We start from the raw sequence: 72,089 nt of genomic DNA, 5'->3' as shown, positions 1-72,089 counted from the left end.
AAAAGAAAAATTCAGAGTAGGTATTAAAACCCATGGAGAAGAAATTCTGTGAGAGACAGCAAAGGACTTGGAAGAGCAGTTGAACAGAATGGATAGTGTCTTGAAAGGAGGATATAAGATGAATATCAACAAAAGCAAAACGAGGATAATGGAATGTAGTCGAATTAAGTCGGGTGATGCTGAGGGAATTAGATTAGGAAACGAGACACTTAAAGTAGTAAAGGAGTTTTTCTATTTGGGGAGCAAAATAACTGATGATGGTAGAAGTAGACAGGATATAAAATGTAGACTGGCAATGGCAAGGAAAGCGTTTCTGAAGAAGAGAAATTTGTTAACATCGAGTATTGATTTAAGTTTCAGAAAGTCGTTTCTGAAAGTATTTGTATGGAGCATAGCCATGTATGGAAGTGAAATATGGACAGTAAATAGTTTGGACAAGAAGAGAATAGAAGCTTTCGAAATGTGGTGCTACAGAAGAATGCTGAAGATTAGATGGGTACATCACATAACTAATGAGGAGGTACTAAATAGGATTGGGGAGAAGAGGAGTTTGCGGCACAACTTGACTAGAAGAAGGGATCGGTTGGTAGGACATGTTCTGAGGCATCAAGGGATCACCAATTTAGTATTGGAGGGAAGCGTAGAGGGTAAAAATCGTAGAGGGAGACTAAGAGATGAATACACTAAACAGATTCAGAAGGATGTAGGTTGCAGTAGGTACTGGGAGATGAAGAAGCTTGCAAAGGATAGAGTAGCATGGAGAGCTGCATGAAACCAATCTCAGGACTGAAGACTACAACAACAACATGTCCTAAATGTATCCATACCAATTAAACAATCAACTATTAATTTCTCTACTATCAAAAAATTGCATTGTACAGAAAACTGTCCTAACTGTACAGTAATTAAGACTTTTATATTGACTCTTTTTGATTTATGGCAAGTGGCAGTTTGCACATTGCAATTTTGCACTGGAAAAATCCCTGTCACATCAAATTAGTTGTAGCACCTGTGTCAAGCACAATGGATACATCAAGGTCAAATATTTTGGATTTAATAGTAGCTTGTACCTTGCTCTCTGTCAAGTTTTTCTGCGTATCCTCGTTACCTTCATACATATCATCTCTCACATCATTTCCATGATTGTATCTGATAAAGCAAGTCTTGATCAAGCACATGCCCCCACTCCCCTCCAAGGTCACAGAACGGGGGCCTACCGTGACCGGTTCAAGTTTTCCAGCATCAAAGTGGCATCGATCTCTGGGTTAGTGGTAACTTCCACTGTGTTGACCCTTGGTGTTTGGTTATGTCAATTAGTGTCCTGATAAGCTCTCAACTGAAATTCTCTAAGCCTCTGCGTGTTGTTCGGCATATGTGTGTTACTTTGCTGGCCGAATTCCGCTGTCTGTGGGTTATCCGGTTGTCTGTTTTACATTTGCCAAGCAATTGGCTGATTATTGCCGGTAGCTCGTGTCTGTACGTATTGTACAGGCTTTCCATACGCTACTCGCCCATTGCAATTGTTTTCGCTAAATTTTTGCCCATTTCTTTTATATCCACCTTTGTATTTACGGCTTTCTCCATTGCCGCTGTGATTACCGTTACCATTACCATAAGTCTGTGTGGGGTAAAGTTGCCATCCGTGTTGCACAATGAATGTTGTTTACTTGTTGGTCTGTAAACCTCTGTGGCGCTATTGGCATATTACCAGGCTTGGGTTGTACTGGTCACTCTTCGTATATCAAATCTGTTGAGTCCAATACAGATAGAAAGTATTGTGTTCCGGGACGGTGATGAGTTTTTCCCTAACGTGGACAGAAAGACACCTCTTTAAAAATTTCGTCATGTCTTCTTGAGACACCGGGTTCGTCCAGATCTGATTTTATTCAAATATTTTTCAAAATCGCCCCTTAAGTTTCCAAACTTGCTATTGAATGAAGCTGGATTGAGTAATTTGCATCTGAGCCTCTCTTTATGGCATCAGACCAATACTTGTCCAGAAAAACTCTCTCAAACTGTTCATAATAGTGGCAACATTCCGCCATGTCCATAGCCCACAGCAGAAATCACCCTGCGTGTATCCAACAACAAATCTAATTTTCTGGGCTTCGGTCCTGGTACAGACAAAATATTTTGAAATGCTCTAATAAAGTCCACAGGTTGTGTTCTTTCTCTGACTCTAAACTTAGCTGATCTACTCTTAGACTCAACTTATGTATTTCTGTAGGTAGGTTTTTGCATACATCTTGCAGCTCGCTGACTGTGTTTGTCACATTTTTTTACTGATGCATCCACTTGGGATTGCATCTCCTGAATTTGAGAATATGCTTCACTAAGATTTTCTAACTCACCTGCAAGTTGTTCCTGGTTATAGTCTACGGATGTTACCTTTTCCGTTAACGTATTTATATTGTGGGACATGTCGGTAATTATTTCTTGTTGTAGTTGTTTACCGAGCTCTGTGAACTTACCGGATAATTCAGTGTACATAGTTTTGCTCACAATCACTGAAGTTACTAGTTGCATTAGCTGCGTCAAAGTGTGTGTCTCACTATTATTTGCATTGCTTTTTTTAACTGTTTTCTGTGCTTGCGGTCGTGACATCGTGAGCAAATAATCAAAGGAATTTTCACTGTTGCACGCTTCAGTTTCACTATTTGAAATAATGTTTCCCGGTGACGACTGAGAAATTGTCTCATCAAGCATCATAAAAGTGGCATCATGACCAGTTATATTGCCAGTGTCATCATTTTTTAGTAATGGGACGCCAACCTGGTTGTTGTGGTTGCCATCAACCAGTTCACGAGTTGGCGCGTTACTTTCAACTGTTGCCAAGCTCGGATTTCCGTCATCTTGGCATATTGCATTTTGTAATGAATTTTCAACAATGGCCATTTGCTTTGATTCCATTGTGAACAGGGTTTAACAAAATTATGAAAAAGAAAAATTTTAAACATGAAATTTTGTTTGTATCAGTACTTTTCAATTAAATGTTGACTTTATACATTTCTATAGCAATGCACTTTCCACAAAGGATATTAATTAGAAGGAAAAAGGATTACTTAATGTGAGAGAGACGGTGCCAAGCACAGGTACATAAGTATACAGCGTAGCAGCTTCCTACCTTAACCACTGAAATCTGCATTCCTGGTGTGTCTCGTTTGTAGGCAGAATTTAATTTTTAATTTGCTCCCTTCAAGTTGTTAATAGTTTCAATCTCACAGACATGTAACAAATGCAACAAAGGCCTCATAAGTTTTTTGTAATGATAAAATGGACCATTTATCTCAAAAAATTTTTATCTCAACAACTGAAAGGTCTGTTCATATTCCGCTCGGCGCCGTCCTTTGAATGGTTGCCATTGAATAGTTGCGAGGGGACTAAGAATGTGACAGATATTGAAAAACCGAATAAAAATTTGCTGCTTAAATAATTAAAAGGAAAATTTTTGAAAGAATGATTGAAAAAAAAAAAAAAAAAAAAAAAAAAAAAAAAAAAAAAAAATTGGAAGTTATGCATATCCTGAGTGAACTTTAACTGGCACTAATATAAACAAGAGCTTCAATATTCAATACATTTATTCAAATTTAAATTTACGTACTTCTTTTTCTTGTTACCGCCATTGTGCATAAGGCTTGGTATGACAATACTGGTTCCAGAGCGCCTCTCTTCTACTCACGCAAATTATTCTTGTCTGCTCTGAATCCTCTTGATGCAGGATTCTCGGCACATTGCAGAGAGATGAACATATGGGTATCGTCACCGCAAATGTATGAATAAACTTCGCTATCTCGATAACTTTCTTTAATACTTTCTAATGCAAAGTTGGAATACACACTTCTGAACAATATCAATGCAGCAGAACTCATCACACATCCACCCACTACCACTTACAGACAGACGGACAAATCTAAAGCAATTAAAAAATTGAAGAGCATCACTCTAACTCGTTTGTTTCTATGCCCAGGTTATCTATGGTACAAAATTATTGTGTATATATATACAAAAGAATGAGGGAGAAAAGAAAAGAAAGAAAGAAAGCAAAAATAAGAATAATACGTTAGATTCATCTAAATCTACATCTACATACATACTCCGCAATCCACCATACGGTGCGTGGCGGAGGGTACCTCGTACCACAACTAGCATCTTATCTCCCTGTTCCACTCCCAAACAGAACGAGGGAAAAATGACTGCCTATATGCCTCTGTACAAGCCCTAATATCTCTTATCTCATCTTTGTGGTCTTTCCGCAAAATATAAGTTGGCGGCAGTAAAATTACACTGCAGTCAGCCTCAAATGCTGGTTCTCTAAATCTCCTCAGTAGCGATTCATGAAAAGAATGCCTCCTTTCCTCCAGAGACTCCCACCCAAGTTCCTGAAGCATTTCCATAACACTCGTGTGATTATCAAACCTACCAGTAACAAATTTAGCAGCCTGCCTCTGAATTGCTTCTATGTCCTCCCTCAATCCGACCTGATAGGGATCCCAAACACTCTATCAGTACTCAAGAATAGGTCGTATTAGTGTTTTATAAGCAGTCATCCGCCTTCCCCACAACTGCTATTACATGCTTGTCCCACTTCATATCGCTCTGCAATGTTATGCCCAAATATTTAATCGACGTGACTGTGTCAAGCGCTACACTACTAATGGAGTATTCAAACATTACGGGATTCTTTTCCTATTCATCTGGATTAATTTACATTTATCTATATTTAGAGTTAGCTGCCATTCTTTACACCAAACACAAATCCTGTCCAAGTCATCTTGTGTCCTCCTACAGTCACTCAACAACAACACCTTCCTGTACACCACAGCAACATCAGCAAACAGCCACGCATTGCTATCCACCCTATTCAAAAGGTCATTTATGTAGACAGAAAACAACAGCGGACCTACCACACTTCCCTGGGGCACTCCAGATAATACCCTCACCTCCGATGAACACTCACCATCGAGGACAACGTACTAGGTTCTATTGCTTAAGAAGTCTTCGAGCCACTAACATATTTGGGAAACAATCCCATATGCTCATACCTTAGTTAGGAGTCTGCAGTGGGGCCGAGTCAAACACTTTCCGGAAGTCAAGGAATATGGTATCCGTCTGATACCCTTCATCCGTGGTTCGCAAGATATCATGTAAAAAAACGGCGAGTTGCGTTTCGCAGGAGCGATGCTTTCTAAAGCCGTGCTGATGCATGGACAGCAACTTCTCTGTCTCAAGGAAATTAATTATATTTGAACTGAGAATATCTTCGAGAATCCTGCAACAAACCGATGTTAAGGATATTCGTCTGTAATTTTGAGGATCCGTCCTTCTACCCTTCTTATATACAGGCGTCACCTGCGCTTTTTTCCAGTCGCTTGGGACTTTACGTTGGGCAAGAGATTTGCGATAAATGCAAGCTAAGTAAGGAGCCAATGCAATAAAGTACTCTCCGTAAAACCGAATTGGAATCCCGTCAAGACCTGGTGATTTATTTATTTTCAACCCATTCAGCTGCTTCACGACCCCAGGGATGTTTATCACTATGTCCTCCATATGGGAATCTGTACGAGACTCAAATGGCGGTATGTTTATACGATCCTCCTGCATGAAAGATTTCTCAAATGCTAAATTTAAAATTTCCGCTTTCGTTTTGCTGTTTTCTGTTGCCAGGGCAGACTGATCAGTGAGTGACTGGATGGAAGCCTTTGACCCGCTTACCAATTTTATGTAAGACCAGAATTTCCTTGGGTTTTCAGCAAGATCTTTTGCTAAGGTATGATGGTAGTAGTGGTTGAATGCCTCGCGCATTGCTCTTTTTACAGCAGCACGAATCTCTACTAACTTTTGCCTGTCCTCATTCTCCCGATCTTTCTTGTACCACGAGTGCAACTGTCTTTACTTCCTGAGCATTCTCTGAATTCCGCCCGTAACCCACTTTTTCGAAATGTACTTCTCCAATGCGTGATTTACAATGTGTTTAAAATTTGCCCATAATTCTTCCACATCCATCGTACCGGAAGTAAATGAAGTCGATTCATTTACTAAGTGGGTGCTACCAACTGCTTATCTTCTTTCTAGTAAGAATACTCTCCTAGCCTTCTTGATAGACTTTTTAACTTTCGTAACCATAGTTGTAATGACAACATCATGATCACTAATCGCTGTCTCAACACTGACACCATCGATGAGGTCTGTTCTGTTCGTGGCTACCAGACCTAAAATATTTCCATTACGCGTTGGCTGGCGATTTAGCTGCTCAAGACAGTTTTCAGATAATGTGTTCAAAACTAATTCACACTACGGCTTGTCTGTACCACCTGTAATGTATCCATAGATATCCCAGTCTATACTAGGTAGGTTGAAGTCGCCTCCGACTAATACAGCATGATCTGGGTACTTCTACGATACAGAGTGTAGACTCCCTTTGAATGATTCTAGAACTGTCATGGTGGAACCTGGTGGTCGGTAATAACACCCAACAATTAACTTTATTTCTACTAGCCCTGTTAATATCATATTCCAAGAATGTGTGATCGGTCACACTTCAGAGCAAAAACCAATAGTTTTTGCCAGTAGAATGCTCATAAAACATGAACAAAATTACAGCATTACGGAAAAGGAAACATTACCAGTTGGGTGAGCATTCAAGAAATTTAAATACCTACTAGTCGGATACAAGACACTAATACATACAGACCATAGTGCATTAACATTTCTATTAAAGAGCAAGTTTCAACACAGTAGGCTAACACAAAGGGCTCTCTTTCCACAGGAACTTCACTTTACTATTAAATACATCGAGGGAAAAGATAATACAATATCCGATGCATTGTCTTGACTGCCTATAGGTCCCCAATCAAACCAAAATGTAAAGGAAAGGGGCTAATTTGCTGTTTATTTTTTAAGGTAAATAAATATTAGAAAGACATACAGGATCTCAGCAAAAACTTTGAAAGTGATCAATGCAACGACAGTCACTCACGATTACACATTGATGCCTTATGCCAAACTCATACTGATACAAAGGACAATTGAAAATTGTACAAAAGAATACTGTTTCATAGGAAACACAACTCACATAGATGGTTACTATGCATCCCACAAAATAGCATAATTTAATAACTTGATATGTACATATACAATATGCCAATTTTAGCCCAAAAAAGTGTATAATTCATGTGAACAAATTTTTGCTAATTTAAGAAAATGAATTACGTGGTTAGGAAAATCTTAAGATCATATGAGAGATGTCAGAAAGTTAAGGTACGAACTATTGTTGTCCACACTGCACTGTATCCCATCATTCATGTAATTTGTGGGACTTGTCGGCCATAGACTTTACAGTCTATTACCATGAGGCCAGGGAGGAATGACGTAACTAATAAAATTACACCCATCAAGGAAGGCAATACCACATAATACTATAATCAAACTAAGAGATAATTTCAAAAATGTGGGTAAACCAAAAAAATTTGCTGTCAGATAATGGAACATAGTTTTTAGTCAGGCAGTTTGAAGAATTTTTGGCATGGGAAAGCGTGAACAATATATTAATTTCTAAATATCATCCACAAAAGTAATCCAGTAGAAAGGATCATGTGCAAGTTGGGCAGACTTTGTCAGACTTATTGCACAGATAGACATTAATGGCAGAGTGCACCAACCCCGGTCAAAAAGCATGATAACCAACGTCCCATGGTCATGGTTAAAAGTACATTGCATTTAAAATGTTTCTGCAGTGCACCAGCGTTAATCACTGGTCAGCAAACTGTCATCAGCGAACCGTGCATTTGATCGTGGTAAACTCTCTACATTGCAATGGAACGTGCCCTGGCGACGCAAAGATGTTAGTAAACATGAAATCGTACAGATAATCACTGGTGTTACATTCTCTCTTTGCTGTTTTTTCCGTTGACAAGCAGACGTGTGTATACGTACCTCAGTACCTATTTCTGATCTGATCTTTTTTTGAGAATAATGGAGAATAAAAGAAGAACACCGAATTTCTCGAAGTACGAGATAGATGTACTTCTTGAACTGGTGGGTGCAAACGCATCCGTTCTTGAAAATAAGAAAATCGACAGCTGCAGCTTAAAAGAAAAACAGGCAATGTGGTCCCATGTGGAGGTGCAATTTAATTCTACTCCTGGTAAGTTTACTCATAAATTAAGAACTTTTCTAGGTTCTTCGTAAGCGTAGGGTATGGCACATGAACTGATCAGTAAACAACAGCCATATAGATCTTAGATTTTTATTGAAGTTATAAGTTAAGAGCCTCAGAATGCAAAATGGACTTATGAATGTAAATAATATAAGAATTAATTTATGCTACTACAAACTACAACATTTATTTAATTTCAGGTGTGACAAAGAGATCCTGTGACAGGCTGAAAACCTGTTATGAAAACATGAAAAGAAGACTTCGAAAAGACATTTCAGAAGAAAAGGTAGAAGTGTGTAAAACAGGTGGGGGGAAGCCTACCCAAACAACCAAGATCCATGATCGGGCTAAACTGTTAGAAATTGTTGGTTCCTCAATGAAAACGTTAAATGCATATGATTCCGATGCACAGTTTAGTATGACTGTGGATGTTGTTAACATGGAGTGCAGTGCAGTGCAGTGAGAACATGCCACCTGCTTCAGTTGTCGAGTTAGCAGAGTGCACAGAACCTAGCACTTCCCACACACCTGACGTAATACAAAGTAAAGAGACATCAAAGAATGTTCTGGTGAATGTCATCCAGTTTCAGTCTTGTTTTGCAGTCTCCTGATCCACCAAATGAAAACATTTGCACAGCAAAAAATACAAGGCATTGTCACAGGATGCCTGCAAAACCAGGGCCATCAGGTTTGGGAACAGTAATCGAAAATGTGTGCAAGAAGAGAGTGGAACTACTGGAGGCCCAATTACACATGATAAAGGCAGAACATAAGAAGGAGCTGAGGATTAAAAATTTAAAGATTCTGTCCCTGAAAGAAAAACTAAAACACTGGAAGAAGAAAAATGCCAGTAACGTGATTTTTTTTCCTGTGACAGTGAATTTTTGTAATTTTTCTGTGCTGTGTTGTATTCTATCTAAAGTATGAAAGTTGTCTCACAGTTCAAATTGTTTCTCTGTGTTTGTCCCATTAGTGATGACTGCTACTATTCTAGTTGTTGTCTAATATCTGCTTACAGCTTATAGGGTCTGGACCAAGTTTCATCCAATCACTTAAAATTAAAATTACTTCATATACAAAAACAGATTAGCAACACTGCAGTTTACACAAGTAAGCTACATGTCAGTTGCAGGCCTGCAGCTGTAACGTCAGGTGCCAATTTCTACTTAAATGACTTAACAATGAGGTAGACGATTAATGAAACAAAATAATAGTAATAAAGCATCCTTGTTACTCTACCTTTTAAATGAACATATGTGCTGTAACAATTATATACATGACGCCCAATGTAATCATGTTTTGGATTATTTATACCAGAAATATCCTAACATATTAAATTATGAGGGAAAGTGCTCCAAACCATAACTTTGTGTGTGCCATTTTCCTCGCAATACTCTGCACCTGGTAATGTTTATAATGGGAACCTATAACTTTTATGACAGTACAATTTGAAGTGAGGCATTTTGAGAAATACATTGCTGTGATGGGTTCTCTTGTCTGCAAAAGTAAGCATGGCGTATGTGGCTTTCCTAGCTACACCACCTGGTAATGTGTATGGTGGAAACCTGTAACATTTATCGCAACAGTGTTTGTAGAGAGGCATCATTGAGTAATATATTGCTAATATTGACACTCTTTTCTGCAGTAGTGAGATTAGCATTGTGTGGCTTTTCTAGCAATACTCTGCACCTGTTAATGTTTATAATGTCAGCCCATAACTTTTATCACAACAGAATTTGTAGCAAGGTATTTTCAGTAATGCATTCCTATGATGGGGCACTGTTTTCTGCTATAGTAATCGTAGCATGTGTGGCTTTCGTAGCAATACTCTGCACCTGCTAATGTTTATGATGGCAACCCATAACTTCTGCCACAACTGTATTTGTAGTGAGGCATTTTTCAGTGGCACTATGCAATCACAAGGAATTCCCTTCTGTAAAGGTGAGCATTAAATATGTGAAAAAACTGCATCAATATCAGTGACAGAGTGAGGGAGAGAATTTTCCTCAGTAATAACTTACAAGTATGACACTTCTTACAGACAACCCACAGCATTACGGTCCCACTTTCATATCTTCCGAAGTAGCACACTCCTTAACTAATTATTACTCTTGCACTGATCCCCAAAGTATTAGACATTGCCGACAAAATTCCATTGCCTTTTGTAGCAATGAGAACTTGTTTTTGGTGGCAATTTCTAAACAAAAATTTGTCTTCAATTTTTTGTATTTTTTTGATACCATACAGTTGTACAAAATATTGTGTAAGTGCTGCTGAAGGCATGACTGGCTAGAATTAACAATGTAATTCAATTCTTTGCACAACCTTATAGCCGCACACACTTATGTTTGAAGCAAATCATATTGTAAACAAAGAGTAGTGATTAATATGGAAACAATTTAAGAAATAAACTATCCCAAACTGACATTTTATGTTATTACACAAATGATTATTTATTTTGTGCCTATGTGTTTACTGCATATTCACAAGTTTAAGGTAATCTAGGTGATAAGACTGCATTAATGGTGAACAGAAGTGCAGTAAAATAATCTCTAATCTGAAAGGTTCTAATAATAAACAATGTGCTCTTTTAATATAGCAAAACTGTTGGACATTCACATATTAGTTGTTACAGTAAAAAATTTGAGAGATGTTTAGGATCTACAGTGAACATAATACAGAACTATCCATTATATTTTATTCCACTCACTTTTACTCTCACTCTCTCTGACTGTAATGGAGTCATTTGTTCTCAAATTTAAGTACATACCCAGAAACTGAACATGTATATAAATAACAGAGTACTGCATTGCTTTCACAACCAATGTGATACGACAAATATATCTTTAATAATGAATTATCAACAGTTCCACACTAAAAAAATATCTCAGAAAAGCAGCAGCTGGGTAATTGTCTGTAGACAGCACATCCTGTCCCTGGCACGCCACAACCTCAAATTTCTCATCACACACCCAGTTCATTGAGTACTTTTATGTTCCCTAGATAGCAGAAAAAAATAGATTACACGCTGAAATAATCGGAAAAATTAATAATACGGCGAAATCCCGTAACTATAATCATAATTATTCATTCTGAACAATGTCTGAATTTATGTTACCTTATCGGAAATGTTCATTAATTATAGCATGGCGAACTGGTCTTCCAGGTAATGTATCATTAATACATCTGCTGTCCAGGTAGCATAGGTTCATTATCTTCAATGTTGGGGCCTCTCTCGTCACGTAACTGATTTAAAAGTAGAGAAATTTCTGGATCTTCTGGTGGTTCTTCACTTCTTGTACTCCTCGCAATATTATGCAAGACAGCCGTACCCACAATTATTGATTTTGCTTTCTGTGGATTACATCTTATTCCTACAGATAATATGGGCAATCTTCTCTTCCACATGCCATATTTTCTCTCAACAGTGTTTCTAGTTTTAATATGAGACCTGTTATATCGATGCTCTGCTTCATTTTGTGGATTTAAAAGTGGAGTTAACAAGTAGGATCTACATGCATAATCACTATCTCCCAATAAGTGACCTTGTGGTATTTCTCCGTTTTCAATTGAGCTCTGCGAGTGCACTTGAGAAATATGGTACTGTCGTGCACAGAGCCCGGCCATCAAGCAACAATATCTCTTATAAACAAATTGTGATCACTAATGGTTTGACAGTTAAAGGAAAAATATGATTTCCTATTGCGGAAAAGTTCCGAATTATGTCCTCCAGGAGACTGAATTCTTATATGGGTACAATCCACGGTACCAAGAACGCCAGGAAATCGGTCCAATTGACTAAAACCATACATCACAGAACGCACTTCTCCTCTTGTAGGAAATTTTATAAAGTGAGGAGACATTGATGCTATGATGTCTGATACATTACTGATGATTCGTTGTGCTGTTGCATGATGTACATTACTGTTGTCCCCAGTAAGAATGTTGGATGCACCAGTTACATATACCCTTAAAGTAATCAAAAGTATGTTTATCGGCGAAATAGGGGTATTCCGATCAGTAGGAAACTCTAACCTATCATTAATTTGGTTAAATAATCACCACACTGTTTCTTTTGACAGACGAAATCTCTCTTCAAACTTCCTGTGACCATAATCTTCAAAAAGGTTTCCCCTTTCCACAATCACTCCAACGCAGTTTCGGTCATGATTTAAATGGTCAAGGTATAACAATTCTTCCTCAGTGCCATCCATAACATCAAAACGTGCTGCCACCTTAATAGTGTATGCTTTTAAAACCACAGTTATGTCGAGAAAACTGGGAAAGAACCCTGGTTAAATACAACCACGGTCGATTCCCTCATTTAACTTACATCGATGTTGGTGCACCAGAATTTTGCGTTGAACAGGATTATATATCGACTTAACCATGGTTAACTGTTTATCGAGATTGGTGCACTCGGCCATAAAATGGACAGATATTGTGGGAGAATTTGAAAAGGTACTAAATGTGTTGCTACATTCAGTCACTGAAGTTTCCCCAGTAGAAACAGTAGGGGAACAAATGGAAGGAGAATACCTCCTAAAATGGGTTGGATGGCCACAGGAACCTGTTGGTACACAAGAGTCATGGAGCAAAACTGTGAATTAGTTGCTAATGAGAGAGACTAAGAGAAGGAAAAAGAGGTGGGAGTAAGGTATGCCCATGAAGTACAATGTGGGTGACTAGGTTTTAGTTAGCAGTTACCAAAATAGTGAAAACGTGAAAAAATTATAAGCAAATTTCACTCATTATATGAGAGGCCATTCTTAATAACTAAGACGCCCTACCAAAACAAAGTCATTTCAACTGGCCCAGATACAGGGAAGGATAGGTATGTACAGTGTTCAAGACTTGAAATCATTCATCAGTGAACAAGAGAAGGCTGATAACAATACAAATGGTCTCAATATTGTCTAGTGTAATTGGTAGACTGTGTTGTAGACTAGTTTGATGCAGCTCTCCATGCTACTGGATCCTGTGCAAGCCTCTTCATCTCAGAGTTACTACTGCAACCTACATCAATCTGAATCTGCTGGCTGTATTCATCTTGTAGTCTCCCTTTATGATTTTTACCCATCACACTTTCCTACAGTGCTAAATTGGTAATCCCTTGGTGCCTCAGAATGTGACCTACCAACCAATCGCTTCTTTTAGTCAGGTTGTACCATAAATTTCTTCTCCCCAGTTCTATTCAGTACCTCCTCATTGGTTACATTATCTACTCCCTAATCTTCAGCATTCTACTGCAGCACCACATTTCAAAAGCCATTCTCATCTTTACTAAACTGTTTATCGTCCATGTTGCACTTCCATACATGGCTACACTCCATACAAATAACTTTAAGCAAAGACTTCCCGTCACCTAAATCTATACACAATGTTAACAAATTTCTCTGCTTCAGAAATACTTTTCTTGCCACTGCCAGTCTATTTTCATATCCTCCCTACTTCGACCATCATCAGTTTTTTGCTTCCCAAATAACAAAACTCATTTACTTCTTTAAGTGCCTCATTTCCTAATCTTAAGTCCCTCAGATCCCCTCCCCCCCCCATGAACAATGGACCTTGCCGTTGGTAGGGAGGCTTGCGTGCCTCAACGATACAGATAGCCATGATTGACTGATCTGGCCTTGTAACACTAACCAAAACGGCCTTGCTGTGCTGATACTGCGAACGGCTGAAAGCAAGGGGAAACTGTATATTGAGCAAGCATTAAAATCCATGGAGAAGAAATAAAAACTTTGAGGTTCGCTGATGACATTGTAATTCTGTCGGAGACAGCAAAGGACTTGGAAGAGCAGTTGAATGGAATGGACAGTGTCTTGAATGGAGGGTATAAGATGAATGTCAACAACATTTTACTTATTTTAAAGTTTATTTGTTTTAATATTTGCCATAAAAGTAACTTATTAGTGGATTTTCATTAATCTCAGTCTTTCTTCCTGTGTTATTGACTCAAGTGGTCTATTATTTGTGAGTCTGCTTTCGTCGTTCGTCTAAGCCTCACGCCTCAGTAGTGTGTTTACATTTTGCGCCGTGCACTGCAGCTGTAGCGTTTATGTGCTAAGTACTGGCAAACTTATTGTGCTCTGTAATACAGTTATTAAATTTAATAGATTTCAGCGGTGTTGTGTGCCGTTTGTGGCGAAATAATGGCTTAATAAACTTCTGTAATCGTTCGCTCACTGTGTTTTATAGAGTTTTCAGTGTGTTGAAGTCGTTTAGTAAATTTCGTGCTTTAGTTTTCAACTGACGTTTATTATTCTTTCTAGTGAAATATTTCAGTAAAATTTTCATTTAGTGTTTTAACTTCGCTTAGTGTTACAGTGGTCGTTTTAATTTTTTGGTTTAAGCTAGTAATTTTGTGAAGTTTTGCTGGTATTGGTATCGGCTGTGTTCTAATAGTATTAATACAAGTAGCTGCTTTCTTAGTAGGCAGAGAATTTCGAGACCATTATTGTTAGTTCTTAACTAGTTCTACTGGTGCAACTGAACTTTGGTAACATAGACGTACAGTTTTTTTTCAGTAACTGTAAAATTTTACCATGAGTGAAAAGTGTGGGCTCTGTCATAGGTTTGTGAGTAGTGGATTAAGGTGTGGGATTTGCTCAAAGTATTTTCATTGGGGGGAATGCAGTGGGGGAGCCAGTGGTCATTTTAGGGAGATCTTCTCCTGGGAATGTAGAATCTGTAGTAGAAACAAGTTAATAGAGGAGCAGGAGCGTAAGATCTGTGCGCTTCAGGTGCAGTTACAATGCGCAAAGGAGGAACTAGATAGGTTGAGGAGGGTGAAGGGTGGTGGGGAATGGGAACTGGCAGTTGGCAAGAAGGTTGCTAGGAACAGGAGGTATTCAGACAGTTTTACTTTGCATACATTCAACAGATACGACCAACTGTCAGAGTTGAGTGAAGAGGAGCCTCGTGCAGTTATAGATGTAGGTAACTTGCAGCAGTCCTCAGCAATTAGGAGGCCTAGGTTAGTTGCAAAGTCTAGCAGAAAGATGGTTCTGCTGCTAGGTAGTTCCCACGGTAGAGGTGTGGGCCAGCAGTTGCAGGAAGTGTTGGGGAGTGAGTACCAGGTCACCAGCATTGTGAAGCCTAGTGCAGGGTTGGCTCAGGTGACTGGAAGCATAGGGGAGTTATGTAAGAATTTTATGAAAGAGGATCAGGTAGTGATAGTGGGTGGAGCAGGGTACAGTCTCGATAGGGACGGGGAATATGATGTCAGTGGTGACTTGGTTAAGGTAGCTACTAAAACTGGTGGCACTAATGTGCATTTCGTGCAACTGTTTCAGCGTCATGATCGGCCTTACCTTAATTCAGCTGTTAGGCGCGTTAATGTGGGGCTGGGGAGGACACTGATGGCGGATGGCATGGATCACATCTCAGTGGTGCCAGTTGAGTCTATCAGTAGATGGGGTTTCACTAGGCATGGCCTGCACCTCCTTAGATATGGGAAGGGGAGGCTGGCTAAGCTTATAGGTGACAGTGTAGTGGGTGGTGGTGGTGGTGGTGGTGGTGGTGGTGGTGGTGGTATCACTCATGGAAAAATTCCTGTAGTAGTTGGTGTTAGAGCTGAACTTTTTTTAGACTGAAGTCAGCTGATACGTATACCTGCTTAAAGGAAGTGCCTCTAACTAAGGGCTCACCTCCAGAGGATGTAATGTTTCCAAGCAGAGAAAGAATTAGCATATTTCATCAAAATATAATAGGTATTAGAGATAAAGTTAGTGAACTGCTAATAGATGTTAACTCTGAAATTATTGGTATATCAGAGCACCACTTAAATAATTTGATAATTCAGAGGCTTCCTTTACCAGGCTACAGATTAGCTGGCTGTTTCTCAAGGAGTTCCTTGCGGGGTGGGGAAGTGGCTGTGTACGTAAAAAACAGTATTTCATTTGAGTCCATAGACGTATCACGACACTGCACTAAACAGATATTTGAAAGTTGTGCAGCATTAGTTGAATTTAGTGAAACTAAACTTCTAATAGCTGTTGTTTATAGGTCCCGTAACTCCGACTTCAGAGCAGTTTTGCTTAAGCTAGAGAGGGTTCTTGATTCACTTTGTAGGAAGTACCAGAAAGTAGTTATATGTGGTGACTTCAAAATTAATTTTGTACATGATGGTCCAAGAAAAAGGATGTTGGAAGATCTCCTAAATTCATATGATCTGATGCAAACTGTTTTTTCCAACTATGGTGCAGGGGATCAGTAGCACAGTCATAGACAATATTTTTATTCATTCTTCATTACTAGATGTGCATTCTGTTAGTAAAAGGGTGAATAGCCTTTCAGACCATGATGCACAAATTTTAACACTAAAAGGTTTTTGTACTCAAACCAATGTCGTATTTAATTACAAACTACGTAGGAAAGTTAATTCAACAGCAATAGAGAGTTTTTCAAAATTTGTCAAGGAACAAGAGTGGTAAGATGTTTATAGTGCTGATAATATAGATGATAAATACAATGCTTTCCATAACACATTTCTCATGCTCTTTGAGAGTTGCTTTCCAGTAGAACATTCTAAACGGGGTACTAGCAGTAATGGACAGCCCGGTTGGCTGACTAGTGGGATAAGGATATAATGTAGAACAAAGTGGGAATTATATCAAAATGTTAGAAGTAGTCACTGTCAAGCTACAGTAGCCCATTACAAACAGCATTGTAAGGTGCTTAAAAATGTTATTAGCAAGGCAAAAAGTATGTGGTATGCAAATAGAATAGCTAATTCACAGGATAAAATTAAAGCCATATGGTCAGTTGTGAAGGAAGTGTCTGGTCAGCAGCACAAGGTTGATGATATAAAGTCAGTTCGCAGTAATAATATTTCTGTTACTGATAAATCAGATATATGTACAGTATTTAACAACCATTTTCTGAGAATTGCTGGTGAATTAAATAAAAATTTAGTTTCTACAGGAAATCATATAAATTTCTTAGCAAATGCCTTTCTGAGATTGACGTCTGAAATACTCCTCTGTGATACAGACAAGAGGGAGATTGAGTCAATAATTAAATCACTGAAGACTAAGGACACTCATGGTCATGATGGAGTGTCTAGTAGAATATTAAAGTACTGTGCTGCACATGTTAGCCCTGTATTTAGCCATATTTGTGATTTATCCTTTAGGAATAGTCAGTTTCCTGAGCGACTAAAGTACTCAGTAGTAAAGCCCCTTTATAAAAAGGGAGAAAGGGATAATGTAGATAATTCTAGACCTATTTCTATGCCATCAGTGTTTGCAAAAGTTATCGAAAAGGCTGTGTATGTAAGGTTATTTGATCAATTTATATCACACGATTTGCTATCAAATGTACAGTTCGGCTTTAGAAGTCGTTTGACAACTGAAAATGCTATATTCTCTTTTCTCTGTGAGGTACTGGATGGACTAAACAAAAAGTTTCGAACGCTTGGCGTATTTTTTGATTTAACAAAGGCATTTGACTGTGTTGATCTCACAATATTGCTCCATAAGTTGGACCATTACGGAATAAGGGAAGTAGCTCACAATTGGTTCACCTCTTACTTTAGCAACAGGCAGCAAAGGGTCATTATTCACAATGTTGATAACGGCTGTGATGTGGGATCTGAGTGGGGTACTGTCAAGATCAGTATCATGGGTAACTCTAAAATATTTCTGTTTGCTGATGACACTAGCTTGGTAGTAAAGGATGTTGTGTGCAACATTGACTCGGTTTCAAGTAGTGCAGTACATGACCTCAGTTCATGGCTTGTAGAAAATAAACTAACGTTAAATCACAGTAAGACTCAGTTTTTACAGTTTCTAACACACAATTCAACAAAACCTGACTTTTAATCTCACAGAATAGGCATATGATTAGTGAAACTGAACAGTTCAAATTCCTAGGTGTTCAGATAGAGAGTAAGCTGTCATGGAAAGCCCACGTTCAGGATCTCGTTCAAAGACTTAATACTGCCATTTTCACTATTCGAATGGTATCGAAAGTGATGGATACTTCGACACATAAATTAGTCTACTTTGCTTATTTTCATTCACTTATGTCGTATGGTATTATGTTTTGGGGTAACTCTTCCCATTCTAGAAGGATATTTTTGGCTCAGAAATGGGCGGATCAGGCAATAAGTGCTGTGAGTTCACGAACCTCTTGTCGACCTCTGTTCACGAGTCTGTGTATTTGGACATTGGCCTCTCAATATGTATATTCCTTATTGTCGTTTCTTGTTACCAATATTAGTCTATTTCCAACAATAAGCAGCTTTCACTCGGTTAATACCCGGCAGAAATAAAACCTCCATTTGGATCGGACTTCCTTAACTCTTGTGCAAAAAAGTGTGCAGTATACTGCTGCATCCATTTTCAATAAGCTGCCACTCGAATTAAAAAATCTTAGCAGTAATCCACGCACTTTCAAATCAAAACTGAAGAGTTTCCTCATGGGCCACTTCTTCTATTCTGTCAAGGAGTTCCTTGAAAAATTAAGCTGATTCTCATTGTATTGCTGATAGCGTTTGCTTAAACTTATGGACTGATTTTCTTTCAGGTACATGAACATTTATTTTTATCTATTATTACTTTTATGTTGTAAGTTCATGTACTGACACGTTCCATGACCTTGGAGATTTGCTCCTCAGTTTGGTCCTATGGAACTTGGTATGTAAATAAAAATAAATAAATAAACAAAAGCAAAACAAGGATAATGGAATGTAGTCGAATTAGGTCAGGTGATGTTGAGGGAATTGGAATAGGAAATGAGACACAAAGTAGTAAAGGAGTTTTGCTATTTGTGGAGCAAAATAACTGATGATGGTCGAAGTAGAGAGGATATAAAATGTAGACTGGCAATGGCAAGGAAAGCGTTTCTGAAGAAGAGAAATTTGTTAACATCAAGTATAGATTTAGGTGTCAGGAAGTCGTTTCTGAAAGTATTTGTATGGAGTGTAGCCATGTATGGAAGTGAAACATGGACGATAAATAGTTTGGACAAGAAGAGAATAGAAGCTTTCAAAATGTGGTGCTACAGAAGAATGCTGAAGATTAGATGGGTAGATCACATAATTAATTAGGAGGTATTGAATAGAATTGGGGAGAAGAGGAGTTTGTGGCACAACTTGACCAGAAGACAGGACCGGTTGGTAGGACATGTTCTGAGGCATCAAGGGATCACCAATTTAGTACTGTAGGGCAGCGTGGAGGGTAAAAATCGTAGAGGAAGATCAAGAGATGAATACACTAAGCAGATTCAAAAGAATGTAGGCTGCAGTGGGTACTGAGAGATGAAGAAGCTTGCACAGGATAGAGTAGCATGGAGAGCTGCATCAAACCAGTCTCAGGACTGAAGACCACAACAACAACAACAACAACAACAACAACAACAAGTCCCTCAGCATCACCACATTTAATTCAACTAAATTCCATTAACAATGTTTTGCTTTTGTTGATGTTCATCTTATATCCTTCTTTTGAGATGCTGTCCATTCCATTCAACTGCTCTTCCAAGTCCTTTGCTGTCCCTGACAGTTACAATGGTATTGGCAAACCTCAAAGTTTTTATTTCTTCTCCTTGGGCTTTAATTTTCCTTTTGTTTCCTTTACTGCTTGCTCAATATACAGATTGAATAACTTCAGGGATTAGCTAAACCCTGTCTCACTCCCATCACAATCACTGCTTCCCTTTTGGAGCCCTTTGACTCATAACTGCCACCTGTTTTCTGTACAAATTGGAAATAGCCTTTTGCTCCCTCTATTTTACACCTGTCACCTTCAGAATTTGAAAGAGTATTCCAGTCAACATTGTCAACAGCTTTCTCTAAGTTTCTAAACGCTATAAATGTAGGTTTGCCTTTCCTTAACCCATCTTCTATGAGAAGTCATAGGATCAGTACTGGCTTGCGTGTTTTACATTACTCCGGAATCCTATCTGATCTTCCCCAAAGTCAGCTTCTACCTGTTTTTCCATTCTTCTGTAAAGGATTCGTGTTAGTATTTTTCAGCCATGACTTATTAAACTGATAGTGCAGTAATTTTCACACCTGCAAATATCTGCTTTCTTTGGAATTGGGATTATTAAATGATGTCTCAGAGTGTTTCATTGGGGACTGAACAAATCGAACCGACTTGAAAGCCTAGTTTGAAAGGGTAGGTGAATCCAGAAGTTATTGATCAGGAATATGTTGAAGTGTACATGGAGACTTCAAACTATTGGAAAGAGGCTGTCTCTGGTGTCGAAAATGTTTAAATCCGTAATCCTTGCATATACTAAAGATGTATATGGTATGGATTCTGGTTAAATGGAATGCCAAAGGGATTGCCAGAATTGAGAGTGGATAAAACTTTAGGAACCACTTTTCAAGGTGTAGAGTGATGAAGATAGTGGCATCCTATTCTCTGGCCCACCAGCAAAGAACCTCCCCCAGGAGGTTAGTCCTGGCTGGAGGTGGGGTGGGGAGGGTACCATGCTTTGGGATCTGTCTTCTGTCCTCCTTCCGTCATTACACTCCTAGTTCTTCCTTTTCCTTTCTTTCTTTCTTCCCCTGTTGGAGTACAGGTACTATCCTCCCTCTATCCACATGAAATAAATCCCCTGTGTGAACCCTTCTTTATATCTGGTCTATAAATAACTTGTTATAACAGTACTGACCCAAGATAGTTCAGCTCTAGAGGTTTTACGACCCCTGCAGTGTAAAAGTTAGTTGGTAACTATTAGGTATTACTCAGCACCATAATAATATTCGAAAGACATTTTCATTAATTGTCTGCAATGATGAATTTGAACAGTATATTACCAAACATTACATTATATCGAATTGCCATGTTTCATGGGAAAAATAAGCAATCTGCTGTTTTATTAATTACATACCTGCCACCTAATTTCAGCATGGTGGGAGATGGACTTACTTTTCCAGGTATTTTGTGGTCAAGGTATGGAAATAAATAATTTCGTTTCGTAGAAGTGAAATCTCCTATTAATTCTGAATATAAATGAACAAGCTTTATTAGTAGAGTTATATGCATTTTTGGGATTCAGGATAACTGTTCAGAATATAAAGTGTTAATTACTATACTATGTAAGAAGATTTATTAGAGGACAAGTCATGTTTTGTGTATTTCATTATTGCATGAGGTATTCCGCCTGGTTGCCATGCTGTTACAAGAAAGTTGAAGACGTACTTGGAGTCTTGACAGGCAAAGTAGTCAAAGGCAGCAAAGAGTCTTCTGTGCCAGCCACACTGGCAAGTAGTATCAATGACGAGAAGTTCATGTCAATAATGCATATATGTAAGCATCAGAAAAAAGATAAGAGTTTCCAAGTCCTACATTTTAGTAAAAATTCAGTTATTCTACAGATAAGAAGAATATTTGACAAGTTGGGGTTTTGACACAACTCCGAGCTGAACATCAGAATGAGGTAACTTAACATATAAACAAACCCTCACAATACATCTCATTCAATTTGCAACCATTTGATTTAATATAGTTGAAAACATCTGTAAAATTTCGCTGAGTAATATGTCCAGCTACCTCCGTGCATAATTATTTGGGAAAAAAGGCAGCAGCACATAACCCACCCATAGATAAAATCGAGTCGAAATTATTGTAGCTTGTGTGCTTGATCAATTTCAAGTTGCTACTGACAGGACCACGGTGAACATGCGATTGATTTACTTGTAAGGAATTAGCCAACAAGCTCACAAATAGTACCTAGAAGTAGGAGTCAGGCATTGTAAGGAGCTACTTAAAAATTGGGCATCCTTACTGCACCAATTGAGTACAGCTATCAATGTGTGGTGCATATCAGAGAAAACATCACCAAGTATTTCAATAATAGTTCTAAATATAATTATGGAACAAGAGCCTGTTTGGACTTACATATACCAAGAAAGAACAAACAAAAAACCCAAAATTGCATTTTCTATCAGGGAAAAAGCTGTATAATTAACAGTCAAATGAATTGAAAAAGAATACTAAAATACATCTGTTCGAAAAACTAGCTGACATGTTCTTCATAAGTAATGCATAATGTGGTGTCGCCGCCAGACACCACACTTGCTAGGTGGTAGCCTTTAAATCGGCCGCGGTCCGTTAGTATATGTCGGACCCGCGTGTTGCCACTATCAGTGATTGCAGACCGAGAGCCGCCACACGGCAGGTCTAGAGAGACTTCCTAGCACTCGCCCCAGTTGTACAACCGACTTTGCTAGCGACGGTTCACTGACAAAATATGCTCTCAGTTGCCGAGACGATAGTTAGCATAGCCTTCAGCTACGTCATTTGCTACGACCTAGCAAGGCGCCATTACCAGTTACTATTGATACTGTAAAACATGTACCGTCAAGAGCGACGCTCATCATTAATGGATTAAAGTTAAGTATTCCACCAGCTACGTCCGTTTATTCTAAAGTCTAATTTCCTTGTCCTGTTCCAGACCTCCGCCAGCCTGCATGAGCTAAAACGCGTGCCTTTCGGCTTCCTCTAGTAACCTGGTGTTGGCTCTCCCCAGCCAACCCACAACACATACTACACAATAAAAGAGTACTTAGAGGGCTCATAGTTGTGGGAAGCATTCAATAAGTGATCACAGTTTACTGCTTTCACAAGGAAATCTTGTGTCAAGAAGTAAAATGCATGACAGTAATATCCTGTCATTTTTGCGAGTTCAGCATCTCACTCATCATGAAAGCTGGCTCACAAGTTTTTCAGTTGGGATGAATATGTGCAGACACACAATGTACTCTCTGAACAAACTAGAGTTGGTGCAAGGGACACAGTATCATCTTCACAGACCAGGAGGGTCCAACAACAGCACTTAATGTGTTGAGTGATGAACAGGGCTGTTTTATATTATGAGTTACTTGAAACAAACTGTGCGCAAATCTAAAAACAATGTACAATAGGGATCAAAGAAATGGTATAGTGTGGCTTTTGAAACACTGTTCTCATATTCTGGAGGATGGGGTTGGCCTGCTCTGATATTCTGATTTGGGTTTTCCATGTTTTTCGTCAATCATCAAAACAAATGCCGGGGTGGTTCCATAGACTCAATGCCAACCTCCTGTCATATCCTCATATGTACATGTCCCACCCCCATAAGAAACTGCCCTTTACTGACAAGGATGTTACGACTTGTGTTGTATATTTTGGACTACTGATTTTTACTGTATTACCTTGACAATTCCTCATCAGCTGTTCCTCTGATGAAAAAAGAAACAACAACAACACTGGTACACTACCTCAACTTTATATGCTGAATCAAAATCTGTTTTCAGTTTTTTCCTAACACATACAGTTTCACCGCCATTTGACTTCAAAGATGTACTGCTGTGCCAGAAGGTTATGCATACTGTTGAAGGGTAATTTCTCAGTACGGCCCTGTATACCTGTAGGTTGTTATGCCTGTTGATGCTAGTTGTTATGTGACCCTCTAAGTGTTGCTTGCCTCACAGGCCTGGATTACCAGTGCTATATTATGATCATTCTGTATATTTAAGACAGTATTAATAAAACACAACAAGGGATGGGCACCAGAGACAGTTTGCTGATATTGTGTGCAAAGAATAAGATTGTGGACAAAAGAAAACGTGCATTCCATCTATGGTTCCAGTGGTGTGGAGGGAGCCTAAAAATCACTTTAATTACTTTTACTTCTGCTTAGATAATGTTCAGGGGTGCAGTTGGAAAAAAACGAGGCAAATTGTGTACCCAAACATTGATTCGGCCATTAGCCCAGTTTGCGCATGGAGAAGATGTGATTGGTTCTCTTCCTCCAGCTGTTTTAGAGAACGTGGCAGAAGATAGGTTGGTTGGTTGGTTTAAAAGAGGGGGAAGGGACCAAACTGCCAAACTGCTAGGTCATTGGTCCCTTATTCCGAATAAAACAATGCCACAAGGGTGAGAATAAAACAAGCGAGACTGACAACACAAAACAGAGAGAGAGAGAGAGAGAGAGAGAGAGAGAGAGAGAGAGAGAGGAGACAGCCACTCTACAACACATTAAAACCTCCACCCTAAAAGTACTAAGGTGGAGGACACAGAGGGACAAAGGACATGTGCTAAAACTTAGATCAAATCGTAAAACCCACCCTCACAAATAAAACTGAAAACTAAATCAGCCAAGGAGGCATTGTCAGATGAAATTAGCAGCAACGAATCCGGTAACTGAAGATTTTGTCGCAGCGCAGTCAAAGTGGGACAGTGCACCATACTGTCAACCGGGTGCTGCATTGGCATGGAGGCGGGTCTTCACGGTGCAGGTGGTAGCCGTGGGTCGCCCAAGCGTGGCCAATGCGAAGCTGGCAGAGAACCACAGAGCCCCTGTGAGAGGCCCACATGGAGGACTGCCACACACTCGTAGTCTCCTTAAAGGCACGCAGTTTGTTGTGCGTACTGAGACTATGCCATTCCGTCTCCCAAAGCCAAGAAACCTGGTGGCTCAAAAACAAACAAAGGTCAGTTATTGGAATGCTGATCTCCATAAGCGGTTTCGTGTAGCCTGTTTGGCCAGACTGTCATCAAGTTCGTTGCTTGGGATTCCGATGTGTCCTGGGGTCCACACAAACACCACTGAACGACCAGACAGTTCCAGGGCATAGATGGACTCCTGGATGGTCACTACCAAAGGATGAGGAGGGTAGCACTGGTCGATAGCTTGTAGGCTGCTCAAGGTGTCAGTACACAGAAGAAATGGCTCCCCAGGTCATGAATGGATGTGCTCAAGAACATGAGATATAGCCACCAGCTCTGCAGTAAAAGACCACAGCCATCGGGCCAGGAATGCTGTTCAATATGTCCTCCATGGACAAACATGAAGCCGACGTGACTATCAGCCATTGAGCCATCGGAGTAAACCACTTCATGGTACCAGTACATGTCAAGAATCAAGAGGAAGTGACAGAGGAGAGCCGCGGGGTTAACTGAGTACTTAGGACCATATGAAAGGTCCAGGAGAAGCTTCGGCCTAGGTGTACACAATGGAGGTGTACGTGAATGGACCTTGAGTATAGGTGTAAAGGCAAGGACTCCAGTACAGATAGAAGGGATCGGAAGTGAACTGCAATTGTAAGCCCTGAGCTGGGCCACTGAGGCGGAGATGAAATGCCGTGAGTGGGAAAAGGAGATGGTAATTTGTGTGTGCAGGAGAACTACAAATATGTGCAACATAAATGGCAAGCAGTTGTGCATGCCTGACCTGCACTGGAGGGACTCCAGCCTCCGCCAGTATGCTGGTCGCTGGACTTGTCCTAAATGCTCCTGTCGCTAGTCGAACGCCACAGTGGTGCACTGCGTCGAGTAAATGCAACACTGAGGGTGCCGCTGAATCATAAACAAAAGTCCCATAGTCAAGGCGGGATTGAACAAGGGCTCTATAGAGCTGCAGCAGCGTAGAACGATCTGCACCCCAGTTGGTGTTGCTCAGGCAGCGGATGGCATTGAGGTGCTGTCAGCACATCCACTGAAGCTGACGAAGGTGAGGAAGCCAAGTCAATCGGGCGTTGAAGACCAGTTCTACAAATTGATATGCCTCCACTACAGCGAGGGGATCATCAGTAAGGTAAATTTCTTATTCCGGATGAATGGTATGACGCCAACAGAAGTGTGCAACACATGATTTTGCGGCCAAAAAATGGAAGCCATGGGCTAGAGCCCATGACTGCACCCTGTGGATGGCTCCCTGTAGGTGCCGCTCAGCAACACCAGCACTGGTGGAGCAGTACAAAATGCAGAAGTCGTCTGCATACAGAGGGGGTGAGACAGACAGCCCTACAGCTGCTGCTAGACCATTAATGGCCATTAAAAATAGGGATACACTCAATACAGAGCCCTGTAGGATCCCATTCTCCTGGATATGAGGGGAACTGTGGGAGGCACCAACTTGGACATGGAAAGTACAATGCGACAGGAAATTCGGGATAAAAATCAAGAGCAGGCCCCAGAGACCCCACTCGTACGAGGGTTGGAACTTCAATAGTGGCCAATATTTGTTTACAGCTCGTACAAAATAGATACATGTTTCAAAGTTTTACTGGCCTTCAAAGTAGTCACCAGCATCGCATATAACCCGTTGTCGTTGTGGAAGTTGTAGGATACTCTTAGCAGTGCCAGTTGTGTTGACATTTCGAGCGGCGCGGTCTATTGCTCAACAAATTTGTAGCAGTTCTGTAGCAAATGCCTTGAACACCTGTGAGGGCCTGGTACCCAAAACCTCACTGATCTTTGCCCAAGACTAGGGAAGGTGACATGTGGCACCCAATAGTTAAGACATACCTCTCTGAACACTCCTGTTTCTGTCGTTTGAGAAGCTGGCAGGGGTAGGCACAGACCCGTTCAAAGGCTATGGGGTGCTGCAGGGAAGGGTGCCGCTTATGCCGCTGTAGAGCTCACTGACGCTCCTTTATGGCCTCAGTGACTTCAGGCAACCACCAAGGGACTGTCTCCACCCAGAGGCACCCTAAGGAATGAGGGATCGCATTTCCCACCACAGAAATGATTGTTGTAGTTACCTGCTCAACCACCACATCAAAGTTAGCACGTGGAGGAGATTCAAAGGTGACAGCTGATGTGAAGGCTTCCCAGTCTGCCTTGTATAAAGCCCATCTGGGCAGGTGTCCATGGGCCTGACACCGGGGCAGTGACAGGAAGATGGGGATGTGGTCACTACCACACAGGTTGTCATGTGCTCTCCATTGGATAGATGGGAGAAGGCCAGGACTGCAAACCGAGATATCAATGGCTGAATATGTGCCATGTGCCACAATGAAATGTGTGGGGGCACCTGTATCTAAGAGGCGGAGGTCAAGTTGTGACAGTGCCTCAGTCAGTAAGCACGGTGTCACCCCACAAGGGGTTATGAGCGTTAAAAATCTCCCGAAAGTAAGAAAGGTTAGGGAGTTGATGAATCAGTGCAGCCAATACGTTCAGGGGTACTTCACCATCTGGAGGAAGATATATGTTGCAGACAGGTATTTCTTGCGTCATCCTTATCCTGGCAGCCACAGCTTCAAGAGGATTATGAAGGGGCACAGGTTCACAGCATACTGAGTTCAGGATATAGACACAAACTCCACCTGACACTCTATTATAGTCATTACGGTTCTTTTAATATCCCCTGTAGCCATGGAGAGCAGGGTCCGCATTTTGGGGAACCAGGTTTCCTGAAGGGCAATGTGCAGAAGCAGGTGTAAAGCTTAACAGTTGCTTTAGCTCAACCAGATGGTGGAAAAAACCACTGACACTCCACTGGAAGATGATGTTATCATGAGGCTGGGAAGGCATGAAGCGTGCAAGGAGGCAGGTTATGCCTCAGGGTCACCTGCTGCCTCCGAATGAGTATTTGCAGCTATTTCTATGGTGGATGAGACATCAGTGAGATACAGGTCTGCAGGGGATGCTAAGATCTCCAATGCATCCTCAGATGCAGAATTGATAGGGAGTGGTGGTGTTGGGGCCACCAGAGGGTCCTGTTTCTTAGCAGACTACTTCTTAGTTTTCTTGCTCTCTCGCTTCTCCTTAGGGGCTTGCTAGGAAGATTTCTCCGAAGCAGCTTCAGGCACGGAGTAAGACCACGAAGCTCTTCCGTCCAGCAGTTTTTGGCCTCTTGAGCCACAGGCGAGTGTCTACCGTGGCATTAGTGGAGACCTGGGGAGAGAGGGCCCCAGAGGACCCCTTCCGCATGAGAGGAGCAGGAGGAGGCTGTTGCTTCTCTGGTAGGGGGGGGGGGGGGGAGGAGACCAATGTCCTCTGCATTTAAGGGGGGGGGGGGGGGGGCACTTGCTCCCAAAATAGGTGCTTTGGGAGCCATGGAGGAAGATTTGGCCCCTACTACCAAGGAGGCAGATGTATTCTGGTGGCCCGGTGGACTCACTGTTCGTGGTACAAAGTAAGGAACCACTGGTACTTGGCACGGCGATGGTGACGTAGGTGCAGCATATGTCAATATCAACCAAAGGGGGTGTAATCTTTCAAATTTATGTTTAGCCTCTGTGTAATTCAACCAGTCCAGGGTCTTGTACTCCATGATTTTCTGCTCCGTTTGGAGTACTGAGCAGTCTGGTGACCAGGGGGAGTGGTGCTCTCCACTGCTGATAGAAGTGGGAGGTGGAGCACATGCAGTATCTGGATGCAGTGATGTTCCCAGTCTTGACATGTGGTGCTGGAAGTGCAGCGGGAAGACATGTGCCCGAATTTCCAGCACTTAAAGCACCACACGGGGGGAGGGACGTATGGTTCAACGTCACAGCAGTAAACCATCACTTTGACCTTTTCAGGCAACGAATCACCCTCAAAGGTCAAGATGAAAGCACCAGTAACAACCCTGTTGTGTTTTAGTTCCTTGTAAAAGCACCGGATGGAATAAACACCCCACCACTCTAAATTGGCGTGGAGCTCGTCGTCAGACTGTAAGAGGAGATTGTGATGCAAGAAGAGATTGTGATGGAAAATGATCCCCTGGACCATGTTGAGGCTTTTATGGGAGTGACAGAAACATGAGTATCACCCAGCTTGTCACAGGTGAGTAACACCCAGGATTGGGCTGGGGATGCTGTCTGAATCAAGACTGCCGTGTTTTGCATCTTGGATAGTGCTGTCACTTCTCCAAACTAATCCTCAAGTGTTCAATGAAAAATTGAGGCGTCGTAGATAGAAAGGAGTCCATCAGTTCTGCTACAGACTAAAAACTGAGGCGAATATGGCTCTCTCCGTTCTGTAGCCCCACATTCCTCCCATGGTGTAGCGAGGGATGGAAACGATTTAGGGTCATACCTGTCGGCATTGTATTCGATCTTGCCCTTCTTACAGACTGTTGGTGCCATATGGACATCAGCAAGAGATGACAGTCTGCTTCATTGCGGGTCATCCGCCCTGATGCCACCCACACCGATCAGGGGCTCTCCCCACGGGCGCCACCCAGCCACAGCAGAGGCCACCTGACATGATGGTCGTTGCTGGGAGTCCTCATGCCCCAGGAAGATAGGCATCTACTATTTGGCATACGTGTGGAGTTTACAACTCGGGTATCAGCAGTGCGATCCCTGTGTTTTCAGGGGGCTACCACCAAAAAGGTACATGATGGCCCCACCACAATAGACTGGCTACCAGGCTGGATATTGGGCACAAAGAAATCCAATAATGTCACGCGCAGGGGAGGGAGGGGGGGAGGGGAGGTAGGACAGGAAACAACGGAAGAAGATGACATAGCCCAGAAAGTGTCCATGCACAAATAGTTGAACCACAGGTGGAGATGCAAAGCCATGACAAGAGATTCGGGAGATCAAATCTAAGGGCACTATGGGTAACTTGTGCGCCACATAAGGCATCCTTCCCCATACGGCCCGCAGTTCTCTCTAATTTTGAAAGTGGCAGGTCAAACCATAGAATTGGGCCTGTACTCATAGGGCTGAAAAGTGAGACACTCCTTTTTGTCACTTCTTATGACAGGCAGAAATACGTAGGGCCTATTCCAACCCCCAGGGGAACATGGCAGAAGAGTGTGAGTTTGGTCAGAGCAGAGAAATTTTGTGCCTGTAACTGAAAGTACCCAGCACGAACCACTTGTAAAAAATCTTGCTTCCACCCCTAAAATAAAATTGGGCTTGATGAAGTAATTTTGTGAAGTCTCTACCACAGGGTAGACCCTGCACTAAGCACCTTTCCAAGAAATTTTCCCCCACCACATGAGACGAATTTAAAGGTGGGACTTCTTTCATTCCGAGAAGACAATGAAGGAAAGAGGAAAAAGTACACGACCACCTTCCGATCGGTAACTGATAACTTTCTATGAAATAACAAAGATCTCTAATTACAAGGCGATTGCTGAAAAAAGTTGCAAAATTTCAAGATGATGGGTTGTTACATGAGTGTGAAACTCCACTTTACTCACATGTCGAGTACTTTCCGGGGATTTGGAACTTTATATTGAAGAGCAGAGTGAACATTTTCACCGAGATATTAAGAGGAGGGACCAGCGGCACTGAACAGCATCTGTGTTGGCTGACTACAGTCGTATGTTAAAGAGGGACAGTTATCATCAACAAGAATCTGCAAGGAAGCCTTGTTTTTATACAACGTAGTCAAGAAACAAATTAGGGGAGTTCAGAGCCCCGTTTTTAATGTTTTTTATTTTTTAAATATATTTTGATTAAAATTTCACCTTGTGTGAAATGATGTTAGAATATTACTTCTCATTTTGTATTAAAACCTGATGTGACAGACAAAAACATTAGTTATTTCTAGGATCAGCATAACAAATTGATTCAAGAACACCTACTTTCAACAAACCATCTGACAAAATGTTTTAAAATGCTGAATAGTGTAACAACGACAATAACAATAAACAAACAAAAATAATAATCAATATTTATACATCATTATTGGGACAGTATGATGTGGTCTTACTTTAAACTACTAACTGTGTAATGAGAACATATGAGAAATCAGGAAACTGAAGTGCAAGAATTGTGAAAATTCAAGAGGATTTTAAATTCATTACAGATTATACATTTGCTAGTTTAAACACATTGTGTAGTAGACAGATGTTCATTCTGTGTGTTTTCTGCAATTGTATGAGGATCAAAATTCATGTGTGTTTTAAATTTCATTCATACTTTGATAAGAAAAGTCAAGACTTTTTAAAAGTTGACAACTCTTTTCATGCATTGTGCAGTTAAGATGTGCATGTCAGTGCCTATATGAACATCACAGAGTAAAACAAATATATGTGCTTTAGCAAACAGGCACTGGTATTTTCAAACAAGCAGTACATTTCAAAGAACAAACTGATAAAGGTGCAAACACAACCACATCTATCTCTGCCAACATTTATTTTACAGGAACAAAACACATCAAAATCATATACAGACATTTTAATGTGCCATTAATCTGCAATACTGCCACACAAATAACTACAGTAATTTACTTACATACATACCTAAGTTATCTATGAAAGATCATTTAACATTTACATTAGGCAAACACTTTGAGAAATCTACAGTTTGTTTAACAATTTGTGATATTTCTGTATCAAGAAGTTTGTGCAATGGTACTCCATCATGTTTATATATCCACTGTCCACTGATGAAATCGTATCTCTTTGGTCCACTTAAGGGTGAGGAAAGCCAAATCTGCTCATTTGGTGTCTGCCTGTTTATTACATATGTACCATAAGGACTTCCAAAATTTACAGTGAGAACACCATCCTAAAAAGAAATAATCATGGTATCACAGAAAACTAAATACAAAATTAGATTTGCAATGCGAAAGACAATGAGACACCTAAAATTAATATTTTCATTTAAGGAGTCCATGTCAGTAAACTTATACATGTTTCAGTTAAAGCTGTGATTTTTAAGTGAATTCTTGACAAGTATTTCATTATGAAGATTGGATGGAACAGTCAAACACAGTACCACTCTAATATAAAATCTTCATATGTGTCTTATCATACAATGGTTCAAATGGCTATAAGCACTATGCGACTTAACATCTGAGCTCATCAGTCCCCTAGACTTAGAACTACTTAAACCTAACTAACCTAAGGACATCACACACAGCCATGCACGAGGCAGGATCTGAACGTGCGACTGCAGCAGCAGCGCGGTTTCGGACTGAAGCGCCTAGAACCGCTCGGCCACAGCGGCTGGCTCATACAATGAATAAGAACCATTTACCAAAATAAAAATGAAAAACGAAAGGAGAAGTAACATAAATGGCCATTACATCAGCCAGAAGTAATACTAGCCCTACAAATTTTTCTTCATTAGCCGTTACTGTTTACATTTCAACAACATTTCCTACAATAATTTGTACCTTAATTATATCTAGCTAACTACAGTGTGAACCCAGAGCTAAAGGGGCACAAATACTGCTGCCTTGTTTACGTTGTTCTGGGAACTGGCATTAGAATCCTCTTGTTACGGAATCAGCAGTTTGATAAGGGCTGTGGAGAACGTGACAGAAAGGATTAATATTACTATTTCGGCACTGTTCTGTAAGGTTTCACATTCAACTTGACTGCAGAACGTAACCAAATTCAGCACCACATCCAGCAGTATTTCCCATGTATAGCAAAACAATCTGAGATATATTGTAACTGTTAAAGTGACAATGTTCCCATTGCGCTGAGAAGTGTTAAACCTGCAGTTCAGTAGTCACTGGTAATAATTGCCATAAATGTGTGACAATTCTATAATGAATAAAAAGGTCAGTACCCAGATTCCAGGAGCGGGCATATGGCCCCTCAACCCCATCCCTGCGGACACCTATAACCATAACCCCCCCCCCCCCCCCCTCTCTCTCTCTCTCTCTCTCTCTCTCTCTCTTTCCCCCCTCCCCCCCCTTTCTGCCTTAAAATACCTTCTTTCCTGTCCTGGCTATACCAAACAGCTGCTCTAATCTTCCGGGTCTTTTAAATGTGCCTGTACACCCCTTATTAATCTTCAGATGAGTTGGTGCCTTTCTTTATTTTTTATTTGTTACACAGTTCGGAGGATGCCATTTGTATAGCAAGTGGTCATGTGTATCATGGTAGAGACATCACAGAACATCTTTATTGAAACATTCATTTAAACTAGTCCAGTTACAAACTGCAGACACTCTTAACATAATGCCCTTCAGATATAGCTCTAACTGCAGCCATCAAACTTACAGTATTCATTACACACTTTTCATGAGCACCCCATCTTTTTGGTATATGGAAAGCTTTATTCTCATATGATAGTATCAATTTGTATTGCTATCTATCACTGTAGTGTTATTACAAATAATACATTTTAATGACTCTCATAAATTTTCAGTCCCATTTAAGGACAAACGAAATTACACAAAGGACAAAAAGAAAGTGAGCACTACACATTTGCTCCACCTGCAACACAAAACTGTCATCATAATCAATTGATTGATATTATTTAGCTCTGATATGGAGCATAATGACTTAGTGCTGTAGTCTCAAGTAGTAGTCAAGATCACGATCAATTCTCGTTTGGTGCTGTTAGCTCATGGTTGTGTACCTTCCTGTGATGGTTCAAAATTGGTATGAGGGGAGCTTAATGTAAGAGTCAGAGCCACACAAACAAAGTGCCTTACACTTATACTTGATGTACTTACACTGTATGTTACATCAGCAGACTTTAAATGGCCACAACCTTCAACAAGTTCTTCAAAATAGTCAGAAAAGGCTTCTAATGTTTCATCACATACATATTCAAATGTCCCCTTGTCAGAGAATCTGTGAAAATACAATAAAATAAAGTCACCTCACATGACAAATTATTTTCTCCATATGAAAGGTGAAGCCACCTCAAAAATTTTATTTTTCAACACTATCAACCACCTTGGCAGGAAAACAATACTGTAAGCAATAATGTTTGCTCACTAAGTTGGGCTTCTCAGTACTATTTAGCACAGTCACTCAGACCCTAGGATGAATGGTATCTGCCCCTTGTGAGAACAAGGGGACTTATTTGTCTCCCCTCAATCTCTGCCTGAATGACTTGTTCTTCCTTTTTAATCTTCCCCAAGCTATCCCTATCTCTTCCTCAAGTAAGGGACTAATAGTCTCAAAAGCTAGGATAGTTTCATGTACCTTTAAATGTATCTAATGGCAGTACCACAATTCTTCCTGAAGGTAATTACTAGCCAGCCATTCCGTCACTTTATGACTTAAGAGTTACATCACATACCTCTACAGAAAAGTAATGTATCAAACTCCTTAAAGCGTCTGCTTAATTTTATCAGGATTATTTTAATGAAAATATAAAACAATTAATAATACAGAGTTTAGGACAAAAGTTCAGGTTACCAATAATTTCCTTTTGATTTCAATGAGACGTGTGTCTTCATTTCAAATTGAGATTTAGTGCAAAGTTGTTCATGCAAATGCAGTCTGATGTACCGATTAAACATGTGCAATCCAAACATCAAACGAACATGAAAAAGTGACCATGTGGAATTAATATTAACTAGACTTGTGGTCAGGTGAATACAGGGTTATAAATACAAAACCAAACAGGGGTAATGCAGGAGTAGTTTTAATAATGAATTAAAAAAATAGGAGTGTGGGTAAGCTACTACAAACAGCATAGGGAACACATTATTGTGGACAAGATAGACACGAAGCCCACATCCACCACAGTAGTACAAATTTATATGCCAACTAGCTCCGCAGATGACGAAGAGATTGATGAAATGTATGATAAGATAAAAGAAATTATTCAGATAGTGAAGGTAGATGAAAATTTAATAGTCACAGGTGACTGGAGTTTGGTAGTAGGAAAGGGAAGAGAAGGAAACGTAGTAGGTGAATATGGAATGGCAGCACGAAATGAAAGAGAAAGCCGCTTGGTAGAATGTTGCACAGAACATAATCATAGCTAACACTTGGTTCAATAATCATGAAAGAAGGCTGTATACATGGAAGAGGCCTGGAGATACTGTATGGTTTCAGATAGATTATATAATGGTAAGACAGAGATTTAGGAACCAGGTTTTAAATTGTAAGACACTTCCAGGGGCAGTTGTGGACTCTGACCACAATCTGTTGGTTATGAACTGTAGATTAAAAATGAAGAAACAGCAAAAAGCTGGGAATTTAAGGAGATGGGACCTGGAGAAACTTAGAGAACCAGAGGTTGTAGAGAGTTTCAGGGAGAGCATTAGGGAACGACTTACAGGAGTGGGGGAAAGAAATACAGTAGATGAATGGGTAGCTTTGAGAGATGAAATAGTGAAGGCAGCAGAGGATCAAGTAGGTAAAAAGACGAGGGCTAGTAGAAACCCTTGGGTAACAGAAGAAATACTGAATTTAACTGATGAAAGGAGAAAATATAAAAATGCAGTAAGTGAAGCAGGCAAAAAGGAATACAAACGTCTCAAAAATGAGATCGACAGGAAGTGCAAAATGGCTAAGCAGGGATAGCTAGAGGACAAATGTAACGATGTAGAGGCATACATCACTAGAGGTTAGATAGATACTGCCCACTAGAGGTTAGATAGATACTGCCTACAGGAAAATTACAGAGACCTTTGGAGAAAAGAGAACCACTTGAATGAATATCAAGAGCTTAGATGGAAACCCAGTTCTAAACAAAGAAGGGAAAGCAGAAAGGTGGAAGGAGTATACAGAGGATCTATACAAGGGCGATGTACTTGAGGAAGAGCATGTAGATGAAGATGAAATGGGAGATATGATACTGTGTGAAGAGTTTGACAGAGCACTGAAAGCCCCAGGAGTAGACAAAATTCCATTAGAACTACTGATAGCCTTGGGAGAGCCAGCCCTGACAAAACTACCATTTGGTGAGCAAGATGTATGAGACAGGCGAAATACCCCTCATACTTCAAGAAGAACATAATAACTCCAATCCTAAAGAAAGCAGGTGTTGACAGATGTGAAAATTACTGATCTATCAGTTTAATAAGTCACAGCTGCAAAATACTAACACAAATTCTTTACAGACGAATGGAAAAACTGGTACAAGCCGACCTCACGGAAGATCAGTTTGGATTCCTTAGAAATGTTGGAACACGTGAGGCAATACTGACCCTACGAATTATTTTAGAAGATAAATTAAGGAAAGGCAAACCTACATTTCTAACATTTGTAGACTTAGGGAAAGCTTTTAACATTGTTGACTGGAATACTCTCTTTCAAATTCTGAAGGTGGCAGGGGTAAAATACAGGGAGCAAAAGATTTTTTTACAATTTGTACAGAAACCAGATGGCAGTTATAAGAGTCGAGGGGCATGAAAGGGAAGCAGTGGTTGGGAAGGGAGTGAGACAGGGTTGTAGCCTATCCCCAATGTTATTCAATCTGTATATTGAGCAAGCATTGAAGGAAACAGAAGAAAAATTCAGAGTAGGAATTAAAATCCATGGAGTAGAAATAAAAACTTTGAGGTTCGCCAATGACATTGTAATTCTGGCACAAACGGCAAAGGACTTGGAAGAACAGTTGAACAGAATGGACAGTGTCTTGAAAGGAGGATGTAAGATGAATATCAACAAAAGCAAAACGAGGATAATGGAATGTAGTCAAAATATGTCAGGTGATGCTGAGGGAATTAGATTAGGAAATGAGACACTTAAAGTAGTAAAGGAGTTTTTCTATTTGGGGAGCAAAATAACTGATGATGGTAGAAGTAGACAGGATATAAAATGTAGACTGGCAATGGCAAGGAAAACATTTCTGAAGAAGAGAAATTTGTTAACATCGAGTATAGACTTAAGTGTCAGCAATTTGTTTCTGTATGGAGTGTAGCCATGTATGGAAGTGAAACATGGACGATAAATAGTTTGGACAAGAAGAGAATAGAAGCTTTCAAAATGTGGTGCTACAAAAGAATGCTTAAGATTAGATGGGTAGGTCACATAACTAATTAGGTACTGAATAGAACTGGGGAGAAGAGAAATTTGTGGCACGACTTGACTAGAAGAAGGGATCGGTTGGTAGGACATGTTCTGAGGCATCAAGGGATCACTAATTTAGTATTGGAGGGCAGCGTGGAGGGGAAAAATAGTAGAGAGAGACAAAGAGATGAATACACTAAGCAGATTCAGAAGGATGTAGGTTGCAGTAGGTACTGGAAGATGAAGAAGCTTGCACAGGATAGAGTAGCATGGAGAGCTGCATCAAACCAGTCTCAGGACTGAAGACAACAACAACAATAGACTGACCAACACAATGGGGCACCAAGGCAGGCAAAGAGCACAGGTATTAAGTGTACTAACACAATGATCACCATGAGACTGTTGCTAGTAACATTGGTGCTTTACACAGTATCCCATGGGGCTGTCACTAGCCAGATTTTTCAATGCATTTACGAATATCATTGGATAGCATGCTTTGTTATACAACCCCAGCTCACGCAAGTTTGTTGAAGTACACAATATAGATGTCACGTAGCACGCAGATGTTATCTCAAGCATGTGAGACGTTATAAGTCGAGTCTCGGTTGCAGTTACAGTTTCTTGCAATTCTACTCGTTACTAGCTTCATGCTGTAGACATTAATTAGTAATACCTTAATGTGGAATATAAAAACATGATATGATATATGTTACTGTTTTATAATATATTTGCAAAATTTAGTTTGAGCTAAAATTATTACTAATTATTACAAAATATCAATGCCACTATATTTTCTTTTTATAGTGGACTTCTTGTTTCTGTATTGTTATGAACAGTGAGTATTGCGTTACTGAAGGCTTTAGATGAAATGGCTTGCACACATAAAGCAGAGAGACTTTATGACTATGTAAACTTATCAAAATGACAGTTTTGACTGATTATGGTATTAGTGATGGTGACAGCAGTGGTGTGGGTATGATGACTGATTATATTCATGGTGGTAATGTAAGTAGTCTTGTGGTCCTAGCACATATATTAATCACCTCAGTAAAGGTTGTTTGAAATGAATTGTGTTAACTTGCTAGGAAAAAGGTAATCAGGAAAAATACAATCATAAATACTTACAGATAAGAATGATTGGAATGTACACCAAATTTTTAACATATTTTTGTTGAGGAGATATTTGTTATTAATGATTAATGTAACTGATGCAATGCAAATGCAGCACAGCTTTTAATTGTAAACTACCTAAGCCCAACTGCACAGATGAAGTATAGTTGTTTAGCTTTTTTTATGTACACTGCACTGGTGCTGTATCCAAAAACAGATTACAAAAGCACAAATACCCAGTTCAACATTAACCTTTGCCTACAGTTTAAGTCAGAATTCTGATTCAGGTATTCCTTGTGTGTACTAAATGAGGAGACAATAAACCAGTTAAAAATATTATAAAACTAGTAACATCAAAGAAACATTAGTTATTGTAGAGCAAATTTTGTGAAGAAGATACACAAGATAAATCCACTGCCACAGATGAAACCATGGCATCATTTAGAGGATGACCAAACAGAAGTCGTAAATACGAAGTTAAGATTTTAAAATTATGTAGTAACTTTAAACAACAATTCTGAAGTATTGCAGAAGGAATAAGATGAAAATATAAAGACAAATCAGAATTGGAAGGTAATTACTGATGCAACTAAAGAATTAAGGAAAAACAAGGATGGCTGGCTGAAGAATATGAGGAAGCTATACATGAGAGACAGCAGACCGAATTGCTATGGGTACACAGTAACAAAGCAATATGCAGGAATAAGTAAAATCAAAGTTTGAAGAAATATGATGGCAAAACAGGGCATGTTAAGGACAGCAAACGTAAGATATGTAAGAATCATCATGGAGGAAACTCAGCAAGACTTTCATGGAAATAGATGTAAAGAGTTAAATAGGAAACTGAAGAGGTTTACAGAAGATCAAACCACCAACACCAAATCATAAAACTTTGCAATGGAAGGGGGCTAACAGGAGATCAAGAGATTGGGAGAAGATAGGTGGAATACTTCGTGGACCTACTAAATTTCAAGGAACCAACTGAATTACTCAAGTTTATTGACCCAGTAACAATGCACCCAGAAAATCCTCTACCCACCATTGAGGAGATAAGAAACCAGATAAAAAAACTTAAGAATAGCATGAGTCAAAGAGAGGATGGAATTCCAGCCAAACTTCTCAAAGCCGGGGACGAAGCCCTCTGCTCCAAAATCCACAAGCTGATTGAGTTAAGCTGAATAAAACAGGTAAAACCAGAGGAATGGAAGGTAGCTGTGATAGGTCCCATACACAAAAAGAAAAAGTCAATAGGTGACAGCTATAAGGGTGTGGAACTACTCAATATCTGCTATAAGATGATCAACTATCTACTACAATAAATCAAACCTCCGGCAACAGAAATAACTGGAGAGCACTGAGGAGGTTTACAAACAAGATGATCAATCACCAACCAGATATTTATCATACAACAGATCAGTGAAAAAGAAAAAAAAAATATGGCCCATAATTATATTTCCTCTTTGTAGACTTTAAGATGGCTTACGATAGTATCCGCACACCGAGTGATTAAAACGATGACAGAATTTGGCATACCAAAGAAATTAGTGATACTTTTAGTGATATGCCTATGTAACATAAAATCTAAAGCAAATCTAGGAATAAAATGACAAAATTTCCACATGGAGTGTTATCACAACTAGATGGATTATAAACTGATCTTTTCAATCTGGCACTCAAAAAGGTAATGCAGGAATTAACAAAGGGTGACTCCAGGTGAAATCAACCAATGGTTTAGTACTTAACCTCTCAGATTATGATACTTTTTTGTACATTTGTAGTAGTAGTAGTAGTAGTAGTAGTTTGCATGGAAAATCCCGAATTAAAACTTTTTGGATCTTTCATTTTTGAGTGATTAATTTTTAAATGCCCAAAATTATGCAACTTTTGTTACAATTTTAAACCTTAAAATCACTATATATCAAAAACTATTTAAATTACAGATCTAAAATTTGTACCACTTTATCCAGTCTCTTATAAGATTTAAAAGTGTGTGGTAATTGGCAATATTCATAACAATGCCTAATTTTCCCATATTTTTTAATTTTGAGAATTTAAAAATCAGATTTGTCTCGGAAAAAAAGGTATGGCAGTCATACACTATTAATACATGTGCCAAGTTTCATGATGGTGTTCCAGTGGGAATATACTGACATATGTTTCACATCACTTTGCAATATTACATCTAGATATTTAAATGACCTGACTGTATCAAGTAGCACACCACTAATACTGTGTCAGACCATTGCAGGATTGTTTTTCCTACACATCTGCATTAACTTACATTTTCTACATTTAGAGCTAGCTTTCATTCATCACACCAATTAGAAATTTTGTCCAAGTCATCTTGTATCACCCTACAGTCACTCGACTTTGACACCTCCTCGTGTAACACAGCTTCATCAGTAAACAGATGCAGATTGTTGCTCAACCTGTTTGTCAGATCGTTTATGTATACAGAAAATAATGGCGGTCCTATCACACTGCCCTGGGGCAACCTTAACAATACCCTGGTTTTTGACGAACACTCGCAGTCAAGCACAACATACTGGGTCCTATTACTAAGAAGTCTTTGAGCCACTCACATATCTGGGAATCTATCCTATATGCTCACATACCTCCGTTAACAGTCTGCAGTGGAGCCCTGTGTCAAGCACTTTTCAGAAATCTAGGTGTACAGAATCAGCCTGCTGATTTCATCCACAACTCGCAAAATATCATGTAAGCACAGGGCAAGCTGAGTTCCCACAAGCGATGCTTTCTAAAACCATGCTAATTTGTGGACGTAAAATATTCTGTCTCAAGGAAATTTATTATATTCAAACTGAGATTATGTTAAAGAGATCTGCAGCAAACCAATATTAAGGTTATTGGTCTGTAATTTTGTGGGTCAGATCTTTTACTCTTCTTTTATCAAGGAGTCATTTGTGCTCTTTTCCATTTGCTTGGGTCTTTGTGCTGCGCAAGAGATTCATGATAAATTCAAGCTTTAGATTACTCTTTGTAAAACCAAACTGGGATTCCATCCCATCCTGGCAACTTATTTGTTTTCAACTCCTTCAGTTGCTTCTCTATGTCAGTGACGCCTATCACTATGTCCTCCATATGGGAGTTTGGGTGAGGATGAATACCATACACACAAGAAGAAACGAAAAGAAGTACTCAAGACCTTGGAATCACTGGTATTGAGGTTCGGGCTATGAATTAGTATCAAAAGGACTGAGCACATGACCACTGAAACAGTGAATTGTAGCAGGTATAAACATGTGAAAGAATTCAAATATATTGAATTGATTTTTACTGAAGTAACATCAACTTAAGTAGAGATTAAGGGAAGGCTGCAGGGTGGGAAACAGATGGAATTACTTGCTAAGCCCAGTATTAAAATGTAGAAACTCGTAACAATTAAGACTATACAGAACTTTAGTAATATCAGCAGTACTGTATGAGTGTCAGACCTGAAGCACATGATGCAAACAAGACCTTAACTGAATGCTTACATTTGAGAGAAAGGTCCTCAGGAAAATATATGGACCAGTCTGGGACCCAAATACTGGAGAATATAGATGGGGCCAGAATACAGGACTAGAAGAGCTGTACAAGGTGCCTAGCATATAGAGAGTGATGAAAACCAAAAGACCTCAATGGGCAGGACATGTAGTTAGAATGGGAGAAATCAGATGACAAAATGACAACGGACTGGATTCCATCAGGCAGCAGATCAGTCGGAAGACTTAAGAGATGAATGTATGGGGTAAGATAACGCTGCAGCTGGGCGTCTTTGAGAACTGGAGACAAGCAGTGAAAGACAGAAGCAAATGGACAGCCCTAACTATGACGTCACGCAGTCCTCTAGACTTGATCGCTTAAAATAAAGCAGCATAATAACTGTTGGTGGTTACCTGCATTTTGATAGCTACCATTCCTCCCATACCCCAAAATCCCCCCCACATCCTAGCCACCCGTGGACAACATATCTGCAGTGATGAGAATCCCCTTGTTAAGTATGGTGATGGCCTCACAATGACCTTCCACAGACAGGCAGTTCCCCCGTCATCTATTCCAGAGACAGATTTACTGTTCCATATCCTCTCACACCTCAAATCCTCCCACCATCCTCAAGAATCAACTACAAAGGAAACACGACACCCACCCCCCCCCCCCCGCGCCCCCCCCAAAAAAATCACCCAATATCAACCTGGACTGGAACAACTGAACCACATTTTTCACAAGGGCTTTGATTATATCTCATACTGGCCTGAGATGAGGGTCATCCTTCCAAATATCCTTACCACCTCTCCTAAAAGATATTCCATCACCCAACCGACCTCCACAACATTCTAGTTCACCATCCTTGTGGCACTCACACTCCCACTCCCACCCCCACCCCTTGTCACAGGGATTATAACTCAGTGGCACCAAGGTGCAAGACCTGCCCAATCCACCCAAGTAGCAGCTCCTACTCCAGTCCTGACATATGCTTATCCCATCCCATCACAGGCCAGGCCACCTGTGAAAGCAGCGACATCATATACGAACTCTGCTGCAAGCACTGCCGACCATCACGATGTATGGTTACTGCCAAACTGTTGCCAAGAACACAGATGACCATCTAGTGGCACAACATACAGCTGAGCAAAATATCTCAATTTCAATGGCTGCTTCACAGCTCAAAGCACCTGGATGCTTCCCTCCACCACCAGTTTCTCTGTTCAATGCAGACGGGAGTTATGCTTACAACATATCATCTCCCATAATCATTCTGGCCTTGGTCTCAAGTAACCCACTGTCCCCACATCCTCCACCCAACAGTTTCTTCTTTCTCAAACCTGCCATCCCCTCTAAATTCACATTCCCAAACCTCCTTCAGTGTGGGCTGCTACCTACCAACAGCTACAACTGTCCCAACCCATATACCTGTCATCCCCCCCCCCCCCCCCTGCATTACTAGCTGGCAAACAGTCCGCCTCCATCCAGATTGCTAGCCACCCACCCCGAATTCCTCTCCCTGCCTTCCTCTTCCTCTACCAACCCAACCCGTCACTACCCGGACCACAACCAGACCACCTGCTGCAAAATAACATTGGAACTGTCAATCTAGCCACCACCATGTAGGGGCATAAGCATGTATAATATGTGTGTGTGTGTGTGTGTGTGTGTGTGTGTGTGTGTGTGGTGTGTGTGTGTCCTATCTACAACTCAATGCTTCTGCTTTTAAGCGAGTGGCCTCCTTTAACCCTAAGGCGTGTACAGTCTACAACAATTTTGCTGCAACATTTGTGAGATAGCTTGTAGTTGCTTTTTGTGACATAGAGCAGTAGTGAGAATGGGGAATTGTCTGCTCACTCTTCAGTTTGCAGACCTACCAGTAGGATTTTGGAGTATATACTGTACTCTAACATTATGAATCAGCTTGAAGAAAATTACTTATTGATACATAACCAACATGGATTCAGAAAATATTGTTCTTGTGCAACACAGCTAGCTCTTTATTCCCATGAAGTAATGAGTGCTGTCGACAAGGGATATCAGATAGATTCCATATTCCTAGATTTCCAGAAGGCTTTTTATACTGTTCCTCATAAGCGAATATCGATCAAATTGCGTGAATATGCAGTATCGTCTCAGTTGTGTGACTGGATTCATGATTTCCTCTCAGAGAGGTCACAGTTCGTAGTGAATGATGGTAAATCATCGAGTAGAACAGAAGTGATATCTGGCGTTTCGCAAGGTAGTGTCATAGGCCCTCTGCTGTTCCTGATTTACATAAATGACCTAGGTGATAATCTGAGCAGCCCCCTTAGATTGTTTGCAGATGCTGCTGTAATTTACCGTCTAGTAAAATCATCAGACGATCAATTCCAATTACAAAATGATCAAGAGAGTATTTCTGTATGGTGAGAAAAGTGGCAATTGGCACTAAACAAAGAAAAGAGCAAGGTCATCCACATGGGTACTAAAAGAAACCCGAAAAATTTTGGGTATACAATAAATTACATTGGAAAGACCACAGAGATAATATTGTGGGGAAGTCAAAACAAAGGCTGTGCTTTGTTAGCAGAACACTTAGAAGATGTAACAAACCCACTAAGGAGACAGCCTACATTACACTTGTCCGTCCTCTGCTGGAATACTGCTGTGTGGTGTTGGATCCTTACCAGGTAGGACTGACGGAGGACATCGAAAAAGTGCAAAGAACAGCAGTTTGTTTCGTGTTATCACGCAATAGGGGTGAGTGTGTCATTGATATGATACGCGAGTTGGGGTGCCAGTCACTGAAACAAAGGCAGTTTTCTTTATGCGGCAAGATCTATTTACGAAATTTCAATCACCAACTTTCTCTTCCAAATGTGAAAATATTTTTTTGACACTCACCTATGTAGGGAGAAATGATCATAATAAAATAAGAGAAATCAGAGCTCGAATGGAAAGATTTAGGTGTTCCTTTTTCCCCATGCGCCATTCGAAAGTGGAATGGTACTACCAGGCACTTTAATTGTAGAGTAACCACGTAGATGTAGACCTACGAAGGTGGGAACTACATGACTACAATTCAGCTGCCTACCTTCCCTTATGCTTCTAACCTCCACCCCTGCCTTTCCACCCTGTTACAGCCCCAGATCACAATTTATGGTTCTAATGCTCTTTGATGTGGTACACACACATAATTGTTGTTAATTGAAGTGAGTTAAAAACAACTACCTCAATTTTATACCATTAAAACACTATTTTTAATAATCTGCGAGTTTTCCATCCAGTACAATGCAGAAACTATTAGTCCTAGATGAAAAAGGAACAAAACCTTTCTTGTAGGAAATTTAATGTATCTTAATTTTGTACTGGGAAAAATTTCCACTTGATGCAGTTTTCCAGATAGTCAAGAAAAACCTAAAAAAGTGACTTTCACATCCTCCGCTTCTCCCACTCCCACGCTCACATCCCACTGGTCAGGGTATTTAGTATGTAGTTCATGAAACTCACATACATCACTGTTCAAAAATTTGTGACCATACCAATTTCCCCTCCCCAGGTGACATTTTTTTGTTACTGGCTTACTGGGAAAAATCATGTAAATTACAAATAACCAGAAACATAAAAATTTAACCTTGAAATTAATTTTTTATAACATGTCCAGTTCCATCACAGCTCAAAAGACTAGTCTGGAAACAGTCTGAAATGTAGTTATTCCACTACTTTTAATAAACTTCAAGTTAGTATATTCATAAGCTTAAAATCTCTCATAAGGGAGAAAAATTCAAAATATTTGCATCCTAAGTAATGACTGACATTTACTGCCTTTTTCTTTTTTCATGGCGCTGGTCTAGTATGGTTGAAGTGATAACATTCTACATAATATAAACAATATTAGTCTAACAGATCATGGGAAAGGTGCTGTTGATGGAGTTAGTGACGAGAGTGAGTTTGGTTGGCTGGTTGGTTTGGGATATAAAGGGACCACAAACTACAGGGTCAACAGTCCTGTTTTCCTGACAAAAGCAAGGCTCGACTTACTACACGTTCTAGCAGCTTACAAATAACATTGTTGAGGCTGATGGACAGATAACTATCCACATCAAGTAGGTATTTGCTGGGTTTGAGCACTGGAATGATCGTGCTCTCTCGCCATTGCGATGGAAGATGCCATCGCACCTGATCCAGTTTAAGATGACGAGGAGCTGTCGCTTGTAGTCGGATGAGAGATGTTTGATCATCTGACTGTGGATCTGATCTGGCCCAGGAGCTGTGTCGGGGCAATATGCAAGGATGCTGAGGAGATTCCACTCTGTAAATGGAGCATTACAGAGTTCACTGTGATGTTCGGTGAACGAGAGGGATTTCCTTTCCTGCCGTTTGGGAGTGCAAAATGCTGGGGGATAATTCTCCAATGCGGAGGCTCGAGTATACTGCTCAGCAAAGTGCTCGGCAATTGCAGTTGCGTCGGTAGATAACACACCATTGATAAATGCCAGTGTCACCTGTTGGTGTCTGGTAACCAAAAACATGTCTGATCTTTGTCCAGACTTGAGAAGGTGACATATGGCACCCAATGGTCGAGACGTACTTCTACTAACATTCCTGTTTCTGTCTGTTTACAAGCTGGCAAACGCGGGCACGGAACCATTTAAAAGGTATTAGGTGCTGTACGGAAGGGTTCCACTTATGTCACTGTAGAGCTTGCCGACGCTCTTTAATGGCCTCAGTAATTTCTGGCGACCACCAAGTTACAAGAACAAGGGATCGTATTTTCAGCAACAGAAATGATCATTCTAGTAACCTGATCAACCAACACATTGATGGTACCATGTGGGAGAGATTCAATGGTGACAGCAGAGGTGAAAGCTTCCCAGTCAGCCTTGTTTAAAGCTCATCTTAGTAGACGTCCGAAGGAATGGCGCTGGGTGAGTGACAGGGAGATAGGAAAGTGGTCACTACCATAAAAGTCATTGTGGGCTCTCCAGTGGAAAGATGGGAGAAGTCCTAGGTTGCAGAGGCATAAATCAATGAACCACACTGAAATGCATGGGGGCCCCAGCATTTAAGATGCAGAGGTCGAGTTGGGACAGGAAAGTTTCGACATCCCTACCTTGGCCAGTAAGCATAGTGCCACCCCACAAGGGGTTATGCACATTAAAATCTCCAAAAAGTAGGAAAGGTTTAGGGAATTGATAAATCAGTGCAGCCAATGCGTTCAGGAGTACTGCACCATCTGGAGAAAGATATAAGTTGCAGACAATTATTTCCTGTGAGACCTGAGTTTCTCCTGGCGTATACAACTTTCAAATAACTTCCGGGAATTCAGCCAGGTAACACTTTCAGCGACCGCCGATATTTTGGCGGGAGAACACCCCGCCATTTTCAAGGCAAACTGCTTGCCTTGAAAATGGCGGGGTGTTCTCCCGCCGAAATATCGGCGGTCGCTGAAAGTGTTACCTGGCTGAATTCCCGGAAGTTATTTGAAAATTATTTCCTGTGTCGTCCTTATCCTGACAGCCTGGGCTTCAAGAGGGGTTTTATGGGGCACAGGTTTACTGCATACTCAGTTCAGCACTTCGACACAAATTGCACCTGACACTATTATAGTCGCTACGGTTCTTGTAATATCCCCTATAGCCGTGGAGGGCAGGCGTTCGCATTGCCGGTAACCAGGTTTCCTGGAGGACAATGCAGAAAGCAGGTGTAAAGCTTAACAGTTGCCTTAGCTCAGCCGGGAGGTGTAAAAAGCCGCATCAATTCCACTGGAGGATGACGTTATCGTGTGGCTGGGAAGGCCTGAAGCACCCAAGGAGCCAGGGTACGCCTCAGGGTCACCTACTGCTACAGATGAGTATTTGTACCCATTCCTGTTGTAGATGAGGCATCAGTGAGATCCAGTTCCTCAGGGGACACTGAGATCTCCACCTCATCTGCAGGTGCAGGATTGGTAGGAGGTGGTGCTGCTGGGGCCACCGTAGGGTCCTTTTTCTTAGCAGACTTCTTTGTTTGCTTGGCCTTTCACTTCTCTTTAGGGACTTGTTGGGAGGACTTCTCCCAAGTAGCTTCAGGCATGAAGGAAGACTGTGAAGCTCTTCGTCCAGCAGCTTTTGGCTCCTTTAGCCACGAGCGAGTGTCTACTGTGGCATTAGCGGAGACCTTGGGAGAGAGGGTCCCAAGGGATCGCTTCCGCACAAGAGAAGCTGGGGGAGGCTGTTGCTTCTCCAGCTGGGGAGGGGGGGGGGGCGGTGTCCATGTACCCTTGCCCTTTGTTGGGGGGGGGGGGGGCGGCGGCACTTGCTCACGAAGTAGGTATTCTGGGAGCAACGGAAGGTGATTTTCCCCCACCACCATGAGGGCAGATGTATTCTGGAGGCCTGGAGGGTCCACTGTTCAAGGCACAGTGTGTGGTATAACTGGTACTTGTGACGGAAATGGTAATGGACGTCAACCGAATGGGGTATAATCTTTCAAATTTACGTTTAGCCTCTATGTAAGTCAACCAGTCCAGGGTCTAGTACTCCATGATTTTCCGCTCCTTTTGGAGTACTGTGCAGTCTGGCAAGCAGGGGGAGTGCTGTTCTCCACAGTTGACACAGATGGGAGGAGGAGCACATGGAGTATCTGGATGCAGTGACTTCCGCAGTCTCGACATATGATGCTGGAATTGCAGCAGAAAGACGTGCCCATATTTCCAGCACTTAAAGCACCGCATAGGGGGAGGGACTTATGGTTTAAAATCACAGCAGTAAACCATTATCTTGACCTTTCAGGCAATGAATCACCCTCAAAGGCCAAGATGAAAGCACCAGTAGCAACCCTGTTGTCTTTGGGTCCCCTGTGAATGCGCTGGATGAAATAAACATCCTGCCGTTCTAGATTGGAGCGGAGCTGATCTCAGACTGCAAGAGAAGGTTGCGATGGAAAATAATCCCCTGAACCACGTTGACTTTTTGAGGAGTGACGGAAACAGAATTATCACCCAGCCGGTCACAAGCGAGTAATGCCCAGGATTGGGCTGGGTATGCTGTCTGAATCACGACTGCACTACTTCACCTCTTGGACAGTGCTGTCACTTCCCCAAACTTATCCTCAAGATGTTCAACAAAACATTGAGGCTTTATAGGTAGAAAGGTGTCCCCATCCATTCTGATACAGACTAAATGCTGAGGCGAATATAGCTCTCTTCTTTCTGTAGTCCTATGTTCCTCCCATGGTGTAGTGAGGGAGGGAAATGATTTAGGGTCATATGTCAGCATTGTATTCTATCTTGACCTTCTTAGAGACTGTTGGCACCGTACAGTCACCAGCAAGAGATAACTTAGTCCGCTTCATTGCAAGTTATCCATCCTGATGCCACCCACTCCGATCAGGGGCTCTCTTCCCATGGGCGCCACGCAGCCACAGCAAAGGACACCTGGCATGATGGCCATTGCCAGGAGTCCTGATGCCCCGGGAAGACAGTCATCTACTCCTTGGCATATGTGGGGAGTTAACAGCTCAGCCATCAGCAGTGCGATCCCTGTGTTGTCAGGGGACTATCACCAAATGGGTACATGACAGCCCCACCACAATGGACTGGCAATTGTGCTGGATATTGCGCGCAGAGAAATCCAATATTGTCATGTGGGCATTGTGCTGGATATTGCGCGCAGAGAAAACCAATATTGTCATGTGGGCATTGTGCTGGATATTGCGCGCAGAGAAATCCAATATTGTCATGTGGACGAAAGAAGGCAGGAGACAACGGAAGCAAATGACATACCCCAGAAAGTGTCCTCGCCCAAATAGTTGAATTGCAGGTGAGGATGCAAAGCCACGATAAGAGGTTCAGGAGATCGAATCTAAGGGCGCTATGGATAACTCATGCACCACGTAAGGCGTCCTTCCCCATATGGCCCGCACTTTTGCAGAATTTGGAAAGTGGCAGGTCAAACCATAAAATGGGACCTGAACTTACAGGGCCAAAAAGTAAGAGACTCCATTTAGTCACATCTTATGACAGGCAGGGATACCCCGGGTCTATTCTAACCCCTGGACCCGCATGGGGTGGGGAAACTTTGAAACAATGAGTCCTGAGCACATTAACAATGAAGTCAGTCACCAAATGTATGACAAAAAGATACATTTGTGAGTTCTTTTGGTCTTAAATTTACAAAAATAAAAATCTATTAAGCATGTCATGCAGCATGTTCGAACTGCATACTTTCATCATGAAGATGTGACTTCTAGAAAGCATAGTGCATACAAAGAATTTCCATTCAAAGCTGATAATATTGCATGGGTGCTAAGGTCTGATAGTCTTCGAATTCTTGATGTATTTGATACTGATTATTGACAAAGGTTTTCATTCCCTGGCCTGGCTGTCAGTATTTCATAAACTGGTATAATTTCCATAATACTTACAATTTGTATACTTGTTGATGTTAGAAACCAATATTTTCTACATAAAATATGTTAAAATTTCTGTTTTATACTAGTCTCACTCCATCACAACAAAAGGTCCATCTGTCACGTGAAGGGTTAATATAACTGATGATAATTAAAATAACAGGTGATAATTAAAAAAGTAATGCAGATTGGACCCCTGGCATCACCCACTTAAAGTTTCAAAATTAAGTTGGGTGTAATTCCATAGAATCTTTATACTGTGATGCCACAGATGGATCATATATCCTGTTGGTTTCATGTTCCATGGAACATTTGTACAATTAATCATAAAGGTGTGGAACAAGTAGTTTTAGACTCAGGTTCATATATAAATGTGGCTAAATGCTAATCATTTACTTTTTCTTCTTTTTTAGTACTGTTGTGGGTTAACAATTCCTACCCACCATCTTTCACATATCATGCACAAAATTAGATTTTCTTCTACAGGTACAAGTAACCGTCAAGAAGAAATTTTTTGTTTGTTTCCAACTTTAAATTTGCTGTCTTTCAGATGTTTTATGCCATTGGGTTAGGGATCAAAAATTTTGGTGGCAGCATTGTGCACCCCTTTTTGTGCTAAAGACAAACTTAATGTGGAGTAATGAATGTCATATTTTCTTCTGGTCCTGTAATTACGTACATCATCGTGCCTTTTGAACTACAGCGAATTATTCACAACAAACTTCAGGAGGGAATATATACACTGTGATGTGGTAGGATGCCCAACTCCTTAAATAGATGCCTACAAGATGATTGTAGGTGAGCACCACTTAGTAGTCTTACACTACATTTTTGAACAATGAAAACACTCTTGCTTAAAGAGTTGTTGCCCTAGAACATTATTCCATATGACATTATTGAATGAAAATATGCAAAATATGTAAACTTACTGATTTGTTTCTCACCAATATTTGCAATTACGCAAAGAGCAAATGTAGCTGAAATAAGTTGTTTGACATGTTCCAAAATGTGTTTAAAATCTCATCAATACAAACGCCTAATAATTTTGATGTTTCCACCATAGTTATTGTTTTCTCGTATGTGTTACACAATTATTGTTCGTGTAATACTTCTATTAGTGCAGAATTGAATATGTTGTGTTTTTTGAAATTGAGAGTGAGACTATTCACAGAAAACCACTCAACAATACCTTTTAAGAACATTATTTACCATTTCTTCTGTCGTCTGGATTGATTACAATACTGGTGTCACCTGCAAAAAGAACTAATTCTGCTTTTGCATGGTAGAAAATCAATTACGTATATGAGAAGCAACAGCAGATTTAAGACTGGGCCATGTGGAATGCCATAGACATCTCTCTCCAGTGATTTCTCACCATTCAGAAGAATCCCCCTTCCTTACATTGACTGAATTATTAAGTATCACTTACTGCATTATTTTTAGTTATATATGACATCATTCACTGGTTGACTATACCACTAATTCCATAAAACCTCAGATCATCCAATTGGAGCTATTTTGTTATTTAGTACTTCTAATGTTTGGTGAGTGAACAGTTAAATAGCATTCTCAGAAGAGCAACTCTTCTGAAAGCAAACTGCAATTTAGCCTACTGTGGATGTTGCTGTTGCTCATGTTGCACATTATTTTAGAATATATGACCACCTCAAATGTTAGTGATGTTATCCTGGTATGTGAATGTTTGCTCTGTCTATCTTTGTACTAGATTCCCAATAGCCTTAAGTCTGATGTCAGAATTATTGATTTCTGACATAATGTGTATGTTTCTTTGTTTTTTAATAACTTTTCTTAGTAATGTTGAGTTATTTTTGTGGTATAGAACTACTGCGGAATCTTTATATTATTCTTACCCGCACATACAGTTCCCTTTTTTCTTATGGCTGTTCCATGTCCTTTCCAGCAGGTTTATGAGAAATGCTATTTTCAAATAATGATATGAATTTATTGTGGATTAGATTAAATTTTATGTCAGTATTTGATTTATTATGAACTTCATCTCAGGTCGTCTCCTGTAAACTACCCTCAAAAATGTTTATCTTGGATCACTAATTATCCTAACTGATTTCCACTGAGGCATACTATATTGTAATGCACACACTCATTTACTGTAACTGTGCATCATGATCAGAGAAGACATCTGTTACTGAGTACACAGTTATTTTCTTGCTTTCAGCTTCATCAAAGGAAACACTAACAACTACAGTCCTCCGCTCTTTACTCACTAATGTTGGAAGATTAATGACGGAGATCAAATTTTAAGTTCCAAATAAGGTTTCCAGATCATTAATACTGTCACAATGCTTTACAAAATCTACACTGAAATAATCACAGACTATTAACTGTTTGCTGCTGCCTGACAGTTATCCCAGTGGGTATCCATATACAGATTCAATTAAAAACTACCTTTTTTTTTCAGTAGTAATTCACAAGTGCACACATCTATGTGCTGATCACTACAAAATTTACTTGTCTCAATGTTTCTGAATTTGTGTATTGTTTAATGTAACACCTCCTTTTCCCTTGTTACTTATACATGAGTAAGATGCCAAGGTGTTATCTCTTATATTTAACTTTTCTAGCTCTGTGGTTATGTAGCGTTCAGATAAACACAGGATGTCTTAAATCTTTTTAGAGAGCTCTAAATTTTCCAAACAGACATGATACTCTTCTACTTTGTTACTCAACCTAACACTGTGATGAAATAAGCTAACCTTACTTTTCCTCGCATTCTTAAGCATTCTGCAGGGCTCATCTCTTGTTTGTTGTTTTAATTCTTTCACAACGGTTCACTGATTCCTTACTCTAACCTAAAAAGGTACCCTCCTGTCACAATTAACCACATTAACACCAAAAACAAGTACTATCACAATGATTAGAACCGACTTAATTTTACAAGGTCTCACAATAGATTGTGAGATGTCAGTGTTGGCCTGTGAGTAAGAACTATCTTAGAGTCAACATGGAATGATTTAAGAAAACCTTTGAACACTATAATTAGACACTCTGACTTGTCTCCAACTGCACATTTCTTTCCTACCCTTCAACTGCTTTTTGGGTCATTCCATGTCAATTCAACCAATTTGAGAAAATGTTCCAGCTGATAGTCTCAGATTTGGCTGAAATTTAGCACACCAATGCTACCAAGTGTGGAACACTGATGTACAAAATTTTAAGTTCCCCTGCCAATTAGTTCCAGAATTATGGCTTGTGAAAGAAGGTGGCGTAACCCGGAAATTGCAACCCGCATCTGGCAATCTATCTTCAGACCCAACTTCAGGTCTTAATAACTTTGGAACTATTCCACACTGTCCAGTGAAATTTTTACAACCCAGTAACATCCATTTAGAGAACACACTCCATGAATCAAAACACCAGCAACATATTTCTGACGGAAAATAAAAAATTCCAAAATGTGATTAAAAGATAGGTACACATTGTAGGTGCCCTCTATGACAAATAAAATTCACTCAAAAAGAGTGTAAATTTTTTTGTGGTATGCTTAATGTGGCCTAAACACACACAGAACTCATCATGCCCATATCAGTCACAAAAACTGAGTTACATGCACACAAAAATACAAAAATTTGAAAAATTACCTGAAAACATGGATTTTCTAAGTGTGGTAGCACAAAAGGGACAAGTGATATCCAAGCCAAATTTCAAACATTGCATAAATAGATCATAACATAATATGTGGCAAAATTTCAACTTGTTATTGCAAGGCATTTGTGTACAATAAAAGTTGACAGAGATGTATTTGGTTACATTTCTTCTAACACGATTTAGCAGGTAATATTGATGATGCAGACAGCTTGTTTCAGATAAAGCTGCAGTAATTGTTGGGAACCATTAGGCAACAGACAGTTAAACAATGGTAGTTTTCAGGGACAGAATGAGTCATTGTTAGGCAGGAACAACAAAGTAAACAAGCAACAATTACAGGTTACTCATGTTTTTTAGGTTCTAGTTCAGACTGGTCAGTACTGTTGTGGAAAGTCAGTATGGAGGCAGAAGAGTGTACCAGTGGTGCTTTTGTTCAAACAAGTTGCAGTATTGGTGGAGCACAAGCATCTGAATGTCATAAAACAACATATGGAACAAAATGTGGCATTCGCTTTGTACTGTATGATCTGGATGAATCGGACCAAAATTTGTTGCTATGGAGATCTGGGATACACCCTGTGGGCACAAGAAGTACAGTTCCAGGGAACTTTAGTGTTTGTTATCATCATATGAAAGATTTTCTGGATAAGTATTCTTTCCTACAAAGAAGTTGTTTTGATCCATTTCGGATTCATAAGAAGACAGTGAAGTGTAGCCTCAGAGAAATTGATATAAAATCAGTAGTGAAAGTGAATCAGTGCTTGGGACTTAACATGAAACCAGGACAAAAGTTATGTTCCAGGTGTGTTACACTGCTAAAAAATGAAGAATATTCTGATAATTTACATGACAGTGATGAAGAGTATCAGCCACCTACAACCACAGCGGATGAGCAATTAAAGACTTCAGTGACTGCTCTTGGTTTGTCTCCCATGAAGACACACAAAGTTGGGAAAAGAGACAGGCCCAACTATGGTGGAAGAAAACTACAAGAAGCTCAAATGGAATTACAACACAAAATAGCTGACACACTAGTGGTGGAAGAGGAAGAACTATCTGCTCCAAAGGAACAGAAATCATGTCAGATATGCTCTGAGTTGGACAAAATCGTGCATGATTGGAAAGAAAAATGTGCCATATCCACACACCAGAAAAAAGTAGCTATTCTTACTCTTGCACCTTCCAGTTGGTCTATTGACTACACTGCAAAGGAATTCAATGTTTCTACATACATGGTAAAGCAAGATAGGAAAATAAAAGCAACCCAAGGAATGCTTCCACAACTTCAGCAGGTTCAGGGTAAGCAATTGAGTTCAGAAATAAAGGTGCTAGTGTCGGAGTTTTATGAAAATAATGACTACAGCCGAATAATGCCTGGAAAAAAAGACTATGTAACAGTGAAAACGGGAAATGTACGTGTACAGATGCAAGAAAGACTGTTGCTATGCAACATATCAGAACTATATGTAGAATTCAAGGAAAAGTATCCCAATACCAAAGTAGGTTTATCATCTTTATTCAATCTTTGGCCAAAATGGGTTGTACCTGTAAGTGCAAAGGGCACACACAATGTTTGTGTATGTGAGACCCATCAAAATGCTAAGCTGATGTTTGCTGCTGTAAAGGATTCTGGTCTGGATTACAAAGGTGCAATGAAGCTGCTAGTGTGTGGCATCAGTTCCTACCAATGCATGATACATAGGTATGAAAAAGTGTCCTGGTAAGGCAAATCTTGCAGAACACATGAATAACAAACTGTATGGTGAACTCCTTACGGATGACGATGAACTTGTTTCTTATAACCAATGGACACACATCGATTGCACAAGTCTTGCAACAAAGCAAAGTACAGTGGAAGATTTTGTTGAAATGTGTTGTCAAAAAAACGGACAAACTGACCACACACAGCTTCAAAGCAACAGCACAATCAGCTAATCTCCAGTTTTGTAAGGATAATTTGAAACAAGATGAAATTATAGTAAGAATAGACTTTTCTGAAAATTATGCATTTATAGTTCAAGATGCCATCCAAGGATATCATTGGGACAACAGTCAAGCAACTCTCCAGCCATTTGCGATTTACTATAGAGACAAAACAGGTGATGTGTCTGTCATGAACCTATGCGTTTTTAGTGACTGACTGATTCATGATGCCATTGCAGTTCATGCCCAAATTCACACTGTCATGGCATATGTAAAAAACAAGCTGCCTCACACACATTTTGCAAAATACTTCAGTGATGAGGCAGCTAGTCAGTACAAAAAGTATAAAAATCGCAAAAATTTATGCATGCATTACCATGATTTTCAGATTCACGCAGAATGGAATTTTTTCACGACAAGCCATGGTAAAAATGTATGTGATGGTATTGGTGCTACCATTAAGTGCATGGCATCACGAGCTAGTCTGCAGCACCCTACAGGAGGTCACATTCTAACACCTCTTCAATTATTTACTTGGGTACAGAAAAATATCTCTAGCATACAATCATTCTATGTTTCAAAAGATGAGGTGAAATCAGTCGAAGAGTTGCTAAAAAGCAGACTAGAACACGTTAAAACTGTTGCAGGCACAAGGAGCCACCATCACTTCTCTCCAACGGACTCTGACAATGTGCAGATGAGCAGACTGTCCGGTTATAACTATAGGTTCATGCACAACATGTGTCTTCACAGTGTGTCTGACACAGGATTCAGAAGCAAAAGCAGCAACATACAACCAGGTTGCTATGTTATTGCTGTTTATGATGACAAATGGTACTTGGGATGTGCTGCAGAGTGCTGTGAAGCAGAAGGTGATGTATTTGTGAAGTTCATGGCTCCAGCAGGACCAGCAAGATCATTTCATTGGCCATGTTTGGCAGACAGGTGTTGGATTCCTTTTGAACATATTCTTATAACAGTTCCAGCTCCTACCACAGTGTCAGGAAGACAGTACAATTTGCCACTCAATGTACAGCGTACAGTAGCTAAAGTGTGGGAGAACTTCTGTTCGCAGCACAATCTTCTTGTTTTTAGCAGTTAAGGTGCAGTAAACATTAATGATAAGTTATGTTAATCTGTCTATATGTTGTTGCTTAGTGATTAAACAGTTGTGGGAGAGGATAAGAAGAGGCAGAACAGTTTACAATATGTTTTTACAAAAGTGTGTTGTGGAACAATGGCCACATCACCAAATACATCTCTCAACTTCCATTGTACACAAATGTCTTGCAATAACACGTTGAAACTTTGAGATACATATCATTATGGTCTACTTATGCAATGTGTGAAATTTGGCTTGGATACCACTTGTCCCTTTTGTGCTATCACACTTCAAAAATCCATGTTTTTCAGGTAATTTTTCAAATTTTTGTATTTTCTTGTGCATGTAACTCAGTTTTTGTGACTGATATGGGCATGATGAGTTCTGTGTTTGTTTAGGCCACATTAAGCTTACCACAAAAAAATTTATATCATTTTGAGTGAATTATATTTGGCATAGAGGGCACCTTCAATATGTACCTTTTAACGTATTACATTTATAAATCACATTTTGGATTTTTTTATTTTCCCTCAGAAATATGTTGTTGGTGTTTTGATTCATGGAGTGTGTTCTCTAAGTGGATGTTACTGGGTTGTAAAAATTTCACTGGACTGTGTGGAATAATTCCAAAGTTATTAAGACTTGAAGTTGGGTCTGAAGATAGATTGCCAGATGCGGGTTGCAATTTCCGAGTCACGCCACCTTCTTTCACAAGTCATAATTCTGGAACTAAATGGCAGGGGAAATTAATACTTTGTACACGAGTGTTCCACACATGGTAGAATTAGTGTACTGAATTTCAGTCAAATCTGAGACTATGAGCTGGAGCCCTGGTTGAACTGTCGTGGAATGACCCTTTTGCAAGTTACAATTTTTTAAACACAATTAAATAGACCCAGAGTATTCCAACAAGAAACAGCTGTCAACAAACTGAAGATCGGTTTGAATAATGGTAGTTTTACTAATCACAGTTCTATTACAGGTGGTATGCTGTTGCTTTCCTTTGACCTTTGAAATGACTTACCAAGTCAGTTATGGGAACCTGCACTTTACTGGGCACTTCACCATTTTGCATATTAACAAACATTGCCAGAGGTGAAATAAGTGAAAGTAACACATAAAAATACTATGACTGACCAGGAGTGAAACCCACAATGTTTGGATCCCCTAGTCCTGCACTTTACCAGTGAGCCATATTTTCATTTATAAAGAGTATTTGCTACTTCCATTTATTTCATTGAAATCACATTCTCATTCTCATAACACAGTTAAGTAATTCTGCACAGAAAATAAAGAGCTTGCAAGGAGAACAGACATCAAGAGACAACAGGAAACCCGTTTTTTATCAAACAGTCTTAAACTTGTGCTTGCGAAACGTCAGAAAAACCGTCAAACAGATGTCAGCTGGAAAATCTGAGACAGAAGCCAACAGGCAGTTTGTCAAAAAGTGGTCACAAAAGCCTTACCAATGCCTCTACTGGGAGGAGATTTGCATACTGTACTGACATCTTGAGCATGGCAGCTGGATGAAGGGGCCACACCACAGTTCTTTAATTGTACATGCCTAATCACCACCACGCAAAAACCATAATATCTACAACAAAACGGAACAAGCTTTCCTTCCGAGTGAATTCATACAACACGGAGATACTTGGTAAGAACAGATGAGGAACTGCTGGACATTTTCTATCAACTACGTTGCTGCATGCATCAAGACGACTGGGACAAGATCGACAGCATCACTCATAGGAGCATGCAGAATGAACTTGACTGCTGCACTGAGTGACAAAAGAAAAAGCTTGCAAGATGCGGAAAGCAGATTGAAAAGGCCCTTAACGAAATGTTATGTACAGTAGTCAACCTCACTGAATGACAACTGACCAAAGAGGAACAGCCTGTCCTTCAACACTGAGAAAAACCACCACCTTGCAACCTGAAGAAAGACAAGTTACAACCTATCAAGAGGCTTAATGTTGACAAGAGCACATTGGTACTGCCTGCCAATAAGGGAAATGCAACTATCATAATGAAAGAAGAAGATTATGAGCAGAAGATATATGAGCTATCTGCTCCAGCAACATACCGAAAACTATGTGCAAATACAATGCAGTAGATCACATGAAATACAAATCAGATAATCAAGGCATCTTCTCTCTCAGCGGACATTCAGAGAAACCTGCTCAACACAGAAGCACTAGCATCTCAGACATATGGATTTCTGAAGATCTAAAAGACTATCGTTCCATTAAGACCGATAGTTAGGCTCCTAGCTCATTGACAGATAAACTAGCAAAACACTTCACCTCTCAGCTTCAGTCGCACGTACGAAAGTGTGACACATACTTGAAGATCATAGAACAGTTCACTGAGAAGCTGAAGAAACAAACTTGAATCAAATGAAATCCTGGACAGTTCTGACGTCGTTTACCAAAGTGCCACTCAGCAAGTCTCTGGAATACATCAGTTCTATTTTCCCTCAAGACATAACCAAGCTCTTTCACACACACACACACACACACACACACACACACACACACACACACAAGCAGACATTTGTAAAGGCAAAGAGTTTGGGCAGAGATGTCAGTCAAGGCGGAAGTACAGAGGCAAAGATGTTGTTGAAAGACAGGTGAGGTATGAGCGGCGGCAAATTGAAATTAGCAGAGATTGAGGCCTGGCGGATAACGAGAAGAGAGGATATACCGAAGGGAGAACTCCGGAAATGGGAACTTGCCCTTCAGTATATCCTCTCTTCTCGTTATCCGCCAGGCCTCAATCTCCGCTAATTTCTAATTTCAATTTGCCGCCGCTCATACCTCACCTGTCTTTCAACAACATCTTTGCCTCTGTACTTCCGCCTCGACTGACATCTCTGCCCAAACTCTTTGCCTTTACAAATGTCTGCTTGTGTCTGTGTATGTGTGTATGTGTGGATGGATATGTGTGTGTGTGTGTGCGCGAGTGTATACCTGTCTTTTTTCCCCCTAAGGTAAGTCTTTCCGCTCCCGGGATTGGAATGACTCCTTACCCTCTCCCTTAAAACCCACATCCTTTCGTCTTTCCCTCTCCTTCCCTCTTTCCTGATGAAGCAACCGTTTGTTGGAAAAGCTTGAATTTTGTGTGTACGTTTGTGTTTGTTTCTGTGTCTATCGACCTGCCAGCACTTTTGTTTGGTAAGTCACATCTTTGTTTTTAGATATAAACATAAGGTGTGGTACACATGTCAACAATACCTTTGTTGTGTGGAACCACAGATAGGAACAGCTCGGTGAGATGTCCTAAAACAGCTGAGTAGTCCCCATGCCAATATAAAATTTACCATGGAGGCAGAAAAGGATCAACAGCTACCCTTTTTAGATGTGTTGGTCAAGATCAGTTGTGAAAACCTGGGATACAGGGTGTATCAAAAATTGATGCACGATTGCTACCTGCACAAACTGTCCAATCATCACCCAAGTCATAAAAGAGGCTTGATTAATAGACTCATAACACGAGAAAAACCAATGTGTGTGCCACAGCGCAACAGATATTGAATGCAACACCTGGAAAGCCTTCTGAGGAGCCAGGGGTATCAGTCAAACAGTATCGCATTGGAGAAGAAATGTCAAGTAAGATCTTTCTGCCATACAGTCCCAGAGTGGCAGATAGAATAGGCTCTATATTGTGTAAACACAGTGTAAAGACTATTTATAAACCAACAAAGAAAATCAAAGAGTGTCTCAAATTGGCAAAGGAGAAAAGCACCCACTTACAATGTCGGGAATATACCATGTACATGTTGGAATAACTTGACAATCAATCCACACTGCACTGCAGGTGGACCACTCAGCCGTGGCGGAGAACCTCCTGTGCGAGACCAACCACAAAGTAAAATTCGCCAACACAGAAATTCTTGCTGTGGAGAAGAGCTATGACACAAACATGACAATAGATTCAACAAGAAAGAAAATGCTTCAAGATGAACGGATCCTGGATTCTTGTGCTGCAACAAACAACCATTGCAAGTAGCAAAGGGAAAACCACAGTGGAAACACCTACGAAAAGCCCTTGGACATGAGCTCGACTCCAGTCCAACACTGGCAATGAAGGGTGAAACTTTGACAACGCAATCCACTCATACTGGCACAACTTCACAAAAATCATCAAATATATATCAGCCAAAGAACCCGTGACAGAAGCCAACAGGCAGTTTGTCAGTCCTTAACTCCAGTGCAGCCCAGAAAATGTGTTTTTTAGGAGAACTATACACTTTTGTGAACAATATGGAAGAAAGAGCTTACACTAAAGGTCATACTCCTGCCTCATGTTCATTTTTAAACAAGTGCGTAATAACTGCAAATCTCTTAACCAAGTATGGTAAAGATGTGCAGTTCAACTCTAGACAGGCAAATTTGGGATCGCCACGTGTGGTATGGAGACACGTGGTCAGCACACCAGTCATCCTAAGATTTCATGACCTTGAAACTGCTGCTAATTAGTTGAATAGTCCCTCTGTTGGCCTTGCACTTGTAGCAGTCCTCTCATCAAGAAAAATCCCTGGCAGTCCCAAGAATGGAATCCAGGTCCCCCACATGACAGTCAGCCATGCTGACCACTCAGCCTAAGTGGGGGAGTTAAAATACTTGAAGACAGGGGATACTTGGAACACTCAATCTTTCTCACCTGCACTTGATATCACAATACAGTGTTTATTAGTATTTTACAGAGGAAAAAATACTGTCTAGGGGTGGATTTGAAGTCAAGCTGTCTGTTTATTGTGAATAATGAAATACACAGTTTTCAACTTTTTCTTTGATGTAATGACTTAAGTCATTTCAGTTTAATCTTTATTTTTCTGTAATAGTATGAACAGCTTTATATGTAACAGCCACTTGGACAAAATGAGTGATGACAGGGATACCTGTCATACTCAAGTAACTTTCATAAGTACATATTCCAAACTACATTATTTTTCACAAACAGTTAGACAGCTTTCACTAAGGAAATATGTTTCTAGAAGCCTTTAGATAGTCTAATCTGTTAGTATATTTAAAGTACATTTGCCAAATTTTGCTGGAATAGTACTTTGGTTAATGTAAACGTACCTCTACACATTATTTATTCCAAAGAAACTCTGAATCTAGTGCACCACCGCTCTCTCTCTCTCTCTCTCTCTCTCTCTCTCTCTCTCTCTCTCTCTCTCTCTGTGTGTGTGTGTGTGTGTGTGTGTGTGTGTGTGTGTGTGTGTGTGTGTGTAGGGGGGGGGGGGGTCTACATTAGATTCCATAAAATTGTCAATTTAATAAGCTACAACATCAATGCCCCAGAGTGATACAAACCCAAGAAAAGCCATTACTACTAACATTATGCAAGCTAACTGCAAGAAAATCATTGAAGGAGTTTGTAAAGTTCGTCTTCAATTCAGAAATTAGATGCAGACAAAATGACACTGACCACAACATGTAGCTAAGGATAAACAACCTGAGTGATCAGGTAGACTCCCAACAAATTTCTGAGTCTGATGAATTGCTACCAAAGACAAGAAAGAAATGTTGAAGTGCAGTATTACAGTCAACTAGATTCAACAATGGAACCTAGGGTAAATGTGGAATAAATTAGCATTTTGTTTTGACCAACAACAAAAATGTATCCCAAAGCTGAAAAATTTCATGCCAGTATTTAACTCCATTCAAGATTTTATAAGACCGAACCTTGTCTCTCAGAAGGCACCAAGCAACAAGCCAGTCAAGAGCAACATATATTTCAGCTGGGCTAATGTGACTTTCTTCTTTGTCTTCAAACTTGAACCTTTCTTTTGGAAAGCACTCTTCATTTATCCAAAACTCAATATAAAACATTGTTTTTTGAAAGCTGTTCAACTGTGTTCAGAATACGAATCTGACTGGCTTGCTGCAACAAACTCTGAACTCTATTTGAAGCACAGCTTAAAATATGCCAATGCTCCGAGGAAAATACAACACTGATGCCTTTTAACAATATTATGAAAAGAATAGTCGCTACTCACCATATAGCAGAGACGCCGAGTCACAGATAGAAACAACAAAAAGACTTTCATAAAGTGAGCTTTCGGCCAGTAAGGCCTTCTTCGAAATTATACAAATCTCACTCACTCACTCACACACACACACACACACACACACACACACACACACACCCCTTACACTTGGCTGTGTATGGGTGTTTTTGCACTGATTCTTTTAGATATTCCTGTCAGTCAGATTTCATTTGCTTCACTGAATTTGACCAAAGACAATGTCACCACGCTCCTCACCTTTCTCTACAAACTAGCCACAAATTACAGTCGCTCAAAAGGACTGTTTATGGACCAGTGCAATAATATTACAACAATCTTGTTGATGGAAAGTTGTTAACACATCCCAGGCTGGCTTACTGCTATCTACAATGTGGTTGAAACAGTAAGGGATACCTACTTTCACAAGTATGAACACTTAAGGATTCTGAGTGAGAACCATCGTTTTCCTATAGAAAAATATTTTCACTGGCAATGAACTTCTAAATTTATTTGTACATGACTGGCCATTGAAAGTCACCGGTTTCTGTGTGAGACATTGATACCTCTTCTAAGAGAAGGTACCAAAAAAGGTATGGTTGGACTTAAGTCTTCTGTCACCATAAGTACTATACTGATTAACTATGCACAGTGAGTTGTCTAGTGAACAGCAAAAGCTAACAGTATATCCTTTGAAGTGTGACATCACTTAAAGCTCTATGAGAGATGGCGACTTACTAAAGACCATGATACTGTCATACTGCTTCGACAACTGACATCTAGTGTGCTCTAGATTTATTTGTTGTGTAACAATTTGGAAGAGACATCAATGAAAACATTGACCAGAAGGAAAGAGAAAAAACTCTAAGCACATCTTCTTCCAAACATACAAAATATATCCTGAAAGACTCAAATGTCATAGAAAATGATAAATACTCTAGAAAGAGAGTATAACACTAGTGACATTGTAACATAGGTTATCAAAGGAAGCCAGCATCAGTGATTGGTTATTGGTAAAATTTGAGTGGGGGAGGGGGCGGGGAGGCAGTGTCAACAAATTCAAAAGGATTTGATGGAAACATTATTAATACAGAAGTGTAGGGACTGAAAGTAAAGTTTGCACGAAGAACTGCTCATTTTCAGTTTAAATGAAACTTCATTGAAGTAAAGAGTTAGATACTATACACACAGTATAGCTTGGTCCTTTTCCGAGAGTGTGGGAACCGGTCCAAGCCGGAAAATTTAGGGGAGGTAGTGTGCTCCTACTCGTCGCCAAACATAGCTACTAAATAATACAACATGTTGAAGCATTTTAGTAGACACTGTGAACGCAATGTTGATTTTAGTGTGCTACCTGGCCTGTGACAAAGAGGCAGCCAACAACCTTTGCAGCATCCCCTGCAGGAGAGCAAAGTTATGCTGCACTTACAGTAGTGAATTAGTGAGTTACCATAATCATTTATTATTCACATACAGGGCCTCCAGAAACACACAGCCAAATAGACACCTTTGAACTTAACCTAACCTACACCTCGAGCGGGTCAACAAAAGCTTGCGGTACCATCCATCTCCTTTGACCTACGATGCAACTGTGCTGCCAACCTCATGGTGGTACAGTGTGTTTGAAATGGATTGTGACTGCATAGGGCATGTTGGAGTATGCGGTGGAACACACCAGTGTGGAATGTTTATGTTTCTGAATTGTTTGCAGTTATGTTAGCGATTCACTAGACTACAAGAGTGTTGTTTGTGAGAATAGTATTGGAGGAATTTGTAACAGTTTATAAGTGAATTATTTTTATGCTGGTACAGACGAGCTGTTTTCAGGTTTGGAAATGTTAGCGAGGTGTATTGTTTGTGGTTCGAGATTTAATTTTATGTTTTGTTTTGTTAGTTATGGGCCAGCCAACTGAAGTTGATCCACTTGTGTATATGACAAAGTTCATGTGTATGTCCCTATGTGACAAGTTGGCCACGATTAAATCCCTACAGTTATTCAGTCTGTCAACTATGTGAAGCATTAAGATTTTTGGAGAAGGTATAAAACTAACCATATCTGGTGCCTACCAGACCAAGGGTCAGTATAACCTGCATTGTTGAGAAATCTAGGCTCGCCATTCGAGAGATTGTGTTGATGCCACTGGTAGGTATAGTGGGTTTGTGGACTTCATTTGTGCAATATTCAAGGGAAATTTGCTATACTAGTTCTCTCTCTCTCCTCCCCCTCCCCCCCCCCCCCTAATATTTTTTTTTAATTATGGTTTTGTGGACTGCTGAGGATTTAGTTTGGTTTCTTTTAATGTTAATATTTTTCATGGTATGTCTTCGTTAATAGGACTGCTGTTGCACTTCATTGTGGTTTGCAGAGTATAGATATAGATGCAGATATTTAGTTTGTCCTGTTAATTCATTATATTTCTGCAACTAAATATTTCTCATATCAACTGAATAATGAGTGAAAGGAACTGTTTAGGAACTGGGAACGGTGGATTTTATAGCAGCGGTAGTATTGAAAGTGGGGAGGAAAAAAAATAAATAAATAAATAAAAAAAATAGAGGCCACCACCATCTTGATGTCATGGATCAAAGCTGCCAAGTGGTACAACAATATTCTGACTCGACCCTCAGGTTACATTACAGATTAATCTGCCAGCACAACCCAGATTTCAGCAGCAAGAAAGAGGGGGATGGGGAGGGGGATTGCACCATCACACTTTTAGTGCAATTGAAGATGTTTCTGTTGTTTCTGATGGCTAAGTGAAGATAATTCTTCATCCTCCAGCCAATACCAAAAACAATTGTATGAGTCATTCCATACAGTAATAGAAGATTTTAAATCCCAGATGTTTATAGATTAAAAAGTCCGCCCCGGTAGCTGAGTAGTCAGCGTGACAGACTGTCAATCCAAAGGGCCCGGGTTCGATTCCCGGCTGGGTCGGAAATTTTCTCCGCTCAGGGACTGGGTGTTGTGTTGTCCTAATCATCATCATTTCATCCCCATCGACGCGCAGGTCGCCGAAGTGGCGTCAAATCGAAAGACCTGCACCAGGCGAACGGTCTACCCGACGGGAGGCCCTAGCCACACGACATTTCCATTTTTTATAGATTAAAAAGAAAAAAAATGGTGGTCTTATTTTTCAGATCAGTATCTTCATACCATCAATCAAATGTCACCATCAGGGTCCTTGAGCTGTGACGCATATAGATGCAGAGTGGTGGACTTCGGGGATGTCAGGTAGGGCATCCAAAGGGAGTTCTTTACATGAAAAAATGATGTGAGATAAAATTAATTATAGTCAAATATATGGTGCACAATCAGTTGTGTCCTGGTGTTGTAGAACAGACCACCAGCCAGTCACGATAGTTATGGCAAGTGGTGTTCTGAAGTGGAATACAGTCCAAGAATCATCAGGAGAGAAGAGAGGAAAGGATTTCATGCCTCAATGAGAGTCAGTAAGAGGGTCAGACTTTCATCCAATGCTCCAGTTGCATCTCACAACCAATATGAGACTTTCCTCCCAACCTCCCCAGCGATCACTAAGATTTGGAGGTTTGTCAGTCAATGTATCTTACCAGAAAAGAGAACTTTTAAGGTAATGGTTCTCCTCATCATACAGACCACAAGACTCAACATGTGGGCATTTAATGTGAAAAATACAGTAGGAAAAAAAATGATTAACAGTAAAAATTATTGACATTTTCATTTAATTATGCAGTAACATCGCTGAGATACTTAGAAACGAAAATTTGGCACACTTGCCATTCTTCTCCACACAGTACTTCGATATCAGATTAACAATCGCTATCTCATTAACAGAATTCTACACGATTTTATGAATCGATACCAAGTACGTCTAGTCGTTGCTCTACAAATACATTAAAGAATTTTTTGAAGTTGGATATTCTTAAGTCTTGCCCAGGTTCTTAACGTTCTTCTACATGGACATGAAGTATCAACTTGATCCAGGGCATCCTATGGGCCTACAACAGCATCAAATGATAATCACTGCTCCATCATCAGTAACTGCTCCTTTTCGCAACTCGAGAAGGGATTATTGTTTCATGGGTTAATAAGTGTAGCATCATGCACCATCTACAGACATGTGCTTTCTGCTGGCAATCAAGATTTTTGAAACGGAGGGATCCTCATACATGTCGTCGGCTTTCACCAGTGATTTACGAAACGTGCGACAAATGCCATAAGCAACATGGCAACTAAAATGTTACATCAGTAACGATAATTTCATTGAGGCTATGTTACAGATCTGTCTGTCACCATAACCAGGCTGACCCCCCCCCCCCTTTTTTTTTCTTATACTTTCAAATTCACTGACTTTCCATCTCACAACCAAACTGTTAGCTTCCAACATAAACTGCAATGCTGTAGGTACGTCTTCCCCCCCACCTCCACAACCCTTACTATAGCACCTTATCACCAATGAAAGCTGATGACTTATCAAATATTCCTCTTGACCTGATAATTTGAGTACATACACTGTTAGTTCACAAGTTTTCACTACAGCAGATGGAGGGAAAAAATGAATATTGTCACTATCAACTCACAAAGTAATAGCGGCCTGTATACATTTTTAGTTGCCAGTATCGATAAAGTTTTAGGTAATTTTATACAGGTTTCTACAAGCAAAATGAGGTGCACCTAGGAAATAAAACTTGTGTTTCAGAATAGCGTGTTTCTATAATTTTTAAATGGTTTCAAATTATTCGCAGTGAGCATTACTACAAGGTGCAGGATGGTGTATTTTTAATGAGCCAAGGGAAACCTTTGCTAGAATGAGGCCTACACGTATTATCAATAACACTGGCACAGCTTGGCACCTGGCTGTTACACGTTACCACCACTCCAAAATACTAACTAGCCTATATTGTGATGAAATTTGCATGATACATGATTCTGTTATACACAACTCGTACAGCCAAATACCTTTCACTAGATAACATTCAGGGGACGTTAAATTATACTGTACGATGATGACCGATATTTTGATGCCGTTAATGCATAAATCATTTAGATACTATCATTACGTTAAAATGACTTGCACATCCGACAAAATGAGTTGTTTCGCATACATCCACACAGGACATTAAATTTAATGCATGTAAATGCTGTTTTCATTTATACACAAATAGTTTACTGACAAGTACTTTCATATTTCCATATGCAAAAGAATTTCGGCCAACTTTCACCACTGTCGTACAATTTCGTTTCCTACCAAAATCATTGGTATCTAAATCCTATCGGCTTCATTTACCTGATTCCAACAACAACAATAAAAAATGTCAAACTTACTGCCTGCAAGCGACAACTACCGTTGTAATCAAATTTTCTGGGCGTTTTGTTCTGTAAACTACCAGTGCTTTCGGTAACACGTTTCCATACATCGAACTATACCGACTTAATTTTGACCCAGTGAATATCTCTCCACTCCAGTTTCTCTTGGCCTCATTGTACAGGCAAGCGACAGCAACTTTTCTGAGCATACCTATACTATTCAACAACTTTCAAATTTTGCTAAACTCCATGCCTTTTTTAAAGACACTGCCACTCCACTCACTGTCGCTGCAACCATAGCATACTAGTTGCAACTTGCTACATAGTACATAATACATATGCATAACCTTCAAGTTCACGTAAACAGTAACCACAGCTATCGCCAGTGGTAAAGTACTTTCGATTCATACCCCATGCGATATCGATCCTTCTGACTCTGAACCACTTCAAAAGTACGACCATAAGTGGTACCAAGCTTAATTTGTTTCTGGACTAAAGATTAATTGCAAAGAGAACGTAGTGCTTCAGCTCCGATGGAGTCATCAACAGAGGAATCAAGAATCTTTATTGGTCGTTGATCATACAGGATGAATTAGGCTTCGTCTTTTACACAAATCACAATAAAAATTTCTGACACTATTTACATTAAATAGACAGAGTTGATACACAGCTAATTGGTAAATACCATAAGTATTTACACAGTGAATATAGTGTTCATTTCAAATTACAGTACCAACTTGGTGATCACAGTTAACATACAAAGCTAACACATACAGCGATTGAGTACAATTAATAATTACATATAAATGATGCACAACATTGCTTATCTGGTATCTTACATGCTAATAACCATTATAAATTATATTGTTATTTCAATAACCCTCTTCATAAGGATAAAAAGGATTATAGTCGCATTTACAAACTGATCTGCGTACACTAAAACGGGTTGTGTGACAGCCAATAACAACATCTTTCTTTAAGAAGTTTTAATGGCGTGGTCTGAGCAGTTTGTGATAGTTTACTGAAGATCTTTAAATTACCGGTATTCACCTTGTCTGAGTTACAAGCATTTGTTATTGTACCTTTAATGTCATAATCTGCCTTCTTTCTAGTGCTGTTGCCATGAATTTCTCTCCTCGAAACACCTTTTAAGCAATTGCTTTTTCCAAATAGGTCTCTAGCACACAGACGCATATGTGCAGGTTTACAACAGTCAATAGTCTGAGCCTGATAAAGAGAGGACGACAGTGTTGCTCCAGAGAAGTAAGTTCGGATGTGCCCCAGGGAAGTGTGTGGGAACTTACCATTCATGTTGTATATTAACGACCTCACAGAACTGGACGTCACTTTACGTCACCCCAAACATTCCACAGTGCATTGCAGGGGCGAAATTCACACAGGGCGTCAATATCACGGAGCGTCACGTCATAGTATCCGGAGGAAAACTAATTTCTGACTTTCGTAGCTGTCTTGTCGTCTCCTAACATCGTAAGTTTTCCCTATACTCACTTCTGATGTTGTTTCTTCTTAATTTTCAATTTATTGTTTTGCTTTGTTTTCGTGACAAATTACAAATCTTCCATAACGGCTTGGATTTTTTTTCATTGAGTGTTCTTTTATAAACGAGGCCAGATACCTGAAAGTTTTGCAGTAACGGAATAGAGCTGACACGTAACGGTGTACAAACGACAGCACAAATCGAGGAAGCAGTTTTTATTAAATAACGTGGCCTTTTATTAACTGAAAAGTCAGCTATATTGAAAGATTAAAAGATAGTTATTTTGACATTATTTGCTCTGTTGGAAAAAAAACACCGTAATAGATATATAGGCATTCTACAGTATTTGGACTGTCGAGAGGAGAGGAGCGATAGGGACAGACAGCATTGACTGCTTGTCGCAGTCCTGTCACCATTACACTTAACAACGTACACAGTAATGCTTCGTGGCTGGAGGCAGTTTTACCAAACTTTTTATTCAACGGTAAAGGCATATTGCAACCCTTCACACAGAGTAGTGTGTATAAAACCAAATGCAAGCAGGGTGAAACAGAGTGCTGTATTTTTGCCAGTTATACGGAGCTGTGGCATTTAGATTATTTAAACAAGGGAGACATTGAAGATTAAGGAAGAAAGATTCAACCTCTGCTGAACACCATCTAACAGAACCAAAACCATTCATATTGTGCAACGAAGTAACCAGAATTAGACTCAAGAACAACTGCAAACATGAGTAACTTAGAAGTAGATATCCTTGGTGTTGCGAAGCAGCTTAAAACAACAGTTTCCCGCCGCAGAGCACGTTGCTGGCGGTTGCTACGGGGCCGTGGCGAGCGACTAGCGTTACGCAGCCTTGGAAAAACCCGAGCGGACGCTAGGCAGAGACGCATATGGCCGTGTTTGCGAGCTTGGAGAAATTTATATGCTAGAGAAAAGTTGATAAAAACAAAATTAAGAGTGACATGGAGGTGCGAGTTGGCACTCATGGACAGAAAAAATATGCAAAGCTAAATTATCTGGACGCGCCACAAAATAATACAATAGTTTAAAAGTTATTGTTGTCTTACAAATAGTAAATTTATGAAAGTTCAAAAGCTAATATCTCGGCAATGCTTTGTCCGACTAATATGAACAAAGTGTCTACAGATGCGGCTAGTAGAGCTGCATCGAACAAGAATAGCCAATTTAGCAAAACGTGTACCAGTTTTGAATGAGAAGTCGGAATACAGGATTCAGAAAAAACTGCGTTTTTGGTAATAAATAAATTTAAAGAGACAAAATTAGCAACAGCATTCTAAAGTTTAAAGAGGTAGATGAGTAATGAACTATGTATTTTTATTTGTTTATTTATGTTAAGTATCAAAATTCTGGGAAAAGCAATATCACAACACAAGAACATTATTTATGAAAAAACGGTGGCAGATACAAATAAATTGGACTTTAAATTGTTATTGCCCAGAAAATTTTCCATGTTTTTCAATGTATCAGATGAGTTTTTGTGTTTAGTTTTAGAATATTCGTAATTCTTTTTGTCAAACATTGTTTTGAGCTAAGCAGTCGTTTTGAGGGTGCATAGGGTGACTATTTTTTATGTCAGGGGAGTTGGTTTTGAGCGATGCTAAGAGATGGACATGCTGCCCATCTGAGGGTAGTAGTTTGTAGCCACGTTTCGGAACAAGTATGTAGGTAGCGACGTTCAAAAGCCATCAAGTGGAGAGTAATATAGTGGGTTAGGACAGCAGACAACAATGAACTGTGAACAGACTCTCGAGTGTTGTGATTGCGACAAATGAATTTTATAGTGAACTGTAGTAGCATTAGTTATTGACAACTGCCCTTACGTAAAAGTCCCTCAGACTGCAATTTGACTGTTTAGTGAATATATTGGGGAAAAAATAAAACACTTGTTCAAATTACAAATCAGCATGAGTGACTCAATATTCTAAATTTCACCACAGTACCTGCCTGCATTGTTTTGTTATATTTTATTTCAGCTTAAAAACTGAGTTTACGACAGGTGTGAGCTGGCACTCTATGACGAAAACGTAGCCAAACATTGAGACCAGCCACATCTCTGGACCACTCAATTAAGATGAGTGTAACAAGTATACAGGGTGTTACAAAAAGGTACGGCCAAACTTTCAGGAAACATTCCTCACACACAAATAAAGAAAAGCTGTTATGTGGACATGTGTCCAGAAACGCTTAATTTCCATGTTAGAGCTCATTTTAGTTTGTTCTTCCACCTACACTCAATGGAGCAGGTTATCATGATTTCATATGGAATACTCTACCTGTGCTGCTAGAACATGTGCCTTTACAAGTACGACACAACATGTGGTTCATGCACAATGGAGCTCCTGCACATTTCAGTTGAAGTGTTCATACGCTTCCCAACAACAGATCTGGTGACCGATGGATTGGTAGAGGCGGACCAATTCCATGGCCTCCACGCTCTCCTGACCTCAACCCTCTTGACTTTCATTTATGGGGGCATTTGAAAGCTCTTGTCTACGCAACCCCGGAACCAAATGTAGAGACTATTCGTGCTCGTATTGTGGGCGGCTGTGACACAATACACCATTCTCCAGGGCTACATCAGCGCATCAGGGATTCCATGCGGCAGAGGGTGGATGCATGTATCCTCGCTAACGGAGGACATTTTGAACATTTCCTGTAACAAAGTGTTTGAAGTCACGCTGGTACGTTCTGTTGCTGTGTGTTTCCATTCCATTATTAATGTGATTTGAAGAGAAGTAATAAAATGAGCTCTAACATGGAAAGTAAGCGTTTCCGGATACATGTCCACATAACATAATTTCTTTCTTTGTGTGTGAGGAATGTTTCCTGAAAATTTGGCCGTACCTTTTTGTAACACCCTGTATATATTTTCGTGCCATAGCACATGGGGCTCAAGCCAAACTATTAAAACTTCAGAGTGTATTGCCCAGTACTGTAGTAATATGGGGTTTCTCGTCTGGGATTGTCTGAACAGTCTTGGTAGGCAGTGCAGGATTGCATTTGAAAGTGAAGATTGGGAGAAACACGTTGTCGATCACTGAGCAGTACACCTGAGCCCAACGTCTACCACCAAAGCGGGAGTTGAAGCGCCGTTGGCCGCCAAACATAGATGTGCCAACTTCGCCTCAGCACTCCGAAGTTGGGGCCACCTCGACCACCAACCTGCAAGCC

At 40.1% G+C, this 72,089-nt stretch overlaps 1 protein-coding gene across 2 annotated transcripts; it reads right to left on the bottom strand.

The window, feature by feature from the left end:
• Positions 1–30,942: 30,942 nt before the first annotated feature.
• Positions 30,943–67,938, bottom strand: LOC124804851 (frataxin homolog, mitochondrial). 2 transcript variants are annotated; one of them, XM_047265216.1, is made up of 3 exons: positions 67,810–67,938; positions 33,241–33,361; positions 30,943–31,334 (listed from the first exon to the last, which is right to left on the bottom strand). In XM_047265216.1, exons 1-3 carry the CDS (start codon positions 67,812–67,814, stop codon positions 31,086–31,088), a joined length of 375 nt encoding a protein of 124 aa, XP_047121172.1. In that variant the 5' UTR covers positions 67,815–67,938; the 3' UTR covers positions 30,943–31,085. The 2 variants fall into 2 exon arrangements, with proteins under 2 accessions (XP_047121172.1, XP_047121164.1); XM_047265208.1 differs by lacking the exon at positions 67,810–67,938 and adding an exon at positions 67,418–67,797.
• Between the last annotated feature and the right edge of the window lie 4,151 nt (positions 67,939–72,089).

The sequence above is a fragment of the Schistocerca piceifrons genome, chromosome 1, assembly GCF_021461385.2.
Source record: "Schistocerca piceifrons isolate TAMUIC-IGC-003096 chromosome 1, iqSchPice1.1, whole genome shotgun sequence".
Lineage (NCBI taxonomy): Eukaryota > Metazoa > Arthropoda > Insecta > Orthoptera > Acrididae > Schistocerca > Schistocerca piceifrons.
The sequence above is the reverse complement of the archived record's forward strand: the minus strand, read 5'-3'. Positions and strand labels throughout refer to the sequence as shown.

What these genes read in the sequence shown, in the direction of transcription:
- LOC124804851 (XM_047265208.1), bottom strand. Translation starts at nt 67,608, where the DNA reads ATGCTCAGAAAAGTTGCTGTCGCTTGCCTGTACAATGAGGCCAAGAGA. An exon ending in GTAGTTGTCGCTTGCAGGCA is followed by an intron (nt 33,362 to 67,417) that starts GTAAGTTTGACA and finishes GTATTTTCACAG; the next exon opens with ATTCTCTGACAAGGGGACAT. An exon ending in CTGCTGATGTAACATACAGT is followed by an intron (nt 31,335 to 33,240) that starts GTAAGTACATCA and finishes ATTTCTTTTTAG; the next exon opens with GATGGTGTTCTCACTGTAAA.